The sequence below is a fragment of the Chenopodium quinoa genome, unplaced genomic scaffold (assembly GCF_001683475.1).
Source record: "Chenopodium quinoa cultivar QQ74 unplaced genomic scaffold, ASM168347v1, whole genome shotgun sequence".
Lineage (NCBI taxonomy): Eukaryota > Viridiplantae > Streptophyta > Magnoliopsida > Caryophyllales > Amaranthaceae > Chenopodium > Chenopodium quinoa.
In genome coordinates, this window is record NW_018744931.1 from 38,398 (window position 1) to 110,486 (window position 72,089).

General features: G+C 39.2%; 1 protein-coding gene and 2 long non-coding RNA genes across 3 annotated transcripts; 1 reads left to right on the forward strand and 2 right to left on the reverse strand.

Annotated features, from left to right (window-relative positions):
• The first annotated feature begins 5,152 nt into the window (after positions 1-5,152).
• Positions 5,153-6,274, forward strand: LOC110706179. The gene is made up of 2 exons (XR_002508257.1): positions 5,153-5,515; positions 6,109-6,274. It is a non-coding gene; the product is annotated as an uncharacterized LOC110706179 (long non-coding RNA).
• A 2,848-nt stretch (positions 6,275-9,122) lies between these two features.
• On the reverse strand, positions 9,123-24,198 carry LOC110706180. The gene is made up of 3 exons (XR_002508258.1): positions 23,801-24,198; positions 22,866-22,988; positions 9,123-9,426 (listed from the first exon to the last, which is right to left on the reverse strand). It is a non-coding gene; the product is annotated as an uncharacterized LOC110706180 (long non-coding RNA).
• Positions 24,199-37,857: 13,659 nt separating this feature from the next.
• On the reverse strand, positions 37,858-45,869 carry LOC110706181 (protein NLP9-like). Its single transcript, XM_021884080.1, has 7 exons — positions 45,325-45,869; positions 45,097-45,185; positions 43,458-44,549; positions 42,328-42,372; positions 41,475-42,215; positions 40,402-40,522; positions 37,858-39,157 (listed from the first exon to the last, which is right to left on the reverse strand). Exons 3-7 carry the CDS (start codon positions 44,400-44,402, stop codon positions 38,202-38,204), a joined length of 2,808 nt encoding a protein of 935 aa, XP_021739772.1. The 5' UTR covers positions 44,403-44,549; positions 45,097-45,185; positions 45,325-45,869; the 3' UTR covers positions 37,858-38,201.
• Positions 45,870-72,089: the final 26,220 nt, after the last annotated feature.

Here is a 72,089-nt window from a genome sequence, read left to right on the forward strand (position 1 = left end):
GCAATAAGGGAACACTTGAACTTGAGACAAACTCTAAGTTAAAATGCTATAAACACAAGGTTTTTTATCAAATCTCAAAACTGCCTCTTAATTTCTGTTTTGCTCTCCCTTTTATAGAGGAAAGGAGCAGCAAAAGCACACCAAAAGCCAAGGAAACCGTCCAAGAATGAAAGGCCAACAGCCAATGGTTTCCTCCTTGATTTAAGCCTTGATTTAAGCTAAGTAATGAAAGCATAATAAAGCCTATTGATAACCCCCCCATTACAACCGGCCAAGAGCTAGATTCTTGGCATTATTTCAGCAACATTAACTAGCACGTAAGTTAATAATAGATAGTAAATGGCCTAGGATCCACACGCCCAAAATAGTCATGAAATGCGTCCAAAATGTGATGCTAGCCAACCGTGTACCAATCTTCAATCTTCCCATGAAATGCAGCATAGAATTTCACCCTTCTTTGTGAATGGGAAAAACCCAAGAGTCTCTAAGACTAAAGCAACAGGTTCATTAGATGTCCACTTTGGATCAGATTATAATTGTTATAATTTATGATCATGATTATTTTAATGATTATTATTATGATTTATTATGTTGCTTGATATTCATTGTTATTGCTTGATCACACCTTTTATGCATGTTTAAAGGGAATTTATACTTGTAATCACGCTTAATAAGATAATTAATAATCTTGTTTAGGGTTAATTTGATTATAATTCAAGTGATCGCCAATAATAGATTTATTTGTGCATTAATATTCAACCAACATAGGTAAACAGGTTTAGGGTTAATCCTATTGATTGCATGTTAGTCAGAAAGCACACATGAATACGATCAGAATAAAGTAGAGGCCTATTATTAGGGCAGGTTCAATCTCTTTTAGGTTGGATTTGTACCTTCATCCCCGAACTACCAGTCATGGTTCAAGACCTATTGGAGTTAACGATCTCTTGGATCGTTAAGGGGTGTAACCTTCACCTCGTGAACGGTTTACAAGTTCCTAAAACTTGTTGGCGACTCTTTTGCTCTATCTTCTTTCCCTTTGGACGCCACCGTACTTTAGTGTATGATTACAGTGGGGTTCAAGCTAGGGGTAATACTTGAAATATTCCCTACACCTGCTTGTTGGATGATGTTTGAAGGAAATTTCCCTTGCAATTGTTCATACTAATATTATTGAGTTTGATTTGAAATGTGATAATTGTATGACATTCTTCAAGGTGAAGTAGTTTAATGGTGGATTGATTTCTTTTGTTGGTGAAATTTGGTTTGGTTTGTTACCTTGGTAATTATATGGTTTTCATGTCGCTTTATCACTCGATTTTTGTATATGATAAATCTTTGGAAGTGGTTTTGAACTTACTCATATGTTCACAATTTTCCTAAAATTTGTTATGGAGTAGTTCTTATGATACCATATGATACCTGATTAGGGGATTTTTATCCACCAATCACCGTCTGACAAGTGGACCAACCAGGTTCCGCCACGTGTCCTTCACGTAGGCCAATAGGAGCCTGCCACGTGTCAATCACAGATACGTCCTCTACGGACCAATTGAGACACGCCACGTGTCCACCCATGCCAAATGGGAAAACCGGCCAACAAGGCCCAATCCTTTTTAGAGGCCCGGTCAGCCCTAGGTTTACCCTAAACCTAGAGAGTGGCACGCTTCTCAAGACTATAAATACTTAATTAATCCTCATTAAAGGGGATCAAGCAATTAATCTCACCTGAAGAACGGAACAGAACAGAAACGTTACGGAACACACTAATAGCCGGCTGATCTCGCTAACAAAGCAGATTACCAACATTAAACACTCTCACCTAGAGGGACCTTATTACTTTAATTTCCGTATTAATTACTCCTTAATCAGGTACTAACTTGACCGTTGGAGGCGGAGCTCTCAGGAGTCTCCGTTATTTTGCAGGTACAGGCGTCCGGTTCCAGTCTCGGAATTGTAACTCTCCCGCAGGACATCAGAAAACCCCGAAACAATACCTAATTTGGGTAATTGATGTGAATTTAGCCAATAGATATTGTGAGATGAATTTTTGAAGTTGGACATTTGGTTGTTTGTAGGTGCTTGTTTTACAGAGGAAATTTGGATAAGTTGTATATTGTTGCTATAATCATGTCTCATCGATTAAGAGATTTGTTGCTGGGTTCTTCTTCCTGAAACTCACAAAAATCTTCTTCTTCCCAAGCACCATCCAAGTCTACTTCAAAGCCCAACCCTCCCCAACCATACACAGTTCAATTTGGTTCTCAATTCCAAAGCAAATAATACGATGAATTGTCTAAGCACCATGTTCGCTCCACAAGATTCTACGACAAATCCCGTTGTCAAACCTTAAGTTTTTACGTGGATATCCTAAACATGGTGGAATATTTGGGTTGGGATTCATTCCTCTCTATCACGGTCCCTTCGGCATTCACCAATACTCCCGAGGCCGAACCTAAGCCTCTTAGAACCAACCGCGAGCTTACATTGGAGTTCCTATCTTCTTTTCAACTCCAAACTACTGAGAGGTGGGGTGTAAAGGAGCTCAAGCTTCATTTTAGAATGTTCAAGAAGCAAAAGAAGGTCACTTTGAAGAAGTTAAGCAACATGTTTGGGTGGGATTTGAAGAGCCCCGTCCATAGGGTGAATGATAAAGCTTGGAAAGGGTATGGGGAGCAATAATGGTGGAACACCATCACCCAAGGGACTACAAAATTCCGCTCACACTTGGCAAAGGCGTCGGAAGTCATCCATCTGGCCCTTCTCTACTTTCATAGGATAATGGCGTATGATCTTTTCTCGCGACAAGAGCATAGAAACATGAATCAAGAGGAGCTCACTATTCTATGGTTGGCCACCGATGGATATCTCAACTATGATCACGAGGTCAATTTTGGTGCCATCCTTACCGATCGCTTCCATGAAACAAATTTGGGAACTTCTCTTACTAGGGACATTCAATGCGGCGGTATGATAACGTGGATAGCATATAAGTTCGGATTTAGAGAGGAGTTAGCTAAGCTAACTCAATTCAATGATCTCTCTTACTTGAACCTTTGCACTCTCTAGAAGGCCAGGATTATACATGAGGTTACTTGTCGTATTGATATAGATGCGCGGATTTGGATGGTCCGCGAGGTATCATGGTGCACACTACCTAACCCTTTCATCTCCAACGAGCAGCCAGAGGGCGTGAATCAATGGCAAGGTCCCCGCTCTAACATTAGTGAGCTCCATTTGTTTTTAAGGGAGCAAGATCCCTAACATTCCTGTCGACAGCATCAGCAACAACAACAACATCAACAACAACAACAACAACAACAACAACATCAACAAGATCACCATCAACAACATTTTGAACATCGACAATTTCAATTTGGGGAAGGATCCCGATCTTTGCATATCCCCTCCTTTAGTGTGGAAGGTATGAATTCTTCCACTTCCCCTTTTAATATTGAAACTGCATTTCAAAATCTTAGCTTGCAAGTAAGCCGCTTGGCGGAGGCCGTCGATGGTTACGGGGTTTACAATGCCAATATTTATGATTGGCATGTAAACCAAGGGCATTTCGACCCTCCCGTGAACTATCCCTATTATCCGCCCCAACAAGGGCCGGTTCCTTCTTATGAGGAACCGCATATCGACGGGACTCCACGTCAACTGGCTTGGCCTTATTGGCTAGGGCCATCTTCTCAAGGTGGCCCTCGTGTGGATTACCCCACCTCGGAGGGGTATGACTATCGGGCACCGGGCGGTTGTGATTATCGTGAGGACAACAATTACCCCATGTACACCCCGGAGCCCATAGTGATGCCCCCTCGTTTTGACCCTCTTACGGATTGGCAACAAGAGCTATATCGGAACCGAGATTTCCACTTGGTTATACTGTTGGATGGGATCCCCATGGCCCTCCTATCGACGTGGACTACGAATGTCGTCCGAGTGGAAAAGGATCTAGCTCCCATATGGAGGACTAGAGCCTTCAGGCTTTTTTTTTTCCCTCCCCTCTCCCTTTTTTTACCCATTTTGTTCCAACCGAGGACAATTTTCTATTCAAGTGGGGGGGTGTTCCATTATTGTTTTATTATGAGGGCATGTTTAATGGGGTATATTCATTACCAATGAGCGCTTATTGCAATTTTTTCTCATCTTTGTTGATGTTCACTTCCTTTCTTTTTTCAAAAATCAATGTTTTGATGATGGTTTCATTATTTTGGCTCCCAAAGCGAAAAATCCAAATTCTGTTTTAATCCAAACCCTTTTTCTTTTCTTTGTTTCTCTTTAGTAGTTTCTTACTTTTTTTATTTATTTACTTTGATCTTTGTTACATAACTCTTGCTACTAACCAAATATTTTCCGAGTTATTTTGGATTATGTCATTTGTGTAGGGCTTATTGGTGCAATTGCTGGAGTGATATAAGCAATGGAGCTTCATTTGTTATGGAAATGTGATCTTATGCGCTTTTGGTTGACAAATTTCCTTCTTAACTCTTTCAATATTTGGATTGGTTGTTTAGTTTAGGTTAATGTAGGTTGGAGTTGATTGTTCGAGGTTATATACATTTGATTCTACGGAATCTGGTGATCATTGGTATGATGCCAAACGATCTTTGTTTGTCGATTGGGAATTAAATGTTTACTTGCCCCCTATGCTTTTATTCTCCTTCCTTTTTGAAAAAAAAAGACGATTTTATTATTTCAAGACAAACCATGAAAACCTTATTTGTTTCATCTTCATTTTGAGCATAATAAAAGATAACTTGTGTGATTGAATGTCTTTTTTTATTAAGTGTTAAAATTTTGCATGCTTCGGGGTTGTCATCGTTTGACATTAGGATAGGTCATGCTAAGGTAGCCGGTCTAGAACTTGTAAGGCCCATCGAACCCAATTTCCACTACTACCAATTTGGCCAAAGAGACCCAAATTAAGAGACAGGTTAAGTGCATAACAGGTCTCTTATAGAGGAGAGACCAATTATCTTGAAAGACAAGTCTCTCGAAATATCAAAGAGACCCGTCATTTAAGAAAACATGTCTCTTGGAATTTTTTTTAAAAAATTGAGAAAAATAGAGAGACCCGTCATTTTAGATGACAGGTTTCACGTAATATCCAAGAAACCGATCAATTATAATAATCGGTCTCTTGAATGTTGTTTTTTTTTAATCTGAGAAATTAGAGAGACCCGTTATTCTATGTAATAGGTCTCTCGAATTAATTCTCCCATATATGTAGGTAGCCATATTCCCATTAATTAAGTCCCAAACCCTAGAACCTTTTCATTTTCTCTTGTCCTCCGCCGCTCTTCATCACTCTCATTTCATTTCTAGTTTTCTTTCTCTCTCTTCTCCCTCCTCACATCTCGATCTATCTTCCTCACTCCTCAACTCATTTTTTTCTGTTTCTCAAGCGAATCTCGCTCCAAATATAAAAAATAATTACTTCATTCACTTCTTTCTCAATCTGAAGAAGTTATCTTCACTCTATAGTTTCAAAATTTCAAGATCTTTGGCCATGGTGAGTTTTGTTTTTCGGTTTTTCTTAATGAAAAATCTAAATTTCTTAGAATTATTGCTTTTTTCAACATCTTTTTTATTGTTAAAAAACAATAATTTGTCCGATTTTCCGTTTAGCTATGATAGTAGATTGTTTGTTTACTTGTTAATGTTTTCGTTTCAATTGCTATTTTTGCCATTTTATTATGTATTTTCATTTAAAAACACCTTTCACAGTCAGCTCTAGTAATTGTCGTCTTTATTAATTTCGTATTTGATTTTGTATTTCTGTTTCCATTTGATTTTTTTTTATCCCTTTGAGAATTTCTTGACGAATTGTTCTTTAAGTTGTCTTTGAAATTAGTATATTTTTTCTTGCTTTGATTTTGCATGTGTTCATTGTCATTTAAATCGAATTTTACTTTAGATCTCGTATTTCATTAGTTAAATTGAACAATTTCTCATATATTTTTTTTTATTGTAAATGAATTTTATTTTATATCTCGTTTTTAAAATTTTTGTTTTTTTCTTTTTCAATCTGTCATTTTTATGATTTATTTTCGGATAATAATATTTGCTTTGTGAATTTTAACATGTTTATATTTGTGGTTGTAGGTAACGATCTCTCAAGTTTCAAGTTTGTACCGAAGAAATTCGTAATTGAAGATCTGGGAAGTTTAGTCATCATTTTCGGATTTTTTTTTATGTATTGAATTTTCATTCATATCTGTATTATGTACATAATTTTTGAGGTATATGAAATACAAGAATTATTTTTTTACTTCTGGTTTTATAGTGGCGAAATAAATAAAATTAAATAAGTTATTATTGATGTTAATATCGATGAATTGTAATTATAAAGAAACCTTTTTTTATTTAAAATGAGACCAAAGAGCCCCGTGAAGTTAAAAAGCGGTCTCACTTTTCTCAAAAAAGAGACTACTTATTTAAATATGGGGTCTCAATTTTCTGAAAATAGAGACTGCTTTTCTTATAAAGGCAGTCTCAATTTCCTAAAAATTGACACCGCTTATATTTAAGAGGCGGTCTTAGCTTTCTCATTCTAGAGACCGCCTCTAATAAAGCAGTATCTTTACCAAAGAGACCTCTGCGCTAGAGACTGCCTCTAAGGCAGTCTCTTTGGCTATTTTGGACGGGTCTCTTTGGCCAATTTTGTAGTAGTGTTCACTTGTTTGTGGTAAGCAGGTGTTTCTCTCATTTGGGGAATTGAAGCTCTAGAGGTAGTTTTTGTAACCTGATGTGAGTTTCATTGTTAAATCCTCCAACATTTCTTTGCATGAGTGGCGTAGGATCCTTACCAAGGCATGTTTGAATCTAGAAAATGGCGTCTAACTCCCAAGTTCGCGACCAAACTTACTCATGGATGATAAAGAACATTCTTTCATTCGATGACTATATTGTTTTCTAGGTTTAGATTTTATCTTATTGTATTTTTGGTTGCATTTGTCTCCTTTGCTTCCCATGTTGAGCCTTTCCCCTCCTTGATTTTAGCACATTATAAGCTCATGGCATTTTATTTACTTTCACCCTTAGGATCGTGAAATTCAATCCTCGAAAGCTTATAGATGTTTTTATTGAAAATGTGGAGGGTAGTGGTTCTTAATGGAAAGTGAGATTGTGATGTTGTGAATATTTGTTCAATAAAAGCAAATGCAAATCCTAGAAAAAGTCGTCCACAATTATAAAAGGTAAGGACTTTGAAAAAAAGAAGTAGAATGGAAATTTTGAAAAATGAAAATAGAGAATAAAGAGTTGTGAATGATGATGAAAGGAAAAGATGAAGGTTCAAAATTTTTGGCAATGTGATTCAAAGTTGTGGCAATATAGTTTGAAGATTGGTAGAGGTATAATTTTGAAAAAGAGGCTTGATCACCCTTCGTATCAAGATTAGGCTAAGTACCATTTCCAAAATTTTCCACACCCTTACCCAGCTAACGCTACAACCCTTTCAATGTTCTTTTGACTTAGGTTGGTTGAGTCTCTAGTCGGTGGCGGGAGGGAAATTTCAAGTATAGTGAAAGGCATGACTTGGTAAGATGTCGGGTTCCCCCCCCCCTTTATATTGTTTTGATTTTTGTTTCGGCTCCTTTGAGGAGTCATGAGATGCTACCTCCGAGGGTGGATTTGAATCAAGATGAGGGAACGCAGTAAGAATGTATGGGATGCGGGGGGAGTGGCGCATGTTAGAGTTTTCTATGCTTAGCATGGTTTATCCTTCAATCAACCATTATACCGCACCTAAAACCACCATCATGATAGATTGACCACTTATACAATGGCTTCTCTGCCAACCATTCACGTGCTTCCAAGCTCAATTCACAAATCCTGTTAAAGTAGTGTATGAACTTATTCTCTTAATGTGCATCCGCGGCACGACCAAGTAGGTTTTTAAAGTGAGCATTCTTAAATTTGGACTCGAAATTTGAGGCTAGATGACGAATACAAAACCTGTGATGAGCATGTGGTTCTTCCCATCCAGTGCCCACAACGGTCATTGTTTTCAAAATCGAGGCATACCTATTTAAAATACACAAAGACCCTCTTGTTGAGTAATAAATTGTCGTATACATAACATGAAACATTCCCATGCGTCACGTGTCTCACCTTCAACAACGGCAAAAGCAAAAGGAAACAACTAAAAATTAGCATTTGTGGCCATGGCAATGAGAAGGGTCCCCTTGTATTATCCATAAAGATGGGTGCCATCAATGGTAATAACTAGCCGAAAATGATTAAAGCCATCAATAGGTGGCTTTAAAGCCCAAAAAAACTCTCTAGAACACATGAGTAAAAGTTTCTAATGTTGGTGTCATACACTAATGTACCCTCATTTGACTATTTAAAGCTTGCATAAATTTGGGTAACTCTTCATATGATTTATCCCAATCCCTAAAAATAGTAGTAATTGCCTTCTACTTGGCTAACCAAGCCCTCTTGTATGTTATGGTATATAGAAATCGATCTTTAATAACTTTTAAAGAAGGGTCGGCTCGTATAAAATCAAGTATAACACCACAAGCAAAATCACAAGACAAAAGGGGATGGTGAAGATTATTAATTTTACCTACACATGTGCTTGCATGAGGTCTTTCATACTTCACAATTCTAAATGTGGGAAGGGATGGTAACTTGATTGCACACAACCTCCAAGGACATTTGCTCTTTTCCTTTCTTATGCACTCAACAACATATTTTTCAGGCTACACTACCTTCACTTGAAAAGTTTGATTTTTGGCTATAGAATACTGTTTAACAGCTTCTTTTAACATCTGCAAAGTATCAAACTCTTGACCAACTTTAAACTCAACCCGAAGAGAAAATTTGTTATTCCCCATCCAAGTTCTCCAAGAATCACTAGTTGAAAAAACACTATTAGACACTGACAAAAAGTGACTTTTAGCAACTGCCATGTAGGGCTGCTATTGCGGGGGCTGCTAATGCTTATATTATTAGCAAAAGGCATTTGCCAGTTGCAAATAAGTACTATTAGCAGCTGGCCTAGTTCTATGCCAGCTGCGAAATAGTACTTATTTGCAACTGGCGTAGAACTAGGCCAGCTGCTATCAGTTTATTTGCAGCTGGCATAGAACTAGGCCAGCTGCTAATAGTCCATTTTTTTAATAAAAAATATTCTATTTGCAATTGGCTAAAGACTACACCAGTTGCGAATAATCATTTCTCTAAATAAAAAAATGAAATTTTTCCAAATTAATATAAAAGCTATATTATATACTATTATATCAAAATCTATGTTAATTGTGCAATATACATTAAATACAAACAAAAACATAAATTACAAGGCTTATAAAGAAACACAACAAAAGCATCCAAGAACGGCATTTATGAGTAGCAATGAGCAGCAACACTGCCAACACAAACGTCTCAAATCGACTAAATTAGCCATGCATTTTCCTTCAAAAAAAAACAATAAATAAAATATTAGAAATTCATCTAAATATTATTAAAAATCAGCAAAAAAAAAAAAAAAAAAAAAAAAAAAAAAAAAAAAAAACCGATTTTAACGAGAAACCATTTAGATACTTGAGTTTCCGGTTTTAACGAGGGAACCATATTTTTTTCATACTCGTATTAGTCCTAATTAAAGCATAACCCTTTGACACTTTTGACATAAAAGTTGATACAAGTTCAGAACCTGAAACGTTGCCATGGTGTTCAAAAATGTTATCACCGCTGACAACACCTTGTGCTATGACAAGTCTACTACAATATATAATAAATCGAAATATAAAGATTAAAAAATATGCAAGTGTATACGATGTGTCTCATGCGTGAAAGGTATGCTATTGGTAATGAATACTAGTTCTGCAAAGATGACAAGCATTGCATGGAAAATAAAATAAGAAAAGAAAAAAAATACATGTAAAAAATGTACGATGGAAAAATTAATAATAAAGGAGAAAGAGAGCTACTGAACCCCACCCCCACAAACTGAAAATATCCAAATCTATTCACATTGTTTCAATATGTAATCAAATTCAATCCCTCAATATTCAATGTCCTTATCCTGTTGCAGGTTCAAATGTATGCTACATTTTCATTTAGCTTCAGGTGATCAATATCGTTTGCCATTTGAAGATGTGAGCCCACAATTTAAGTTATCAAGTATCAAATTGTAGTTCATTCATGAACAACCAAATATAGATATGCAATTATGTTACGATCTCTTATAAAATTCAAGTTGATTAGGGGATTTTTCTCCCACCAATCGGAATGCGCCACGTGGGCCAATCAGGTCCTGCCAAGTGTCCCCCAGTTGGAACTGTCAAGGCTTGCCACGTGGCACGCGCTTATTCGTCCACCTTGGACCTGTTATGTCATGACATGTGGCATACTCCATGCCTAATGGAGAAACCGGCCACCCAGGCCCAACTTCCGAGGGAAGCCCAATCGGCCCTAGGTTAACCTAAACCTAGGATGGGCACGTTTCCCAAGGTTATAAATACCTCCCTTAATCCTCATTAAGGGGGATTACGAAAAACATAACGAAAAAACACATTAATTACACACAGTAATAACCGGCTGATCTCGCTAACAAAGCAGATTACCTACATTAAACACTCTCACCTAGAGAGACCCAATCACTTTAATTTCCGCATTAATTACTCCTTAATAAAGTACTAACTTGACCGTTGGAGGCGGAGCTCCCAGGAGTCCCCGTTATTTTGCAGGTACAGGCGTCCGGTTCCAGTCTCGGAATTGTAACTCTCCCGCAGGACATCAGAAAACCCCGAAACATTTGGCGCCGTCTGTGGGGAGAGTACTTCTGAGATGGCATCCAAGTCTGTACCGACTCCTGAAGAGAGGCGTCCCCTAGACGACCCTCAAGTTCAGTCGGACCATGATACCGAGAGTGAATTTGAAGTTGAAGCTCACACAGCTTCAGACGGGACCCTAAGGGCCCGGCGTACCCGTCATACCGAAAGGAGGGAACGGGAACATCTTCAAACTGGAAGTGAGCCAGCAGGCGCACCGCCTGTTCGGCAGCAGCCGACTGATGGGTCTGCTCCCATCACAAGGAACGAACTCATGACCTTCATGAGGGACTTCAAGGGAGAGATTCAAGAGTTGATCAACAAGAAGCCGCCTGCTCCAGTCAAGGAGCAGTCGGCTAAGAAACCCTCCACTTCACTGAAGAGGAAGCCAGTTCAAGGGCGAGATGCGACTCCTCATCCTAAATCTAGGAAGCGGGAGCCACCTGCCCTTGATTTCACAAAATTCCGTTTTCCTACAGGAAATAGGAAACCTGTTCGTCATATTCAGGCGGACGGGTCGAAGCAGACATTCACAGACGCTCGGCTACTGCTAGAGCAGAAGAAGAGTGGCCGATTATCAGAGTCGGCCTCTACTTCAAACTTTCAAGACAGTATGCGAAATGCCTCGATGAGGCATACTCAGTCGTATCGTGAGAGTCAGTCAGGCGGTACCTCCCGTCAGTCCGGCTTTCATAGCGACCAGGCGGTACCAAACTTACCATTTGTGCCGCAACAACAGTATTTTTTGCAGCCACCTCCGTTTGGTGGACCTGCAGCAAAAAACGTCCAACCTATGGACTGGCAGCTACGGTTGCTTAGACTTGGTGAACAGCCGTCGGCCTTCTCCAAGGAAATTACTGAAGCCGCTTAGCCGGCCAAAGTGAAAAATGTACTAGTAGGCGCCTATGACGGCACTACTAACCCAGAAGACCATCTGATGGCATTCACCAACCTGATGTACCTTCAAGGGTTGGATGATCCCACTTGGTGCAAGTGTTTCCCAGCGACTCTCAAAGGAATCGCACAACAATGGTTCGGCAACCTGCCGACTGGTTGTGTAAATAGCTTCAGGACGCTTGCTTACTTATTCACCTCCAACTTCGCCATGAACATCCCTGCGAAGAAAACGACCCTTGATTTAGGAACAATTCAGCAGGGCGAGAAGGAGGGGCTTCGTTCTTACATCAGGCGGTTTACAGATTCAAGGGTTACCGGATGAGGTAGCCTATACTGACTTTTTCAGAGGTCTCAAAGACGGGTCTACCTTCAAATTTGATTTGGTTCGAAAGAAGGTGGCGACTCTTCAAGAGGCCTTGATTAAAGCAGAAGCCTATATACAGGCGACTGATCTTTGCACGGTAAAACAGTTGGACGGGAAAAGGTTCGACAAAAGAGAAGGACGACAGAAACAGTCGTCAAACAAAGATGAGAAGAGAAAAGAGGTCAGGGCGGCTGATTCCTCTAAACAGCCGGCCCAAAAAAAGAAAAAAGAATTCAAACCATACTCCCCAAAGTATGCGTTTAACAAGGATAACCAGTTTATCCTAAAAGAAATCAAGGGACGGATCTCAATTGAGAAGCCGGTCCCCATGAAGGGTTCTGCAAACAACCGGAACCAAGATAAATTCTGTGCTTATCATGATGATGTTGGTCATCACACCAATGACTGCATCAGTCTCATGCGGTATCTGGACCGCCTGGCTGAGCAAGGTGATCTGGACACTTATGTCAAGAAATCTACGGGGAACACTTCCTCAAAAAAGCAGTCGGCCAAAAAGAATCAACAGGCCGACAGCTCCGATACAGATGATGCAGTCGTCTACACCATTGCAGGCGGCTTCTCAGGAGGCGGCCCCACTATTAGGGGCAAGAAAGACAATATCAGGCGGTTAGATGTAAATTCCGTTCACCAAGAACGGCCGTCCAAATATTCATTTCCTGAGATTGTCATCACTGAAGAAGATCTAGGAGGGGTAAGGGGGCCGCATGACGACCCTATCGTTATTGAATGTAAAGTGGTCAACCAGAGAGTTGGCCGAATCCTCATAGATACCGGAAGCTCCTCAGATCTCATCAGTAGCAAATGTCTGTCGAAGCTAAAATATCAGACTGATTGCATACATCCGGCCTCCCACCCTTTAGTAGGGTTTGGAGGAGGAGTCGTCCACCCACTGGGACGAGTGGATTTACCCATCCGCCTAGGCGAAAAAGGGGAAGGACGACACATGGTAGTCCGGTTCCTGGTAGTAGAGGAACTCTCGGCCTACAACATGATTCTGGGTCGACCAACCCTGAATAATTCCAAGGCTGTTATAATCCCATCTCTTATGTTGCTCAAGTTTGAGAGGGATAATGGAATAGTCGGCTCCCTACGGGGAGATCAGAGGATGGCCCGAGAGTGCTATCTCTCGGATATCAAGCCCACTGTTATGGCCACTGGGTCAAGCGGTAAAAAAACAGACTTTGACAATGTCAAGGAGAGTGCGCCTGTTCAAGAAGCAGGCGGCAAGAAAAGAAAGGCATCCCAGACAGGGGCCGCAAGAAAAGAAAGAAAATAGCAATCATTGGCAGAGGAGCGGTCGGATGAGTTCCGCCCTCAGCCGGCTGGTGAGCATACGGACCTGATCTTAGACGACTCACATCCTGACCGAACAGTCAAAGTTGGGACGACTGCTTTGAGAGACCTTGGTGACGATTTTCACAAACTACTGAAAGAATACAAGGACATCTTTGCATTCGAAGTCCATGAAATGCCAGGCATTAGTCCTGACCTGGCGGTACATAAACTGGCTGTGGATCCAAAAAAGAAGCCGGTACGGCAGAAGAAACGGAACCATGGCGAAGAAAGAAGTCAGGCGGCAACCGCCGAGGTTAAAAAATTACTTGACGCAGGGTTCATTCGGCAATGTTACTTCCCAGACTGGGTTGCAAATGTGGTGCTTGTTAAAAAGCCGAATGGCACCTGGCGAATGTGTGTAGACTACACAGACTTAAACAAGGCGTGCCCCAAAGACAGTTACCCTCTGCCTAAAATTGATAACTTGGTCGACTCAACAGCCGGCCATGCTTTGATGAGCTTTATGGACGCCTATTCTGGTTTCCATCAAATTCCTTTATGGAAGAAAGATCAGGAGAAGACGGCCTTCGTCACTGATCAGGGGTTATTCTGTTACACGGTCATGCCGTTTGGTCTTAAGAATGCCCCGGCTACCTTCCAGCGAATGATAAACACTGTGTTCTTTGATCAGATTGGGAGAAACGTCGAGGCATACATTGATGATATGATTGTCAAGACTAAACTTCAGAAATATCATCTGTCGGACCTCCGAGAAACTTTCGCCACACTCAGGCGGCACCATGTCATGCTCAATCCCAAGAAATGTGTATTTGGGGTTGAGTCTGGGAAATTTCTCGGATTCCTTATCAATCAGAGAGGAATAGAGGCGAACCCTGAGAAGGTGCAGGCGGTCATTGACATGCAGTCGCCTCGTACCATCCGAGAGGTTCAGAAGTTAACAGGTTGTCTGGCGGCCTTGGGAAGATTTCTAAGCCGATCAGGCGACAAATGCCTATACTTCTTCCAGGCAATTAAGAAAAAGGCAAGGTTTGAATGGGGGCCGGATGCTGAGGCCGCCTTCCAGAAATTGAAAGTTCACTTGCATTCCTTGCCGAGGCTGGTCAGCCCTTTGCCCAAAGAAAATCTCTACATGTACCTGGCCGTCTCTGATCATGCGTTAAGCGCTGTGCTCCTTGCTGAAAGGGACGGCTGTCAACTCCCGGTCTACTTTGTCAGTCACGTACTGAAAAATGCCGAGTTGAGGTATCCCCTAGTGGAGAAATTTGGTCTTGCACTCTTCATGGCTGTTAAAAAATTGAAGCCCTACTTTCTGGCACATGCAGTCGTCGTGTATACCGACCAACCTATCAAGCGGCCCCTTACCATCATGGAGTCGTCAGGCCGAATGATCAAATGGGCCATAGAAATACAGAGCCTCGAAGTTACTTTCGAGCCTAGAAAAGCAGTGAAGGGGCAAGCCTTTGCTGACTTTATTGTAGAGATGACTCGTCCTCCTGACTCTCAAGTTCCAGACCAAGTATGGAAGGTATATGTGGACGGAAGCTCTACTTCAAATGGTTGTGGAGCAGGCGTCATATGTCAGTCGCCAGAGGGCGACTGGTACGAGTATGCTCTACGCTTCAGTTTTCAGGCTTCAAACAATGAGGCAGAATATGAAGCTTTACTAGCCGGGATCCGCATGTGCAAGGCGGCAGGGGCAAGAAAAATAGACGCCTGTTCCGATTCACAATTGATAGTGAGTCAGTACAATGGCGAATATGAAGCAACCCATCCGGCCATGATCAAGTATTTACAGGCGGTCCGACAAGCAGTCGGCTCCATTGAGGATTTCCATCTGATCCAAGTGCCGAGATCGGAAAACAACCAGGCGGATGCACTGTCAAAATTAGCATCATCCGCCTCCTCTGATACTCCTCGAACTGTTTTTTGGGAAGTAATGGAGAATAGAAGCATCGAGGAAAACCCTATTGGAATCCTGGACAGAAGCTCAACCTGGATGGATTCAATTAGGGCATATCTGACAAACGGTACACTGCCGGATGATCCTCAACAGGCGGCAGCACTGAAAAAACGAGCCACCTGTTTTGAAATGATAAAGGGAGAACTTCACAAAAGGGGGTACCTTCAACCCTTCTTAAAGTGTGTTACTCCAAAAAAGGGACGAGAGATACTAGACGATCTTCACTCTGGTTACTGTGCTTCTCATATAGGCGGTAGAACGCTTGCTCAACGGGCAAGGCGGCAGGGCTACTTTTGGCTTACTTTGGAAGCAGATGCAATGGAGATGGTGAAAAAATGTGACAAGTGCCAAAGGTTTGGCAAACTAATTCACCGTCCGGCTACTGACCTCACTACCATTCACAGCCCACTACCGTTTGCTAAGTGGGGCATGGACATTCTGGGTCCATATACGCCTGCTACAGGCGGAAGGAGGTACATACTTGTTGCCGTTGACTACTTCACTAAATGGGTAGAGGCGGAGGCTGTAAAGGGAATCAAGACGAAAGATGTAATTTCATTCATTTGGAAAAATGTCATCACTCGGTTCGGGGTTCCCATGTCTATGGTTTTTGATAATGGTCCCCAATTTGAGACGCCTGTTCTCAAAAGCTGGTTGGGTGACCAAGGAATTGCAAACTACTTCACATCTGTCGGCCGTCCACAAGCAAACGGCCAGGTAGAAGCCTTTAATAAAATCATCTCAGACGGTCTCAAGAAAAAGATTGAACGAGCAGGCGGCCTATGGGCGGATGAACTACCACATGTTCTCTGGGCCATTAGGACGACTGAAAAAGGGGCGACTGGAGAAACTTCATTCCTCCTAACTTACGGTGCGGAAGCTGTTCTTCCAATAGAACACTACGAGCCGACTCTTCGAGTAATGCTATATGACGAACAGGCAAACTGGGAAGCCATGCGCCTGGCATTAGACTCACTTCCTGAAAAGAGGGGCAATGCTGTTTTGCGCCATGAAATCTATCGCCTGAGAATGACTAGATCATACAACAAAAAAGTACACAGGCGTCCACTCAAAGTAGGGTACTTTGTACTTAGAAAAATGGAAGCAGTTGGTAGGGCTAATGAGTCTGGCAAACTAACTCCCAACTGGGAAGGACCCTACCGAATCTGTGAGGAAGTCAGGGACGGTACCTACCGTCTGGAAACACCAGACGGACAACCGTTGCCTCGAACCTGGAATGTAGATAATCTTAAGAAATATTTCTTTTGAATGATGTAAATAGTCAAGAGCTACTTAATAAAAGTTTGCACTTACTATTCAATTTTGTACTAAGAGGGGCACGCCTACTAACAAATAGTCGGCTACTCTCCATGTTTAATTTTTATTCTTACTTAAAGAGGGGCATGCCGTCTGTACCTTTACAGTCGGCTACTCTCCATTGAGTATTTTACTCTATTTTCAGAGGGGCATGCCGTCTGTACCTTTACAGTCGGCTACTCTCCATTGAGTTTTCACTATCTTCAGAGGGGCATGTCGTCTGTACCTTTACAGTCGGCTACTCTTCATTGAGTATTTTACTCTATTTTCAGAGGGGCATGCCGTCTGTACCTATACAGTCGGCTACTCTCCATTGAGTTTTCACTCTATCTTCAGAGGGGCATGCCGTCTGTACCTTTACAGTCGGCTACTCTCCATTGAGTATTTTACTCACAATAGGGGCATGTCGTCTGGGCATATAGTTGGCTACTCTCCATAAGAAGATGGCCGAATGGTTCCAAACACATAGCCACCCCCCTAATACTTAGCTAAAAAGATTAGGGCCTGGCCGACCCTGTGCCTAACAGGCGGCTACCCTTCTTTTACTTAGCACCTACGTTCACCAATAACTTACCAAGGCCACAGGCCGAATGATCAGACCAGGCGCCAAGCCAACTGATCAAATCTACAAAACTAATACGACATGTCCCAACATCATAGCAGGCGTCTGGCGGCATCCCTCCGGATGAAATTCGTCGCAGAGAGCAGCTCCCTTTTGGGTGGAACATTGTTCTATAAACTAATTACACGGCACCTATACGACTGTCCCCAAGGGCAACCACGTAGCCGTTTTTGAGACAAGGATAACTCTATCACTAACCAAACCAGTGGTAGCAGTTGACATCTGAGTCAGATGACCGCCTGTATTACTTGGGATAAATGCAGGGGGTACCTCTTGAGTTAATAGCAAACAAACATTGGCGAATCAAGGGGTCTAGCCGGCCTCCGCCGCCTGGTACCTCTACTTCTCAAGCAAGAGTGACGGCGACTGAGTAACTCCAACGTTAACTCATAGTCACTCCCTCAAATTTGGTATGGAACCTAAAAGGTTTGAGTAGACCGCCAGTTTTTTTGGCAAACAAGGGCACTCAAACCCCTATTCCTACTAGGTAACCTATTGAGTTAATAGCCAACAAACATTGTCGAATCAAGGGGATCAGCCGGCCTCCGCCGCCTGGTACCTCTACTACTCAATCTAGAGTGTGACGGAGACTGAGTAACTCCTATGTTAACTTATAGTCACTCCCTCAAACTCAGTATGGAGCCTAAAAGGTATGAGTCGTCCGCCTGTTTTTAGCAAACAGGGGCTCTCAACCACTACTCCTGCTAGGTTAACAAATTATGAGTTAAAAGCTAACAAACATTGGCGAATAAAGGGAAACAACCGGTACCCGCCGCATGTTATCTCTACTACTCAGTTCCTTGGAGACTAGGTAATACTCATGTTTACTTGGTCAGACCACTTTCCTACTTGGTTAAATTTACAAATGACAGGACCGCCTGCATAAAAAGGATCCAGTCTTTAAAATAGTTCGAATACCGATTGGATGAATGGCCGACTGATCGTCTATCCTGGAAACAGACAACCAGTCGTCCAGGGGCATAGGCGGCGTGACTAACTATTCGTACCTGTCTGCAACTATCGGCCATGCAAAACAGTCGGTCTAGTGAACAATTGGATATTAGCATATGGAATACTTAGACAAATTTGAGGCAAAACAAAAATTCATTAAAAAGAAGCCGGTCATCAAAGACCGGCAAAATATTCAAAGCCCCGGCCCCCTGGCCGGGTAAATACAAAACAAACGGCACGCAGGCCGTGGAATGAATACATAAAGCTTAAGAAGGGGGCAGATCTTTAATATTAGCAGCTGCCGCCTGGTCAGCACTCTTTTTGCTGGACTCGGCTTCAGCTGCATCCTTTTTTGATGCCTTACCCCCAAGCGGCACAAGCGCCACTACCGGCTCCTCCTCCTCCAACGCTTCCTCCAACGCCTCTTCCTCAGCAGCCGCCAGGATCTCTTGATTATATGTATCAGAACACTGGCGATACGTTCTTTCCCAAGAGGCAAAGTCGGCATTGGGGAAGAGGCAGCCTCAGGTCATGCGCTGGATTTGAGCGGAGTCTTCCATCATCTCCCGGACCAGCTCTTTCTTCTCTTGCTCGGCCTTTTCCGAGAGATCTTGAGTAAGACTCTTCTCCTGGGTCACCAGGCGTTCCTTTACGTTGGCCAAGGATTTCTCCAATGCTTCGTATGAGTACATTTTTAGGCGAAGAGGTTTCAGCTCGACCTTGAGATTGGTGATGGTCGCCTCCAGCTCGTCATTCTTCTTCTGGGCCGCCTCTAACTGAGCCCGAACAGCGGCGGTAGCCTGCGCCTGATAATAAAGAATATCAATGGTCAGAACTTCATTTTGGGCAATTTGAAACATTGCCTTATCACAGTCAGAGGCGGCCATAGCTTTTGCAGCCTTTACCTCTTTGTTCTTCCGATCAAGCGGCTTGCGAAGGCCGTTCACTCGGAGTAGGGCCTAAGTACAAAGGAACAGGCGTCAGTTTCCAAACAAAAAGAAAACAGGCGTCCAGAAATTCAAATACTCAAAAATATGCTAAGTATACCTCAGCAAGGACCCCTGCAATCCCGTCTAGGTCAAGGGTGCCGACACCCCTGATTGCCTCCCTTTCAGCCGGAGGAACTGCCCTGATCATAGACTTGGCCATCTCTACCAAGTCAGGCTCCTAAGGGCCGGCTGCATCAAGCATAAACAAACGGATTAGACCTAGTAAAAAAGGGAGCAAGTCTAAAATTTACAAGGACAACTTCTTACTTCTAGGCGGCCCAGTTGGAGTTTTAGAAGAAGTGGCCGGCTGTTTCTCAGCCGCCACATGTTTCCTGGCAGAACCAGGAGAGCTCCCAACAGTCGTCTTCCGGGCCTTGGGGTCCGGCTGTTGGGAAGATGAAACTCTTGGAGCACCCGTCTAAAAAAGAAGAAAAAAAAAAAAAAAAAAAGTCAGTATATGCATAAACACAACTCCAAAAAGAGGGTGAAAGGTTCGGAGCTCACCAAGGGTGCCCCCTTCTTGGGGGAGTCGGTTGAAGCTTGTTGCATGATAGAGGCCCGCAACATGGCCGCCGCAGTCTTGGAGGCGGTGATTTTGCTCATGGCGTCAGCTGCAAAAACAAACAGCAAAGTTAATAAAAGATAAACAACAAATGTATGGAACAACAGAGTATTCGACAGGCCGACTACCTCTTGAGCACCGACTGCTGAGGCCACAGGCGGCCAAAAAGTACTCATTATAGAGCCACTTGAAGCTCGGGACGCAGTGCAGGGGTACTTGCTCTCGTACCCCTGAAGTAGAGTCGACCCTCGACTCTACTTTAAAGAGTCCTTTATCAAGGATCTCTTTCTTAGCCTTGGGGGGAACAGGCGGCATGCTACGGCCGCCTGCAAGAAGAGGCGGATTCCTGTTGCACCTATTGAAGCGCTTGTTCAGCTCAGTGTCTGAACTCTCAATGATGAGAAAGGTGCTCCGCCAGTCCTTCCACTTGTTTGCTTTACCTCTCGTCATGAGGTAGCCCCTGTGGCTTGTCAATTGATACCAGCCGGTACCGCCTGTCTTAGGGGTCCGGCTGAGATAGTTCATATGGGCGAAAGCCTCGAAGCTCGGCTCCACCCCGTGCAGTTCGCACCCGGCCACATAGCCGAGTACGTTGACCCAGGAGTTTGGGGCTAACTGTCATAACCCCAACTCATACCCATCCAAAATCCGCTGAACAGCCGGATGTAATGGAAAGCAAAGCCCTGCCTTGATGGCCGCCTCGTAGCTGCCAAAGCAGGCGCTATCATAACTGGAACCAGCCGGCCAGACGACTGTGTCTTCTGGATCCGGCACAAACACTAGAAAGTCGGGGCCCATGGTGTGGTTTGCAATAAAGCTCTCCACTTTCTCTTGCATGGCTGTGATCCGGCCCCGAGGTACCGTGCAGTAGTAGGGGGTATTTAGCTCTCGGTAAGAGGCGGATGGCTCCGCCCAATTGTCCCCCTTCTCAACTGCGTGAGAAAGTCTCGCCTCTTGCAGGAGGCTGTTTTTCTCTTCTGTACCCAAAGAAGCATGGCCAGAAGAGCTTGACTCGGAATCGTCCTCTGACGAGTCCGAAGAGGACGACTCCTCCCCTCTTCCGGAGGGGCCCGCCTCCTCTCTTTGAAAAGAAGAAGAATTGTTAACTGTTAAATGGGAAGGGGTCACTATGACTCCTCCCTCAGAATTGCCGGCTTTCAGGCCTCCTTGTTTCACTTCCACATCTGGCGCCTGGTCAGATGTTTCACTAAGCGGCACCCTGTGGGAGGAGCCGTCTGAATTTGAGATCCTAGCAGTCTTTTTCGTTCTGGCCATCCTGATCTGCATAGACACAGATACAGTCGGACTTTGTATAAAGGGCAAAGATGGGTCCGGAAAAGGGCAGGCGGCACTCTTAGTCCTAGATTCAGCCGTCCCCGGTGACCGGCTGATCACTAACCTAGGTCGTGTTGTGTGCTTCCGTGGTGCCATTTCAAAAAATAAAAAGAAAATTAAGAGTAAGAGAACTGAAAGTTACCTGAACGAGTGACGGTTGATGAAGTTCTGAAAATCCTGTGCAGTCGGCTTGTCAGAACAGGCGGTAGGCAGAAAAGGTCCGAAATGTCAGAGCAAGTTCAGGGGTCCGAATGTTCTCAAAAAGTTCTCAAAGTGTGAAAATGACTCAAGACAACTCTCCCTTATATAAGCGAAGTGAGAAGGCGAAGGGTCACTTTCAGAATTCAAAATTTGGGCGGGAAAATCTCTCGTCCTTTCGCCGACTGACACCTGTAGCAGGGCGTCGCCTGTTACAGAGCGACACCTGTCACAGGTAACACGTGACCAATCACGTGTCACCTGTGAGGGGCAAATGATTAGGGGATTTTGCTCCCACCAATCGGAATGCGCCACGTGGGCCAATCAGGTCCTGCCAAGTGTCCCCCGGTTGGAACTGTCAGGGCTTGCCACGTGGCACGCGCTTATTCGTCCACCTTGGACCTGTTATGTCATGACATGTGGCATACTCCATGCCTAATGGAGAAACCGGCCACCCAGGCCCAACTTCCGAGGGAAGCCTAATCGGCCCTAGGTTAACCTAAACCTAGGATGGGCACGTTTCCCAAGGTTATAAATACCTCCCTTGATCCTCATTAAGGGGGATTACGAAAAAAATAACGAAAAAACACATTAATTACACACAGTAATAACCGGCTGATCTCGCTAACAAAGCAGATTACCTACATTAAACACTCTCACCTAGAGAGACTCAATCACTTTAATTTCCGCATTAATTACTCCTTAATCAAGTACTAACTTGACCATTGGAGGCGGAGCTCCCAGGAGTCTCCGTTATTTTGCAGGTACAGGCGTCCGGTTCCAGTCTCGGAATTGTAACTCTCCCGCAGGACATCAGAAAACCCCGAAACACAAGTAAATAAAGAATTGATCCATGAATTCAGCATTGATCCCAAGTAACAACATATAGACGATATCATAAGTTCAGCATAGCCTACTGTTGTTATTAGTATGAGTTGTAGCCTCTAATAATATAGTTGTATTAAGCTAGATAAATACATGTATAATGCAAAAGAATTCAAATGACTAGCCTTCTCCTAAAAGTATCATGTATAGCATATGCTTTGAAGAAATGTAATCTCATTTTGTACATGTGTAACTGATGATTCCATTTAGAAAAACAAGTACATTTAAAATGTAAACCACATTCTCAAGCACACTTCTACTCTAATCATAATAGGAAAAGCCACATTAGTTACTGTTAATTCTTATTCCCATATCAAATGCCATATATGATAATCTCAGACATACTATCTAACAATATCTCAAAAAATTCCACATCAAAGTTAACTTAATGACAAATGCAATCGTTGCCAATTATTTTGAAACAAGAGGAAAGGCACTAGGATGCACTACATTAAAAGTTTAAAACACTACCAGTCTACCACTAAAAAGTAAAGAGCTCAAGAAATGAGTAAACCGTATATAATGGAACTCAAGAAAAAAGTTAAACATACTACTCCACTCGAAAATAGTTGACATTGTTCGTGTAAGTTAAAATTTTAGACTAGGAATCTGACAACTAAATCCAACCCGAGACTTCAACGACACATACATACTAGGAATTATATGAAGCAAGAATAATACCTGTTTGGGAAAGGAATTTGACAAATTAGCTCTAGAATTGAGTGAGAGATTTAAATTGGGCATAGAAAAAGACCATGAAAGTAAAGTGGGTTTGTTCATTCGAGGTGGTAACGAGTTTGGTACCTAGAATTTAAAGTAAGAGACCCATTATCAATAGCAACAAGTTAAAAAAGAATGAGAACAAAAAGAGAAAAAGTTATGAAAATACTTATAATAGCAGAGTCATAACTAATAAAATGATCATTGTTAGAAACAAAACCCCTAAGGGAACCGCCTTCTTCATAGCCTTCAAGAACTAACAAGGTTGGCATGGGGAATTGTATAGCACTTTGCATGCATAATAACAAAGGAATCCTAGCTTAGATCAGAAGAAGTATCTAATAAAAAGATCTGTAATATTAAGAAAGAATGAATTGTAAAACTGAAATAATATTGATTTTAATCATTGAGCTTGTTGTCTTGGGGAGCATTGAAGCTTTCTTCTTCTCCAGAGTTTTCTTGCTGCAACTGCTCTTCTTAGTTCTTACTAGCACTACTGATACTCAAATAAAATTCATACCCAACAAACTAATACATCAGCAAAAACAGAAACTTGAATTAAAAATACCCCCCAAAAAATCAGACTAGTTAATCATCATTTGAAAGAATTCGGACAAATTAAGAAATTTCTTGCTTAAAAACAATCAATTCAGCAAAACCTTATCCACTCAAACCAAAATTACCAAAAAAAAAAAAAAAAAAAAAAAAAAAAAAAGAACAAATTGCCACCAATCAGATCTGATCAACAACCTACAAAATCAAAACCTAAAACCTAAATAAAGCACATGTATAAACCAAACCATAAATCTACAACTAGCAAATTTAATCGATGAAAACGCGGATAAAAACCGAAAAAATTAAACATAAAATTCAAGAAAGAGTAGTGATTAAAATACCTCATTCCGGGAAGCGAAAGCCATTGTTCAAAGAGGACAAACCCTAGACGATGAACAACAACAATAGCGACTTGGTGAGGAATCGCAAATCACTTCGCAATTTCTTAAATTAACACAAACAATCAATAATTGATTCTCAAGCATTAAGACCCCAAAATCATTATCAATTTCGAATCAAAATTTAGTTCTGCGGAACTCAATGAAATTACAATTTGCGACATTAAAAAATCACCCAAAAATCGTTAGATCTTGAATAAACCAAGAATTGAAAGTAGCAAATTACTGAGGATTTTAGACCTCTTAATTTGAGCCCTAGGAGAAGACGAGAAGAACGCAGAAGCTAAGGAGAGAGAAACCCAAGGAAGTTGAGAGAAAATAAAAATCAGCAACTAGAAATTAAAGTAAGGCCATGTTTGGTAATTGGCTTTTTAATGGTTTTTTGGTTAGCTTTTGACTTTTGGCTTTTTAAGGTGGTCAAATAGCCAAAAAATGTGTTTGGTAATTGGTTTTTTAGTCAGCGAAAAAGCTGGTTTTTAAGCCAAAATGAAAAAGCTGCTTTGAGTAGCTTTTTTGTTGGATTTTGGCTTGTTGGCCCACAAATTATCTAATAAACAGCCAACAACCACCAATTAATTTACCAAACACTTTTGTAAACAGCCAACTTAAACAGCCAATTTCAAAAGCCATTATAAACAGCCAAACATTCCAGCTGGTCAAACAAGCCATGTGAACCAGCCAACAGCCAACCGCCAACAGCCATTTGCCAAACAAGGCCTTAAACTAATTAGTGAGCCTTTTAAGTCCAGTGACAAACTCACAGTCACGGAGTGTTACGGTCAATCTTTATTTGACCGAGTATTGTAGCTGGCGTCAAATAGGCCATCTACTATTAGATTTATTAGGGTTCGTTTGACATTGCTGCAATTTTCTGGTTTTTGGGTTTTGTTTTTAAAAAGTATGTAATATATGTCCCATAATGAATCAAAAATTATTTAAACTTATTAAAAACATGATAATTTTGAAAACTGACAACAGAAAAGTGGAAACACCTTTTTCTTGTTTTCTGTTTTTGGTTTTTGGTTTTCAAAAAAACAGAAAACTGAAAACAAAAAATGATGCCAAACAAACCCTTAATTTTCAGTTTAATTATTATTTGCAACGTACATTGTTACGCTAGCTACAAATGCTTTAGTACTTGCAACTGGCATTAGATAGGCCAGTTGCGAGTATAAATTTTAATTTATACCTACCAAATACTAGCAACGCACATTTTCACGCTAGTTGCTAATGGCATATTATTTTGTAACTGGTGTTATGGGTAAAAAACTACAAAGGAAAGTCAACGACAGTCAATGAAGGTCAATGACGAAGACTCTTCTTGACGAAGGCACAAGCTTGACGACGCACCATCAGCATTGACGGAAGACGAAGTCAAGTAACAACCTCCTATTTTTTAGGAAGAGGATAAGTAAAGACTTAGTCCAAACTTAGCCTAATCAGCCCGTTGGAATTCAAAACAGAAGAAGGAATATTTTCAGCAACTGAAGTCCGAAAATCATGGGCACGATTCTATCTCCATGCAACGGCTAGAGTTTAACCTAGCAACCATCTATATAAAGGGCAGAGCAACGACGAGTAGGACACATCCTCGTCCAGTAATATACACATTGTATCACATCTTGTAAACTGAGATGATTATTTCTTGCATAGTGAAATTTTGGTAGATCCTCATCCAACCCGCGGTTTTTACCTTCATTGGGTTTTCCGCGTCACCAATTCCTTGTGTCGATTATTCCCTTTCTTTCCATGTTTTATTTTCTTGATTTTGCTTAGTTGATCCGTAGCCTAGATTTTGATATTCAATCCCACTTAACAAAAATTAGCATAAACAATTTGGCGCCCACCGTGGGGCTACAACTAGGTAAAGTCTAAAAATCCCTCGTTAAACCCTTCAATATGTCAGCTGACGAAATGATCCCAGAGCAGCTAAAGGCCGCTTATGAGAAAATTCAAGCCGACCTCGAAGCAGCTAGGGATTCCAATGAGCGCCTCAGCAAGGAGAAGGAGGCGTCAGAATCTGATGCAGCTACCCTCCGTCAACAATTGGAATTCACCCAGAGCAATCGTCGTCGTCAGCCTATAATGCCATACTAGGACGACCCTGGATCCACCGATTGAAAGCCATTCCTTTTACCTACCACCAATAAATCAAATTTCTCACCCCATGGGGAGTCCAAGAAATTAAAGGAGAACCCCGTGAAGCCAAACACTGCTATAAAGCAACCCTTAAACCAACATGAGAACCGCATAACAATTACAGCATGGCTCCGACACCAGACAATCCCAACGACCTCGAAATTGACGAGATACCTTTAGATCCCGAAAAGCCAGATCAAACCATCCGTGTTGGAGCCAACTTAACACCTGAACTCAAAAATTCCATCCTAGCCTTCCTCCGAGAGAACAAAGATTGTTTCGCCTGGTCTCACAACGACATGATTAGCATAGACCCGAGCATAATCTCGCATAAGTTGAACGTCGACCCAAATCATAAGCCCGTCAAGCAGAAACGTCGAAAGTTTGCTCCGGAAAGAAATAGAATCATCAACGACGAAGTACAGCAGCTTATCGACACTGGAAAAATAAGAGAGGTCAAGTATCCAGATTGGCTCGCAAATGTTGTCGTCGTTAGTAAAAAGAACGGCAAATGGAGAGTGTGCATCGACTTCACCGATCTCAACAAAGCATGCCCTAAAGATCTGTTCCCGCTCCCGCACATCGACGCTATGGTAGACGCGACAGCAGGTCACGAGCTCTTAACATTCATGAGCGCCTACTCCAGATATAACCAGATCCTAATGCATCCCGACGATCAAGAGAAGACGGCCTTCATGACCAACAAAGGTATATATTGTTATAAAGTCATGCCATTCGGACTAAAAAAATGCAGGTTTGACGTACCATAGGCTAGTCAACAAGATGTTCAAAGACCAGCTAGGAGATACGATGGAGGTATACATCGACGATATGCTAGTGAAATCTAAGAAGTCGAAGGATCACGTCGATCACCTCCGACAAACCTTTGAGGTATTGCGAAAATATGGTATGAAACATAACCCTACTAAATGCTCATTTGGAGTATCTGCTGGAAATTTTTTGGGCTATGTAGTAACACAAAGGGGAATTGAAGCCAGCCCTGACCAAGTCAGAGCCCTAATAAATATTCAATCCCCCTGAAATGTTAAAGAAACCCAGAAATTGACAGGACGAGTGGCAGCATTAAATCGCTTCATCTCTCGATCGTCAGATAAATGTCACCTATTTTACAAAGTTTTGAGAAAAAATAAAGGTTTTGAATGGACTGACGATCATGAGAAAGCTCTGCAAGATATAAAGAAATACCTAATGACGCCACCCCTCCTGTCGAAACCCAAAACTAACGAACCTTTGCAGCTTTATATTGCCGTCAGCATTATGGTCGTCAGCGCAGTCCTGACGAGAGAAGACGACGAAGCTGGGCATCTCTCGGTTTACTATGTAAGTAAAACCCTACTCCCAGCCGAGGTAAGATACACATCCCTAGAAAAATTAGCCCTCACTTTAATCACTGCTGTTAAAAAGCTAAGGCATTATTTTGAAACCCACCACGTAGTGGTGATGACTAATTATCCGCTTAAGTCTGTTTTAAGAAAACCAGATCTGACAGGACGTTTGGGTAAGTGGAGCATTTCGTTGAGCACGATGGATACCGAGTACCAACCCAGAAAAGCAATAAAATCCCAAGCCCTAGCAGATTTTGTGGCTGACTTCAGCCCCGACTTACAGGCCGTAGCTGACAAAGAGGTAGAAGAAATCAACAACTTCAAGAGCGAAAGCAAGTGGATCTTGTTTGTTGATGGTTCGTCCAACCAACGGGGAGCTGGCCTGGGAATGGTGCTAAAGTCACCACAAGGGGACATGATAGTAAGGTCTATATCTTGTGATTTTAATGCAACTAACAATGAAGCAGAATATGAAGCTTTGATTACAGGAATGACCGTCGCGAAAGACCTAGGTGCCACAGCCTTGGACGTATACAGCGACTCCCTCCTCGTCGTCAGCCAGACAGGTGACTTCGCAGCAAAAGACTCCAAAATGACAGCATACCTCGACATAGCCAAAGAAAAAGAAAAACATTTTGATCCTTTTACCATCTCGCAAATCCCAAGAGACCAAAATGCCCAAGCCGACGCATTGGCAAACCTAGCCTCCGCCCTCAAAAAGACCACCTTCACAAACATCCCCTTAGTCCATTTGCAAAAGTCGTCCGTATCCTTCAAACAAATCCTACCAGTCGACGACGATTGGACCAGACCCATCGTAGACTACCTGACCAAAGATATCCTCCCCAGTGACAAAGCAGAATCACGAAAACTAAAATACAAAGCCTCCCGATACCACATCATTGACAGAGTCATGTTCCACAAATCAACGTCGGGGTTATCCCAAAGATGCATCCAAAAACGTGAACAACAATCCATCCTTAGCCACTTGCACGATGGGATATGCAGTAGTCACGTCGGAGGGAGGAGATTAGCCAAAATCGCAAAAAGACAAGGATACTTTTAGCCAACGCTTCATGAAGACGCAGTGCAATATGTGACCAAATGCGAAAGCTGTCAGCAGTTCGCTAATACCGTCCATAAGCCGTCGGAGCCCCTCCACCAGACCTTATCTCCATGGCCCTTCATGAGGTGGGGAATGGACATTGTCGGGAAGCTACCCGCAGCACCAGGACAAAGAGTCTATATGTTAGCACTAACCGATTATTTTTCTAAATGGATTGAGGCAGTTGCTTTGAAACAGGTGACGAACATGGAGGTCATTACATTCATATGGACTAACATTATATGCAGATTTGGAATCCCGTCGACGATCGTCTGCGACAACGGGTCACAGTTTATTAGCGACAAAACTCGTTCTTTTTTGCAGAAGTTTCGCATAGAGTTGAGGAAATCGACACCAAGGTACCCTCAAGCCAATGGGCAGGCCAAATCCAGCAACAATGTCGTCGTGGAAGCCATCAAAAAGAGACTAAAAGCAGCAAAAGGCAAATGGGCCGACGAGCTCCCAGCAGTCCTGTGGGTCAATCGGACGACACCAAGAGAAGTGACGGGGCAGACACCCTTTTCCTTGGTCTACGGGTGCGAAGCCGTTCTCCCAGTCGAAGCCGATTTTCCGACGACAAGATTTGATCTCATGACGGAGGAAAGAAATCAAGAGGAAATGGAAGACAGCTTAGACGCAATTGAAGAATTAAGAGAAACAGCGTTAATCAGAATGGCAGCACAACAACAAATCGTCGCAAGAAGCTTCAACAAAAACGTCAAAGCCAAGACATTTCAATTAGGAGACTGGGTACTAAGGAAAGCGTTCCAAAATACGAAGAATCCGACTGACGGAAAGCTCGCTCCCCCATGGGAAGGACCATACGAAATCACCCAAGTTATCAGCAACGGTGCTTATCGATTGACCGACCCAGCAAGGTAACCCCGTTCCAAGAAGTTGGAATGCAACTCATCTCAGAAAATACTACTTTTAAACAGACAGTCAAAAGCGTTCGTCGACGAAACGGTAATGTTCTCAACAAAACGTACAGCTTATTTCATTTGTTTAAAGTTTCTATTTACGACTAAGTGTACTGACTTAAGCATCAGAGGGCCGTTGGCCGTGCCAACGGCCAACGGTGCTTTGACCATGTTGGTTTTGCAACACATCGATCAACGAGGCATATAACTAAAGGGAAGGAAAAATCTAGCCTTGATCCGACCACAAAAAGCAAACGACGACAGACGTCAGCTACACTGACACCCTTTAAAAAGGATGAGTAAAGCTGCCGTTCAAACGACAATCAAAGCACGACGAAGCCCGGGGCAAACCTGACCATAGCGTCCGACGCCAAACACCCGACACCTGAACTACGAACTAGTCTTCAATGTTCAGGGTCGACACTGGGACGCAAGGGGGATTGGCAAACAATGCAACGATAGGCCTAAAATCACAAAGTCTTCGACGAAGCATAATGTGTAGCTACAAAATATTTTTGTATTTAAGCACCTTCCCTTGTTTAACATATATTATCCTTAAATTAATAAAAGTTGGAGCTTTTTAAAAAATTTTGACATGTCATATTCTCTTTAAAAAACAAATTTTTAGTAAACTTTATGTTATGTTTTGCTTCATGTCTACAGACCACAACTCGAGAAAACGACGAAAAGCGAAGAAATACTTAGCATAAAAAGAAACAGAGCAAATTGTCAAGACACCACTTGCCATCAAGTGGAGTAAAGTACAAAGACAATAGAAACATAAGTGTTTAGCAAAAGTAAAAGATTGTTTGAAGCATACAAAGCAACAGTCTAAACCATCACAAACGATGGCCTTCAAGCACCAGTTTCGTCAACAGAGAGCCCATCAACGACCTCCTTGACGATCTCATCAGCACGGGCATTGTCATCAACAACCTCGACCTGCAACTCCTCGGCACCATCGACAAATTGGTCAACGGCAACAGCAGGCTGGTCGTCGGCGGCAGCAGGCTGGTCGTCGGCGATAGCAGGCTGATCTCCAACGACTGGGGGCTGAACATCAACAGTGACGAAAGGTGGAGCAATCGCGAAGGATGGGCCAGGACCCGAATCCGTAGTCGACGCCACCGCAGCGTCCTCTTCCAACTCGTCGAGGGTTCCACCGTTGGCCAAAAAGCGATTAATCACCTCCTGGGGATGCCAATCCGAAGCTTTCCTGTCTAGGAACTGCTTCATCAACTTCGCCCTCACCTTGATATCCATTTCGGCATAGTCGTCCAGCGCATCCTCCAACTCCCTTTGGGTCGATGCCAACTCCTCCTGGACCTTCGACAAAGCCTCATCCTTAGCAGCAATAACCCCCACCTTATCCTCCAAGTGCTTAGCCTGTTCCTTCAACTAATCCTTGAGCATCTGAGTTTCCTCCTCCATCGTCTTCGACTGAGCCTGTAGTTGCCTTTCCAGATCGTCCACCTTCTTTTTTGCCTCATCCAACTTCTTCTTGGTCAGTTGGAACACGTTAACAGCAGTCTTGCGCTGAGCCTCACTGTTCTTGGCAGCACCGTCCAACCTTTGCATCTCCTTAGCCAGCGTGATCACCCTGTCCCTCAACACTAGAGAATTTTGCAAACACTGGCCAAACACACCCCCAATTACAAACCGTGGAATCAACCTCGACAAATAAAATTAAACCAAAGTAGGGACTTACGTATAAGTGAACCGAAGCAGCTTTAGAGGCTATACCCAGGACGGACGTCCCAGCCAAGACCTCCCTAGACTTGGGAAACAGCAGTTGGTTCAGGGCGGAAAATAGAGAGTGTTGGTCGTCCTTCCGACAATCCAAGAAATTGGTCGGAAAGCGCATCAAGATATCGGGAGCCGAAGGTTCGTCGTCAGTCTTCTGTTGCTTGTGCGGAGGGGTCGCCGACAATGTGATAGTCCCTGATTCATCGACCGTCCGCTTAGACGACGGAGTCAAAATAGGTTCCGCCTCTCGACCGCAGGTGACGACTGCTGTCCTTGGGATGCCAAAACCCGCTTCCTTCTCATTCATAAATCAGCCTTCTGCAGGATCAAGCTCCGTCCACGACGATTACCTTGAGCAGCTGACTTTGTCACAACGCCAAATCCAACAAAACAAACGCATAAGCAAAGATACGACGATAAACAATGTAGCAATAAAGAGACGACAACGCAGAACTTACGAGTCGACATCGTTTCTTCGGAATCTTCGACTTGTTGAGAAGTAGTTGACGGCGTCCCTTGCTTCTACCCCGACTGGTCACCAGCAGTCTTTTTCTTCCTTGCAAAAGTTCTCACTGCAGGACTAAGTGCTAAGAACTTCTTCACGTTCGACGAAAGTGTCTCTGACGTCTCAAGGAACCCCCAAATCCAACTCTACACAAGGAAAACCAAGATCAAACAATTTAGCCAAATTTAGCCCAAAGGAGCGCGTATTCAAAGAAAGACACTTACCCTTTACCGGCCATCCCTCCGTCAACCACGCCCCGTCCTCACCTAAGGACGATCTCCTGACAAAGAGAAACCATTTCTTCCAACCCCTGTCATTCACGTCAGTGTTCAAAACCAACCTATCTCCTTTTTTGCACAAACTGACAAACCCACTTTCCGCCATTTTTATCTCGTAACCGATGGCCAGATCCTCCAGAGTGAAGGGATTTCCCCAGTCCATCGTCTTCTCCGATATCAGCGAAAAAATCCTCCAGCAAGATGGCATCAGTTGTCCGGGGCTGATACCCAAAACTTCAAGAAAAGAACGAACCAAAGGAGGGAATGGGAATGTAACCCCGTTTCCGCAAAAAGGTACTTAAAAAACGCAACGAAACCTTCCGCACAATCTTCCACCAACTGTCCGGATCCTGGGATATGAGCAAAGGTAGTGTCGGGAAAGCCCGCCATTTTGACGAATTCTTTCGTCATATTGGGCGTCATTGACGATTTTTGCCGAGACATCGATTCTTTTTCTGAAACAATTGTTCCTCTTTTTTCAACAACGCGAAGAGAAAACCTAGTTCTAATTTTGGGAATTTTGTTCGACATCGTGCTTAAATTGAGTAATGCAAAGAAAAATTAAGTGAATTACCTGGTAATTGAGGATGCTGGAAGTTCGAAATCACCGCTGCACGCTGCCACCGAACCGCCGGGGAAATTTCACAAAAGAAAGAGGAAGCAAGGAGAGAAGTTTAGAATGGAGTAGAAGTTTGGGGAAGCGCGAAGCGTGTTGCAGTAATTAAAGGGCGAAGTGACGGTTAAGAGTAAAGAAAGTGGGAGAAGTAGAGTAACTTCCCTGAAGAACGTGCGTAATAAAGGGCGAAAACGCCCCCCAAATAATTTGAATTTCTTACGGTTATTAATTTTTTAGTTTTTGTTTCTTTTTGGTTTTATTTTGCATTTTTATTTTTTTAAAGTAATTTCCAAAAGTGTATAGTTATCCACGTTTCAACAATTAGGGGCAAATTGTTATGGGTAAAAAACTACAAAGGATAGTCAATGACAGTCAATGAAGGTCAATGACGAAGACTCTTCTTGACGAAGGCACAAGCTCGACGACGCACCATCAGCATTGACGGAAGACGAAGTCAAGTAACAACCTCCTATTTTTTAGGAAGAGGATAAGTAAAGACTTAGTCCAAACTTAGCCTAATCAGTCCGTTGGAATTCAAAACAGAAGAAGGAATATTTTCAGCAACTGAAGTCCGAAAATCATGGGCACGATTCTATCTCCATGCAACGGCTAGAGTTTAACCTAGCAACCATCTATATAAAGGGCAGAGCAACGACGAGTAGGACACATCCTCGTCCAGTAATATACACATTGTTTCACATCTTGTAAACTGAGATAATTATTTCTTGCATAGTGAAAGTTTGGTAGATCCTCATTCTACCCGCGGTTTTTACCTTCATTGGGTTTTCCGCGTCACCAATTCCTTGTGTCGATTATTCCCTTTCTTGCCATGTTTTATTTTCTTGATTTTTCTTAGTTGATCCGTAGCCTAGATTTTGATATTCAATCCCACTTAACAAAAATTAGCATAAACAACTGGCATTATTTTAGCCAGTTGCAATTAGTATTTTAGCAACTAGCGTACTTAGTTTCAGTTGCTAATAGGGCGCTGCTAATAGCTTTTTAAAAATGAATCAAGAACTTTTGGTTCTATATCTGGAATATTGTTAAAATCCTGAGTTGGTGCACTTTCCTTAATAAGAATCTCATTGGCTTCTCTCACATCATCATCTTCACCCACATCACTCTCCACCATAACATCATCACTTAGCGCATGCATCTAGCTCGGGGTGTAATGAATTATAATCACCAAAGGAAGCAAAGCATGTATGAGGTGAGGGAGTTGGAGAAGTCACATCCGATAAATGATGAACAACATAATGATCATCAGTAAGCATTCTTGTAAAATGATACTCTCCCTTCATTAGCAATTCTTCCTGACGAGTTTGGGACCATACCCGACAAAGATTGAACGGTAGGAAAAGAACCCGTGTTATCAACCACACTTGCCTGCTTGGGAACCAATTCTAAATACAATTGAATGTTAGACATTGAATATTGTCTTACAGCAACCCACATGTTTTTTTAATGAGGTATCATCATTCAATCAAATGGGTGCGTATGAGTTGTATATGGGATACCTCTTATCATCTTCAACTCAAAATATCGAGAATCACACCCCATAACTTCATATATCTTACTCAGAACCTCCGAGAAACCCATAGAACTACTGACAAGCAAAAATCTATTCTCCTCACCAATATATGACACGTCACCTCTTGTTTATACAAGTTCCCCGTGTATAAAACAAAGTAGAGGGAAATATGACATCTCCATATTCTAAATAATGAATTTTAGCATGCAAATTACACAAAGCCACAATTTAAAATATGTAACTTCATAACCAAATTAAGAATACATAAATTAAAGGATTATTGCATGCATTGATATTGTTTAAAGAACCAAATTACTAGAACAGAGGTTGCACATGAACAACTTCTACCACTCAAGTAAAGCATCAAATTATACTCATAAAAATATTGCATTATCATCATGAAAGTTTAGAAATTTACGCTCATACATACGCATAGTATCAAATTAATTTAGGAATTACACTACATTATACATGATGAATGAATAAAATTAAAAAGGAAAATTAGGGCTAACCTCTCACAATTGATTGTAGAAATATACAATTGGGACAAATTATGGGCGCCATACCGCTGCTGTAGAGATGTACGGACGTCGCCGACGTGAACTGCTGCCAGGGTGGTCGTTCGTGGTGGTTGCCGCTATGGAGTTTGGGTGATGCTCTCCTTTTTCATTTTTGTTTTTCGTATAATATGTCAGAGGAGATTACAAAGAATATTATAAGTAAGTGTGGCATTACTTAAATATTATAAAAAAAAAACGGCTAATGTCGTTAGCGGTTCGTATCTAAAAACCGCTAATGGTTTTAGCGGTTCTTTATTTAATTAATAATAAAAAAATAACAAAGCTGGTACGAATCCTACGTGCACAGTACCGCGAGAATAAGTATTTAAACCAATGTAATCAGGGAATTAATTTGTAACTAAACAATTTCTACGGAAATCGTTCCTTTCTTTTATATGAAACTAAGATTGTACATCCGAGTGCACCATGCAGTTAAATAAATAAAATGCAAAATGAACATTAAGGTGTTTGAAAAAGAACATACAAGTATTTGACAAAGAACATACTTATGTTTGACAAAGTACATACTTATATATGTTTGATAATATGTTCTTTGAGCATAAACTATATTTTTTTTTACATTATAACTTATTCTTTAACATATGTTAATTAAATATATTTTTATATAATAGAAACATATTACCATTGTATGTTTTTCAAATTTGGCTTGTGTGTTCTTTGAGGTAATGAATGACGCACAAATTCTATTTTTTTATTATCATTGTATGTTCTTTGAGTTTTTTATTTTTATTTTTTGATAGGAAACTCTCTCAAACTCTATTAAGACATATTCAAAACGTCAAAGGTTACAACATCTAAAGCACTCCAAGGGAGTTCTTCTAGCCACACTCGTAGATCATCATAACACTTGCTTAACTATGTAAGCCTATGAGCCACACCATTACCTAATCTTCCCACATGAGAGAAACAAATAAAAGAGCAACTATTTGTAAGAACTAAAATATCTTTAAGGCAAATTTGTTAAAAAAAACCTTTTAAATGTCTTATTTTGTAAGAAAAAAGCTTTTAAACGATTCTTTGTTAAAAATAACCACCACGATCAATTTTTTTTTCTAAAGAAACCTCCCCCCTTCTTTTCCGGCATTGACTACAACTTTCCGGCGTTGACTTCTTATTTACCCCAGTTGCACTCAAGCATTTTTATATTTGCACTCCCCCGTTTACTTTCCCCTCTTATTCTCTCCTCTTATTTTCCCTCCAATTCCCATGTACTCTCTCTCTTTTTTCTTCCATGAATGCTCTGCAATTCCATCAAATCAGTTTGGGTTTCTCTCTCTCTCTCTCTCTCTCTCTCTCTCTCTCTCTCTCTCTCTCTCCTATGCTGCTCACATTTGTGAACAATAACCTAAGGCAAGATTAAATTTATCATCTAATTACTAGAAATAGAGTAAAAATTGGGGCTTTTTTTACTCAAACTTGGAACTAACGTATTTTCTGTTTTCAATGGATAAAGGAGGAATAAATAGGTCGTTAATTTGGACGCAAATAAAGTTTCTTAATTACTTTGTTCAGTACAAACCGAGGTATATTCTTCAATTTTGCACTCAATTGCATCCATGAATTGAATAAAAGTTAGGGTTTAATTCATAAATAAGAGGAAAAAAAATAATTTACCTAACTGTTGCTGCTTGTTGTAGAATTTGCACTGTGATGTTGAGGCCAAACCCACAAAATTTTATGGATTGTTAAATTTGTTGCCTAAAATTGTTCAAATGTTGCTAATATGTTGAATTTCTTCGATTTCGATTTGGTTTCTTTGTTTGTCAGGTTTAATGGTAGAAAAAAGAACTCACAGTAAGAGAAAAATTACAGTGGAGAGAAGAATGGTAGAGAGAACCCTAGAATGGTGAAATCACCACTACAATTATGGAAGAAATACATGAATAACCCTAAATTACCTTTTAGTTCTGTGAATTAATTTGGGGATGCTTGTCCTAGATTATAGATAAAGGGAAAATTAGGCTACCCAAAAAACGAGGGAAAATCACCAAACAATGGGGTGCAAAAAGGGAAATTAAGAGGTCAGCCCCTGAAAGTTGTAGTCAATTTCGGAAAAGAGGTGGAAAGTTTCTTTAGACAAAAAAGTTGATCGTGGTGGTTTTTTTTTAATAAAGAATCGTTTAAAAGGTTTTTTCTTTCAAAATGAGCCAATTAAAAGGTTTTATTAACAAATTTGCCTATCTTTAACCATTAAACCAAAAGTTGTATTGTAAAATTTTCTTTCCACCAAGTGGTTAAATAGCTTAAGAGAGTTAGTTTAACAATAAGCTTGTGAAGACCAGCTTCAAGGGCGATAGTAAGGCCATGTCTTGTTGCCATAGCTTCACCAATATCAGCTTAATAGCTTCCCTAAATGTTCCAGCACGTAGCTGCCATGGCATCTGCAACCGAATCTCGAACAACACCCCCAAATCCAGTAGAACCATTGTCAGGTATTCTCTATGTATGAACTGTATGCTCTTTACATTATAACATATATTCTTTTAACATATGCTATTTTGAATTTTGAAATTTTATTTGAAAATGAAATCTTGAATTATTTTTAGCTCAAAATAATTTAAGAGAGAGAAAACTAAAATTATCATGGGAAGTTGAATTTTTGGAGAGAGAAAAAACTATTTTTGAAGAAATAATATCTTTGGTAAAGATTTTTTTCCATTAATATGTAATTTTCTATGAAATTTCAAAAAAGTTTTTATCACGTTCTTTTTGTAATGTCTTTATATTCTTTGGTAATGCATCTTCTTTGTCAAACACAAATATGTTTTTTGTCAAACACATATATGTTCTTTTTCAAACATCTGTATGTTTTTTTTCAAACACCTTTATGTTCTTTCTGCCCTTTTTTTTTTTAACCGGTTGTATGATGCACCCGAGTGCACACATTATTCATTACCACAAGGATTGTTTTCCTGTTGTTTCGTTTTCTTAAGTTGTAAACTTGTAATATCGTCCAACTTAACCTTGCGTGCACATTCTTTAGTTGGATTTCTTTAGCCCATGAATTAAATCCATTCTTTAGTTGGAATTCATTAGCCCATGAAATAAATTTGTGCCCAGAGTACCTTTAGCCCATGAATTAAATTTGTGCCCGGAGTACAATAGGTACTCCAATTGTGCTTTCATTTTGTTTTTTTTTTTGGGTTTAAAGCATGATACTCTAGATATACCTAATACAAATTGGTAAGAGTCCAAATTATGTAATAAGAAATTAACCACAAACAATCCTCTTTTTCAGCAAACTACTCAATGAACCAAAAGCTTCAAAACTTGATTTTGGATCGACTTGTGTTGGATATTGAAAGAAAGTTTTCTATACAAAACATTAAAAAAAGAGAAACAATTTCTACGAAGAGGGAGTGCCTTACTCTGCTTCACTAACACATCCATAAGCTACTAAATCTACTGTACAAACCTATATCTACTATATTTTGTAAGTCGCCGTCAATCTGGAAGGCCAATAGTATGTTTCACATTTTCAGCCACCAGGTTGATTGTCTATCCATGACCCTTTTCTCTAATTTTGAAGAAGCCAAGAGTTTCAGTTGAAATTTTGAGTAGTTCAAGGAGCTACCTAACAAATTCCAGGTATGAAACAACTGCTACCACCTGAACTGCCTATACTACAAGATAAATCACGGACGAGAAACTTGATGCTGTTTTTTCCAAGATATTCCATTATTTCTAGACACTCTTGTAAATCTGAATCACTTACTAGCATCACCCATTCCTCTTCATCATCAAGGTACTTGAGCTGGAAGGTTCCTACCTGGATCTTAAATCGAATTGCGACTTCTTCGTACAGGTGAAGACATCCAGTACAGGGCTCAAATTTAAAGCGGACCGTATCATCCTTATAGGTGGCTTTAATTGCAATTCGTGATCCACCATCTTCATGGCTCATTTTATCTTCGGATTGTCTCTGCTTATGATTACTGTTAGGTGAGCTAGACGTGGATCCAGAAGCTTTTGACGAGTCTGTCATGCCTGAAGAAGTAGCCTGATTGTGCTCAGTCACTCCGTCGTCACTTTCCATCTCATCTGGAGCAACTGTACATCCAGGGTTCTGGGAAACAAAATGACGGTATTGACTGTGATCCCTAAGATGAAGTGATCCAATGTCTAAATCAGACTTTCGCACCTCTTCAATACAATCACTCGATGTAATTGATTTTTTTTGTTGTCCAATTACACAAGAATCATTCTCCAGCTTAACAGCTGGAATTTCTCCGACTAGACATGTGGAAGGGAAGCACAGTTCATCTTGCTTACCAGTTTCACACTTTCTAACAGGTAAAATTTTGCAGGGCAAAAATAGATTATTCCGAGCATCAAGCTCCTGTATAACGGATCCTGCTGCCACAAGCTCCCCTGTCGTAGGATCAAACTTTAATCCCCCTTCTACTCCCTCAACAGAATCAAGAACAGTTTGGATTTTCCTCAGTGAACGATTCACCTTGTTTATCTTCCGTGAAGGCCATCTTGATATACCATGCTGTCTGCATATCCTTTTTAATGTGGTGGGGCAAACTGCAAAATTATGGGGACTTCTGAGCTCTATTCATTAGCTTATTTAAACATGTTATTTTGGAAAGATCAACAATCTTGCGGCAATGATGGGCTAACACTAGGTTCATTCACAAACTTGATTGACAATAATAACATACTTCAGACTGGGTGCAACACATAAAATAAGTACCACTTCAAAATACGTGTATAGAATGCATACATTCCTGCGTATTAACCTTGAGCACACTACAAACTTGAAATTTTTAAAGAGCTAGGAAAAAAGAAGAAATGTTCAATATGCAACAGAAATTTATTAATGCATAAAAATAGCATTACTACTAAATAGCTATAGCCTAGGTGCTCTTGAATAACGCAGCAATTAGTGAACACCACAATATAAAACTGGGTAGTGCAACAGGAATTAAGAGAAAGTAAAACCTAAAATGCAAAAACAAATATTCTATCCAATGATCAGATGAAACATTTCATTCGAGAACTATAATCATGAAAAAATCATTATACTTTTTTGGGAAATTATCAATGATACACTTCAGGTTCGACTTTTATCAATGATACACCTCATTAAACTTTCATTATTAGCTGTACACCTAAACTTTTCCCTAATTAAGTACAGTAACCAAATGTTAAGTAAACGTTAATTATGATTAGTTAACAGTGTTTTTAAAGGTTAGGAGGCTAAAGATACTAAATTGCCCCACTCATTAAATTTCCCTCCAAATTTTCCTTGCATTTTTCTCTCCGTTTTTGTGAAATTTCCCCTACTTATACACCTTTCTGTTTGTATGCTCCCTTTCCATTCATAGTCTTTTCTTTTTACTTTTTTTTTTTTTTTTTTTTTTTTTTTTTTTTTTTTTCTGAAAAATCAATGGCTTGGAGGGAGATGAACAATCAAAAGTTTTGTATTTAATGTTGTTGGTTGGGTTTGGAGGGAGTGTTAATGAGTGGGTTGGGACTTGGGAGGGGGGGGTGGCATTTTAGTCAAGCCAAGTCAGACCAAAATTGCTATCAACTAATCACACTTAATGTTTAGTTTACGTTGTTAATTAGGGAAAAGTTTAGGTGTACCGCTAACAATGAAAGTTTAATGAAGTGTATCATTGATAAAAGTCAAAACCTGTAGTGTATCATTGATAATTTCCCTACTTTTTTTTTTTGAAATAATAAAATCATTATACTTAGCTTCAAGTTACGGAGTACATCTTAATTTTAGACAATATCCAAAAAACTAAGTGAGGAAATATTACCACCAATGCTTTTTGCAGCATCCTTAAGACTCCCAGAAAAGTACTGCTGCAATACACTTAGGCTTACTGTCTTCTCTGCTGTACTTCGCTTTTTCTCCATTGGTCTTCTAGAACCACTTGCCTACAAAAATAATAAATTATCATTGAAAACTCTGTAACGCCGGAAAAAAAGGGTCTTTCTCACAAGGTCGACCACTTAAAAAAGTCAACGCCGGAGTTCGGTCAATGGACCCTCTACACAACCCAAAATGGATAAAAGGACCTTTTGTGCCATCTTTTTTATAAAAGGGTCTTTCTCACAAGGTCGACTACTTAAAAGGACTTTTCTCGCAAATTTTCCTATATATTTTAATTAAATATATAGTTTATTTTTGTAAATTTTAATAAAGCATAGTCAAACATAGTAATGGCCAAACTAGTAAGTTGGCAAACGTGTATACTCAAAATGATGAAAGCATTGAGAAACAAAGGAAGTAAATATTAAGACGTGTGTATTTAAATGTGGCTCGTGAGCATGATGAGATCATGAGAGTACATCTACCTTGCGATCTGTCACAGGAAACCCTTCTTATTTGAGCTTTTTAAAATTAAGCGTAAAAATTAGATATTAAATTTTTAAAGTACAACAAATAAATGAAGTTCATCAAAGACAGTAGTGTGAAGCCATCAACGTAAAAAATGTCAATTAGTAAAGTGGGATTTATGTTGCAACGCCTATATTCAAGACAAAAAAACAATCCCATCAAAATAATTACTAATCAACTACTCCTAACAAAATCAAGCAGATGCACATTACAGCACAAAACAAATACACACTAATAAGCTATCATAATTAAGCGGCAAAACAGTCAATTTAACTGTTCTCAGTAAAAAAAAAACCCCTCCCCACAACTCAAAAAATTAAGTTCATTAAATGACATAGGAAGCCTTGTTTATAGCCATTGTAGTGACTAGGTACTATTATTTCAAAACTACAGCTCACTACAAAATGAAATCATCTATTTGATATGAGTATATCGAAGAATTATCACAAAATATCAAAGTTTTAATTAGGGGACAGATATGGACAATACCTTCTCAGAATGGCCATCTTCTTTGATTTGATCATTTATTATGCTAGGGGAATCAAAAGACATCTGCTCAGTTCCAATTGATCCGCTTTGAGCAAATAACTGTGGTAAATCTCTTGGAAAAAAGCTTGGTGATGCTTCACGATTTTCAACTTTTGAATCTGGAGAACCTACCAGTTCTGCATCTGTAACAGTCCTTAAGCTCTTGCATATTCTTTGCATGGTACCTGCAAGGCTATCCAACAATAGCTGCTGCTCCTTATTCCCTTTAATATTAAGAGGCAGAAAGAACTCCAATATGTAGTCAGCATTCCCAGTATAAGTGCTCCTTAGTCTAATTGCAACAGCAGCACCCAGCCCAAACTTCCGGGCATGTTGGACAAGTGGATATTCACTAATATGATAATTTTTGATGTCAGGGAAGAAAAATGGAAGATTTGATTGAAGGGCTTTTCCAGCAACACCTTGTCCTTCTTCAAGACAATGTTCTACACATGCAGTGACAAATCCTTGTATTTCTTTATCAATCACATAGCAAGCAGTCTCTTCAATGCACAACACAGACTTTTCATTCAGATTTAAACTATTATCTTGAACATATACACTAAACTTTTTTTCACCATCTTCCTCCTCAAAAGTGCAGGGGATCCATGTAAGAGCCAAAGGCAATCTGTGTGCATGGCACACAGCTCTTAACACATCAGTTATTTCTGCCAAGGCAGTCCTCTGGTTTAATGAGAGGTGCTGTAAGTACCAAATTGAAGAAGTGTTGGATTAGGCTTGCAATTTTTAAAGCACATGCAAGGAGTAAAATACAGGGAAAAATCTATATAGCTTCATAAATCCAGAAATATACCTGATGAAGAAGCCGAGGAGGTGTAGCTGTTCTCAAATTTACTGCCTGAAATGATAGAGAAGATTTAAGAAGCTTCACACCAATTTTGGATGCTGTAAAATATTTTAACTGATACTTCCCTTGTTTTTTTTATTAGATGCATCACTTTCTAAAAATAGAAGTTTTAATTTAGATGCATCACTTTCTCTTTATGTTATTAAATTTTCTCCATCTCTCTCCTATCACATGGACCCTCATTCTTTCTCTCTCTCTACTCCAAAAACTGCCAAGTAGTTTGCAATTAAATAAATGATGTATCTAAATAAAAACAGAGGAAGTTGTAAAAATATGCTATTTATCCAAAGGACTCTATAGGACAAAGGCCAAAAATTAAAGGGCCCACGGATCCCTAGGTAAGAGTCAATACTTGTTTACAGTTTAACATATACTTACCGCCGTTTTTATTAGTTGACACGTATTCCTTTTTAGGAAGTTTTTTAGTTGACACTTTTTTTTTTATTAAGTTTTATACTTTGCATTTACTAGCAACCCCATTTGCTTTATCATTCTCTCTTACTCTCTCTTCTCTTCTTAATATGTGTAGCTAAATTGAACTTGTCAACTATTTATAAATGGAGGAGGTAATCAGCAGCAATGATCATGAAAGATCACATTAGGATGACAATTTTAACAGAAAGCTGTCAAGATGCATTGTTTCCCTGAGACGCTCAATAGAATTAAACATGGAGTGATAGATGAAGACAAGGAAACTGTATGGATCCGGGTCTAAGGATATGTTAATTAAAACAAATATAAGCGAAAGGCCAATTATAGGAATCCTAATGGAAACAAAGATTAGATTAAACGAAGATGGACACTAGTTAATAGATTAATGGGGGAATTAAAGTCAGGAGAAGTGGACACTTGGTTTCAAATTACGCCAGAAGTTGACATTACAAATTTACAACCAAAGTTCAAAATCATAATAACATCTCAACATAAGCGTACGGCAAAAAAAAAATCACCACATGTCAAAACAACATAAATAGATGCATTGAAAATTTGATAGCCCCAAAATTAAGGCTCCAACCTAAACCAGTTAATGAAGGAACAAGTTTTCTAGGATGCGCAAAGTAAAATGACGAACTTACCTCAAGAGCATGGCAAACAGATTCCATCTCTATATCAAAGTTGGATTTTTCTCTCACAGTAACGAGCTCCAACACAGCAACACATGAGCTTTCATCAGGAGAAAATATTGGTAATGCAACAGATCCACGAACTTCATGATCAAGAGCATGTTTAACTCTTAAGTATTCAGCAGAACTATAATAACTTATATTTGAAGTCCACTCTGGTAACTTGGAAATAAATACACGCCCAGGAAGCCCAGGAAAGGAGCCCGGTTTCTGTTCAATAGAGAAAGTATATGACCTGGATACTTCGCGATAACCTAGCAGCATTTGATCAAGCAAGTACGGCTGTTCACACGTGCTCAATATATAGTGATCTCCAGATCTAATAGGAACCCACACTTGAGCCAAAATACCTCCCCCAGATGACTCTTTAAATAATGATAACATACGAAGCATCCTCTCAGGCAGTGAAAGCCCAAGAGGCCGAGGAATTCTATTCTGCGACAGCATAAATATGTTCTCTTGTTTCGAAGAAGAATCATTATCCTCTGATGAACCTACTGGAGGACTAAGCTGTGCATCTTTATGTGGCAGCACCAATTTATCTACATTATTAAGAGGACTTCCAAACACATTCAGAGTACTGCACCCACTGTCATTCATAGGAAATGCAGAATTGGCATTTTCAGCAAAACTAAGTTGATCATAAGCAGCATAATTCATAGGCATAAATGGAAGTGATGATAACACATAAGATGCTAACAACTGCTCATTTGAAGAGGGGCTGTTGCACCATCCACCATAACCATCCAAACTCATCATGTCCGACATGTTTACAAACTGATGATCTTCAGTCGAATTCATTGTTTCGCCATTAACCGACATAGGGATATCTGATTGAGGACTTGTAGAAGCCCAAAAACTATCTCCTTTTTCCTTAGGAGAAAAGGAGTATTCCATGAAAAAAAAAAACAACAAAATTACCTCCTAAAATAACAGGACTAAGACAAAACATACATAACGTAGACACCACCAAAATTTTCTCTTCCACAGCTGAAGTCTTCAATATATTCGTCCCTTCACACCAAGTTAAACCAGGCAGATAATCTGCAGAAAATGAAAACTTGTTCACAAACTTGCAAATTGCAATTCAACCACTTCAAAACAAAGACCTAAGGAAAACAATACAAATAAACAATATAAGCTCACATATATTTAATTTTTTCATCCAGTGATCATCTAGATAGTAATCAATATATTAGCCAAGATCATATTTATAACTATTTATGGAAGTTTAAATGATAGAGTTTTATATTGTGTAAGTTATCTTTTGTAGGCTATAAATATTAGCCAAGATCATCGATACAATTCAACTCATTCTCTCATAAATAATTTAGCATATTTCCATCCTACTCGGGCGTGAGGCACGCACGGGGAGGATGCCTGAATATGTTAAATTTTACAGCCGGGTATAGGATGGACTATATTGACAATAAAATTATATAATGCAAATGCAAAAAAAATAATTTGTATTTACCCTTTAAACAAAGTCAAAATCATTTACTCAATTACTAAGCATCACCTAAAAATAGCAAACATATAATAACAAAAAGAAATACCCAAAAAAAAAAATTACGATTGATTATGATGATACCTTAGTCAACTGATGTTCAAAGTCAGACACAAGATGAGAAATATCCAAAGTTGCATAGATTATAATCACAGGAAATCTTCAAAACCCAACTGTTAAAATCACCAGAAAAATCAAATGAAATGAAAAAAACTGGAAATTTTTTAGCGGGAAATGAATGAACTGTTGAAGCAAATAAATAAATCTTGCTAGAAGAAAACCCTGAACATGAGGAAAAGATTTAACACTAACATTATTAGAGCTGTTGTAATCAAACAACCGACTATTGAACAATAGTTCCTGAAAATCTGACCAAACTTAAGAAATGGGGTGCCTTGAAAATTGAGGAGTTTAATACAGTATTGATAATGGCGGCTGTCCAAAGCATAAATAATAACGGTTTTTTTTTTTTTTTTTTCCTATGAAAATAAGGAAATGATGATGATGAAAAAGAAAAAGACGATGATATAATTAGAAGAAAAAAAAGGGTAGGAATTTGAGAAAGAAAGAGTCAAACTATGAAATTCAGTGCTTTTAAAAATCGGTTGAAATTTGTTTTGTTGTTGGGTTTTGGATTTGGGTAAGGTTGTAATGTAAGGGGTGATGTGAGGAGGTGTTTACAGAAGGATTGATTTAGGGGGAAAAAAGATTTGTTGTCGAAGGACGGAAGGTAGATCCATAAACACCGCTTTGATCTATATGGGATGGGACTTCATCAGTGTGGCCAAAATTGTTGGCGTCACCATTTTGTGGTGTGGGTTCCATTTTTATCGTATTCTTTCTTACTTCTCTCCTAGATTCTCATCCCATACTTGTTATAATCTCATACTCATTTTATGTAGTTCCACGGTACGCTTATCTCGCTTTTAGGTAAGAGGTGTCAAAAGCAAATCCGATTTGATCTGATCCGAAATTGATCCAATTTATATTGGACTCGCATGGACATAATAATTTAGTATGATTTAACTTTAAAAATTTACCCAACCTGATCCGATCATATCAAATCAGATTCGATCATCCGAATTAACACCTCTACTTTTATAGGGCGTTTGATTCATTATATTGGAATGGATTTGTATTTATACTTACTAGGGATATGAATCTTAAATCTCATACTAGTCTAAAGTTGTATGGTTTCATTGTTGAAATGGGTTTTATACTTCATTAATGAAATGGATTGTAAATATGAGAGAGATAGTAGTAGGTAAGGTGAAGTTAGAATTCTTTTAGTATGCGATACTATAGTTAAAAAGTTTAACCAAACAAAAAAATAAATATAACTGTATCTAATTTCATTTCAACCCATTACAAAAGATCTAACCAAACGATCCCTTAAACTTTTAGTTGTAACACTTGAATTTCACACTTGTTAATGTGTAATAGATTTTAAGTATCACTAACTAGTTTGGGACCCGGACAATGCCCCAAGTTATGTTTAAATACAAAATAAATAAAAAAAAAATTACCTTGAATGCAAATAATATCTTGGAACTGTAGGGAATATTTTAAGCATTATCCCTAGCTTGAACCCCACTGTGATAATACACTAAAGTAAGGTGGCGTCCAAAGAGAAAGAAGATAGAGCAAAAGAGTCGCCAACAAGTTTTAGGAACTTGTAAACCGTTCACGAGGTGAAGGCTACACCCCTTAACGATCCAGGAGATCGTCAACTCCAATAGGTTTGGAACCATGACTGCTAGTTCGGGGATGAAGGTACAAATCCAACCTAAAAGAGATTGAACCTGCCCTAATAATAGGCCTCTACTTTATTCTGATCGTATTCATGTGCGCTTTTCTGACTAACATGCAATCATTAGGGTTAACCCTAAACTTGTTTATCTATGTTGGTTGAATATTAATGCAAAAATAAATCTATTATAGGCGATCACTTGAATTATAATCAAATTAACCCTAAACAAGATTAATAATTATCTTATTAAGCGTGATTACAAATACCAATTCCTTTTAAACATGCATAAAAGGCGTGATCAAGCAATAACAATAAAATATAATCAAGCAACATAATTATCATCATAAAAATAATAATAATAAATCATAACCATGTTAAAACATAATAATAATAGTTAGATCCTAGGCATGATACTAACAAGATTAATAACAAGCCCTATACTAGCATGTCACTAGACAATAAAAATCAAAGCTTTAACCCTAACATGATACTATTATGAATATTAGGAAGAGAATAAAAGGTATCGCAGGATTCATGATTGATATAAGCAAATCACCCTAAATATCATACTAAAGAAAGCATCCTAACATGATACTAGGAATATAATTAATAAAACATCCTAACATGATACTTGGAATCAAAATAATATTCTAAGCATGATTTATATATCATAAAATCAATAAACTTGGATGCCTCATACCTCTTTCTAATAACAAAATACACACGTTAGTAATTTCAAGGAAAATAATAATTAAAACAATTAAATCAAATAATTGAAATAGAGATTTGGGACCAAACCCTCATAAATTAAAACCTTTCACGTCTAGGCCGAAGGCAACTTCGAACAATGATAGGTATGTCTAGTGCTAACGTATGAGGAATTGTGTTTGTAAAAAGAGTTGGTTTAGAAAGAGAGAGAGAATCAAGAAATTCTTAATGAGAGTTGATGAGAATTGATGATTGAAAAAATGGGAGATATGACCTTTATTTATAGAGAAAAAAGAGGGTAGAAGAATAAGAAAAGAATCTGAATTCGAATCGAAAAAAAAAACTCGACGGACAACAGTTTTTGCGGATTTTGTTTTTATCATATCTTTTAATCCAGAAGTCCAAAAAAGGCGCTGTTCTCTTCACCTTAAAAAAATAATATTAAGTAAAATTAATTTCAGTTCAGTAAAAATAAGTTTAGTTCAGTAAAATTAATTTCAGTTCAGTAAAAATAATTTCAGTTTAGTAAAAATAAGTTCAGTTCAGAAAAATTCAGTTTTCTTAAAGAAGAATTATAATAGAAAATCAGTAAAAATAATTTTAGTTCAGTAAAAATAATTTAAGTTTGGTAAAAATAATTTAAGTTCAGTAAAATTAAGTTCAGTTCAGTAAAAATAAGTTCAGTTCAGTAAAAATAATTTCAGGTTAGCAAAATTCAGTTGAATCAAACAGGGCCTAAGACATATAATATGTCGTTGGAAAGCTCTTGAAGTCTACTTTTCAACCCAATTGGAATCAGATTAAAATCTTTTGTAGATAAAAAGATATGACCGAAATAGTGGGACGGTGTCAGTTTTGGATAGAGTTTCATGTTTCATTCATATCTTTTTCGTTATAACTCGGATTTAATATTATAATATATCACTGGAAAGATAATATCAAGATCTATCCAAACCATATAAAATTTGGATAAAGATTATGAGGCACGAAAATAATATCTGACTGTCTTTGATAACTTTAAATTCGAATAGAATTAGGGATTAAAAAAAAGGAAAGTTTAAAAAAAGGAAAGTTTTTATTTAATCAAATTCTTTAATCTTATCTTTTCAAAAAGGATAATTAAGATCTTTTAAGAACTTATAGAAGCTTCTAATTAATCCTAATTAGTTTAGGAATAGGATTAAACCTTTGGACCCTCCACATGATCATTGGGTCGTAGGTAAAATCCGGTTTGGGCCTAGTTTAGTATTTTGGCCATAACTTCCTCATTATTCATTGGAATTGGGCTTATAATATATCGTTGGAAAGGTCTTTTCAAGACCTATCCAACTACACTATTATTGGACCCTTATCATGGACCAAACTAAACTGGAATGCACGTTTTTCATAAATAGGGTAAGAAAAGAAATATTTTCAAAAACAGAAAGAAGAGACATTTAATTAAAAACATCCTCATCACTAGACTTTTCACACTTTCACTTTGTTCAATAATCAAATGAAATGAAAAGTATTCATCACTGGGTTTGGTTTTGGGGAGACACATTTGGGTGTCTACAGAAGCCCCCACTTTGACTGAGTTTGGAGAAACGCAAGTTTCGAAAACACTCTTGATACCTGCAAACTAGCATTAGTTAAACAGATAAAAGAGTTAAGAAACGCGTATCTTGCACCGTCGAGCACACGTCTCTAGAGGTAACCGGTTTGTTGTGACGATCTTCCGCAAGCTAGAGAATGCCGCCTGAAGACTGCTACGCCTGTAACTGCCTCCAATTTCCGCTGTGATAGTCTTTGAAAAGATCACTGCTTGTTGATCCTTAATGCTGTTATGCCAGTACGTCGGCGCTTTGCTGCTTGTGAACCAGTATGTCGGTGCTTTTGTTGTGATGAAAATCCTCTTTTCTTTGGGAATAGTTGCCAACACAACTCTTGTATGATGTATGACAATCTGATTTAGGGAAAGTTGTCAATGCTTCGTAAAAATCCATCCTTGGAAATGTTGCCACGATGAAGCGACAATTCGTATCTCGGAAAATTTGCCAAAATCCAAATTTTGGGAAAAGTTGCCAATGCTTCGTAACACTCTGTCATAAGAACTTTGCTACGATCGACAATCCACATCTTGGAATATAACCTTTGAAAGCAATCCACCTTGGAAATTTTCCAACGCTATGCGACAATCCTTTTAGGAAAATATTAACACAATTGACAATCCGCGTCTTAGAACATTTGCCAAAAATGAGTCGATCGACAATCCACTTTCGGGAAAATTTTCCACTTGCTGAAATGAATGACAATCCACGTTGAGGAACTTTTTCCGAAATTTATGATGAGTAGAACCTACGACAATCCTTTGGGAAATTTTGCCATAGGGAACTGGGTGTATGACAATCCAATCTCAGAAAACTTGCCAAAGATCCATGAATGTATGACAATCGGAACTTGGAAAAACTTGCCAAACAAAGACGGAGCACGACAATCCACACTTGGAAACTTTTCCAAGGATGACAATCCAATCTTGGAAAAATTGTTGTTTGAAGAAGATGCGTGACAATCCATATTTTGCAAATATTGTCAGTTGGAGATGACAATCCAATCTTGGAAAAATTGTCGTATAAGTGATGCGCTTGCTTTTGAACCGATGCCTTGGTGTTTGTAATGAGCCAATGCTTAGGCGCTTAAGCTAAGTGAGACGCTTTTTTGTCAGGTTAATCACTTAATACGATTGTAATCGAGCCGACTACTAATCATGTTAATTTGCTTATAGGGGCTAACTGGCGTACCAAGGAACCTGAAATCACTGTATGAGGTCGAAATAACCATTCTGAGAGGCTTCGAGCTCTGTCGCTGGTGAAATATCGCTGGCTCCAAGAATTGGCTCTGTTACCAGACGCTGGGATCTAGCGCCAGGCGGTAAACTTTGTCGCCAAACGACAGATGTTGTCGTCGGGCGATAGCCTTGTCGTCTGGCGCTGGAGTCGGGTCTTCCCTATTCTGCTCTTGTTGCCGCTGTTGCTTGGTTTTGCTCCGAACTTTGAGCTTGGTCGTTTCCTTTCAACCAAATCAGCTCAAATCTTTTGTAAATTAAAGCTTTTCATCTCTAATTTACTGATCAATGTAACTCCTCTTATCTTCGAGGAATCTCCTTCATCATATTCGCGGTTTTTTTAAAAAAAAATCCGGGAATGTCCTCACTTACTGGGATGCACCTGCATTTATATCTTTTACCATAGGACTTTGCTTATATTTCTTTAGGGTTGACCTAAGACTTAGTGTTGACTCAATGTGATAACACGACATGACTCAATGTGTACATGCCTCGTGTGTGCATTGTAATGTGATTGTGCGACTCGAAAAATGCAAAAAGGCAAAAAATTTCCGTCATTTTTGTGGAGGGTACCGACTTTCTCCCGAAAAAGAAAGACGCGAAGAAATAAAGAAGCAAAGTTTTTGAAGGTGCATGTTGAATGAGCTTAGTCAAATGTCATTTGATACTATCTCTCAAGGTGCAAAGGTTAATTCATCTAGGCTATCTTAGTTGACTCAATGATGAAAGTATTTGGGTAACTTAGGCATGGAGGCTAAGCACTTCATACTTCGATGCAATAATGATTATGATTAATGAGTGATGTTGATATGACAAAGCATGCTTCAGCGTTGTGTTAAGATTTCATGACAAAGGGTTCCTAAGGGAAGTACTATTTGGTCATGTATCTATGATGTGTGTGATAGTGATTCTAAAGTTAGGTCGCAAAGGCTAAGTGTGTGGAAAGATATTATTTTTTAAAAGAGTCAAATGGTGGTGACTCTTAGGCTAGGTAAGCTAATGATGTAAGGATCAAGCCCCCAAGTCTAGCTCTAAGTGAATAGGGATGAGAATTGGAGATCCCTTGATATGAACATGATGTGTGAATGTGAATGTGAATATGAATGCATGTTTATTACGGCCGCACTTCGATGTGAGGTTGTCTACGTATCCGTTAGAAATCAAGCCGAACGTAGCTCTAGCCGAACCTCGCACAAGTGTGTATACCTCAAAAAGGTCTTTTGAAGGGTTGTAACGTGGTTAGGCTAAAGGTTATAGAAGAAGGATATAAAAGGCTCAAGACCCTAGATAAGCCCCCAAGGTGTGTGATGTAAAAACTAATAGATGAAATTAGTTTAAACAAGTTAATGAATCAAGCTTAAGCAAAAGATTGAGAGAAGGTTGGTGTTTAGGTACGGTTTTGTAGGATTTTAGGTGGGTTTTGGGGTTGGAAAGTGGCGTGGCTATTTGAAGGAAATTAGGAATGGAAAGGTTTAGGTTTGTAAGGATTACTCACTTAACAAACAAGGATATGAAGGCAAGGATTTCTCACTCAACCTACTAAGTTCAAATTGTATGGAAGGATTACTCACTTGACCACTCAATCTCTTCAAGTCTAACTTGGTACAAAAACCGGTTATTTCACAAACAAATAATCAGTTTTTAAGTTCAAGCAAAAGCTCTTTTTCATTGATCAAAATCTGATTACAAACTATAATTACATGCCTTTTATAAGCAAAAACGAAACCAACAATCATTGCCTATCCTAATGAAGCAAAAGACTGATTTATTATAACTAGACAAAGACGCTAAACTTAAGCCTAGAATTACGCCCACATGAGGCAGCCTTTTAGGCTTCACATTCCCCTTAACTTCCTTCATTAACCTGATTTAAATTAGCAAAGAAAACAACTACAAGAATTCAGCAAAACCGTTGGGGTAACACTTGTAACCCCCCCTTGATTCACGCCTCCTTCATTTATTCTTGTAATGAAGTTTCTCCTTGAGTTCCTCTCCATTCCCACGGCTCTCCAACTGAAATGGCTGTTCAAAATGCTTCAATTAACGTTCTTAATGAGCAATTAAGCAAGTAAATCCATGATTAAAACCAAACAGACCATGGGCAGCAAAAGAATCCAAGGTTTAGTCTTCAAATGATTTCGCAAGTATTACTTCTTTGGGCGAACCGTAACTTGGACTTGTGCTTGGACTTGGATGAAATTTGTGACTAGGACTAATAGGACTTTCGTGATTTGCATCATCCTCCCCTTCTTCGAAAGGAGTTGTCCTCAACTCGTCATCTTCTAAATAAGGAGCTAGATCACCAATATTGAAAGTTGATGAAACTCCAAATTGCCCTCCAAGATCAACTTTGTATGCATTATCCTTGATCCTTTCCATGATTTGAAAAGGACCCTCTGCTCTTGGCATCAACTTGTGCTTTCGTTGCTTAGGGAACCTTTCTTTTCGAAGAAAAATCCAAACAAGATCACCCACTTCGAATTTTCTCACATTGCTCAAGTGTTTGTTTGCTTGCTTCTTGTAGGACTCGTTAGCTTTCTCAATGTTCTTCCTAACTTCTTTATGAACATTAATCATGAACTCAACATGCTCCTTGGCTGTCCCATGAACAAATTTGTCCTTAGGAATTGCAATGTAATCAATAGGAACATAAGGATTGACCCCATAAACAATTTCGAATGGTGAGTATTTCGTGGTTTTACTTGGAGTTCTATTGTAAGCAAATTCAGCATGAGCTAGCTTTAGATCCCAATCTTTCCCTCCTTTGTTCACTAAGGCACGAAGCAATGTTCCAAGAACTCTATTCACCACCTCAGTTTGACCATCCGTTTGTGGATGATGGCTAGTTCAGAAAAGTAGCTTGGTACCCACGAGCCTCCATAATGACTTCCAAAAATGGCTCACAAACTTTGTATCACGATCTGAAACAATGGTTCTAGGCAAACCATGTAACTTAGCCACCTCCTTGAAAAAAAGTTGAGCCACGTTATAAGCATCATCCACTTTTTTACAAGCAATGAAATGGGCCATCTTCGAAAACTGATCAACAACCACCATGATTGAATCTTTTCCACGAGCTGTTCTAGGCAAGGCCATGATGAAATCCATACTCAAATCCTCCCAAGGTCTTTCGGGAATTGGCAAAGGCTTGTATTCACCTCTATGAAAGGTCATTTTAGCCCTTTGACAAGTAGAACATCTAGCTAGGATTTGGTGCACGTTAGCTAGCATCTTAGGCCAATAAAAGTGACTTTGCAAGATCTCTAGGGTCTTTTGAATACCCATATGACCAGCAAGGCCCCCTCCATGAGCTTCCCTTATCAATAAGTCACGAATTGCCCCTTTAGGAACACAAAGTTTGTTTCCTTTGAAAAGAAAACCGTCCACCATCACAAATTGACCATTTACTCCATGTTTGCAAGCCTCAATGGTTTCCATAAGTTCATGGTCATCTTTGTAAGCTTCTTTCATAATTTCAAAACCAAGGACCTTAGCCTCCATGATTCCAAGAAGAGTATGCCTCCTTGACAATGCATCAGCCACAATGTTGGCTTTCCCTTGCTTATATTTTGTAGCAAAGTTGAATGATTGTAAGAATTCTACCCACTTAGCATGCCTAGCATTCAATTTTTTTTGGCCATGTATGAACCTCAAAGATTCATGATCAGAATGCAAAATGAATGGTTGTGGTCTCAAATAATGTGACCAATGGTCTAAGGCTCGAACCATGGCATAAAATTCTTTGTCATAAGTGGAATAGTTCAATTTGCCTTGGCTCAATTTCTCACTAAAATAAGCAATGGGTTTTTTCTCTTGGATTAGGACAGCCCCTATTCCCTTCCCACTTGCATCACACTCAACTTCAAAAGGTTTCATAAAATCAGGTAAGGCTAAAACAGGTGCCTCACACATCTTTTTTTTCACTAGTTCAAACGCCTCTTGGGCTTGAGGGGTCCATTGGAAGGTTCCTTTCTTTGTACACTCGGTGATAGGAGCCATGAGGGTACTAAAGTTCTTAATGAACCTTCTATAGAAAGAGGTTAGTCCATGAAATGAACGAACTTCAGTTATGGTTTTTGGGATAGGCCACGAAGCAATGGCTTCTATTTTGCTTGGATCCACCTTGATTCCATCACCTGAAACAATGTAACCAAGAAAAACAATTTCTGTTAGCAAAAAATGACACTTCTCCAACTTCCCATACAATTTTTTCTCCCTCAAAGTTCTAAAGATTTCTTCCAAGTGCCTCAAATGATCTTCCTCATTTGTACTATAGATGAGAATATCATCTAAGTAAACAACTACAAACCTCCCCAAAAAAGGTCTCAACATCTCATTCATAAGCCTCATGAAAGTACTTGGGGCATTTGTTAAACCAAATGGCATAACAAGCCATTCATACAACCCATGCTTGGTTTTAAAAGCTGTTTTCCACTCATCACCCTCCCTCATACGAATTTTTGAAAACACTCTAGCCCCACTCAACTCATCCAACATATCATCAAGCCTAGGTATGGGAAACCTATACTTAATGGTTATATTGTTCACAGCCCTACTATCAATACACATCCTCCATGTTCCATCTTTTTTAGGCACTAACAAAGTAGGAACAACACAAGAATTCATAGACTCCCTCACATAACCCATTTGTATCAACTCCTCAATTTGTTTTTGCAACTCTTTGGTTTCCATGGGGTTACATCTATAAGGTGGTTTGTTAGGAAGGGGTGCTCCCGGAATTAGGTCAATTTGATGTTCAATCCCACGAATGGGAGGTAATCCTAAAGGCAACTCATTATGGAAAACATCCTCATAAGCTTTGACTAATTCGGCCAAACTAGGGTTTTGTTGAACAAACCCTTCATGCTCCTCCTTACTCAACAACAAAAACACCTCATCTTCCTTCTCTAAAGACTTTTCAAATTCTTTAAAAGAAAGTAACAAAATTTCTCTTCTTTGGGCTCTTTTTGTGGTGTTTGTGGTGGTGGAAATTTTGTTTGGGAAATCGTTTTTTGTGGTGGTAAGGGATGCAACACTTTCTTGCTGCCTTGGTGGGTGATAGTATAAGTATTGGATAGACCATCACGGACTGATTTTCGATCACTTTGCCATGGTCTACCTAACAAAATGTGACAAGCATCCATAGGGATGACATCACACAAAATTTCATCAACATAAGAACCAATCTGAAATTTTACTAAGCATTGTCTCCTAACTCCCGTACTCTTACTTTTATCAAGCCAACTTAATTTGTAAGGGGTAGGGTGTTTAGTGGTTTTTAAATCAAGCTTTTTAACAAGGTCACTTGACACAACATTTGCTTCACTACCACTATCGACAATTAAGTCACAAACATCTCCATTAACCTTGCACTTGGTTAAAAAGACATTCTCTCTTTGCAAAGGGTTTCTTTCAACCTCAACTTGCATTTGTAAAGCTCTCCTCAAGACTAGGCTGTTTTTTTCGGGGAAACAATCATCAACTTGTTCCTCCTCTTCATTAGAATCATAAGATTCCAAAGGGTCATTTTCAACAACATTTTCATCCTCTAACTCCTCATCTAGGCTAAAAGGTTGAGCCATCATATTTTTTAGCTCTCTCATGGTTAAAGCTCTAGTATTAGGACAATCCCTCTTATAGTGTCCTCTTCCATGACACTTAAAACACACTATGTCACTCAAGTCCCCGGTTTTGGCAACAGCTTTGCCTTTTTCTTTTGGGTCAAAGGAACTTGGGTTTCTTTTGGTGGAATTTGGGAAAGAAGAGTTTTCTTTTGGTGGATTGAAAGGACGTTTGTATTTTGGCTCAAATGGATTAGAAGGCTTTTTCTTTTTCTTTTGATTATCAAACTTAACAGAAAGTTTGCAAGCTTCATCAAAAGTCAAATTGGGTTGCACTTCTATCTTTTCAAGGATCTCCTTATCTAGACCAGCCATAAACCTCCCTAGTTTCAAATCCTCATTTTCCACTACTTCACAAATAATGGACAATTTTTCAAACTCTTTTATGTACTCCTCCACACTACTACTACCTTGTTTCAAGGTACTCCATTTAACATACATGGATTGTTTGTAATTAGAAGGCACAAAACGTCCCCTAAGTTTCTTCCTAAGCTTGGTCCATGTAGAAATACGAGTTTTCCCATTGCTTTCTCGTTTTCTTTGGACTCCTTACAACCAAGTTTCAGCATACTTGGCTATCTTTACTTTAGCAATCTTGTACTTTTGTTCATCTTCCTCAACGTCTTTGAACTCAAAGTACCTCTCAAGTGATTGCTCCCACTCCAAGTACTTCTCAGGGTCAAGAGTACCATCAAAAAGGTCTACATCCACCTTTAGACTCTTGTCATCATATCTAGGAGGGTTTTGGCGCCCATCCCTTTGTTCTTGTGTCAACAAACGAGCCATTAGAGCCATTATATTACCATGTAATTGCTCATTGGTTTCTAATAGCCTTTGTTGGTTTTCCTCCATCATTCTAATTCTCCTTTGATCAGGGGTTTCATTTGGGTTTGCTTGATCCATTTGGACAGAAAATTCCCCCTACCTGACGCGCCAAATGATGTAAAAACTAATAGATGAAATTAGTTTAAACAAGTTAATGAATCAAGCTTAAGCAAAAGATTGAGAGAAGGTTGGTGTTTAGGTACGGTTTTGTAGGATTTTAGGTGGGTTTTGGGGTTGGAAAGTGGCGTGGCTATTTGAGGGAAATTAGGAATGGAAAGGTTTAGGTTTGTAAGGATTACTCACTTAACAAACAAGGATATGAAGGCAAGGATTTCTCACTCAACCTACTAAGTTCAAATTGTATGGAAGGATTACTCACTTGACCACTTAATCTCTTCAAGTCTAACTTGGTACAAAAATCGGTTATTTCACAAACAAATAATCAGTTTTTAAGTTCAAGCAAAAGCTCTTTTTCATTGATCAAAATCTGATTACAAACTATAATTACATGCCTTTTATAAGCAAAAACGAAACCAACAATCATTGCCTATCCTAATGAAGCAAAAGACTGATTTATTATAACTAGACAAAGAAGCTAAACTTAAGCCTAGAATTACGCCCACATGAGGCAGCCTTTTAGGCTTCACATTTCCCTTAACTTCCTTCATTAACCTGATTTAAATTAGCAAAGAAAACAGCTACAAGAATTCAGCAAAACCGTTGGGGTAACACTTGTAACCCCCCCTTGATTCACGCCTCCTTCATTTATTCTTGTAATGAAGTTTCTCCTTGAGTTCCTCTCCATTCCCACGGCTCTCCAACTGAAATGGCTGTTCAAAATGCTTCAATTAACGTGCTTAATGAGCAATTAAGCAAGTAAATCCATGATTAAAACCAAACGGACCATGGGCAGCAAAAGAATCCAAGGTTTGGTCTTCAAATGATTTCGCAAGTATTACTTCTTTGGGCGAACCGTAACTTGGACTTGTGCTTGGACTTGGATGAAATTTGTGACTAGGACTAATAGGACTTTCGTGATTTGCATCAGTGTGCAACTTTGCTATTGAATATTTGTATTTTCATGCTTGAGTTTCTACTCTTTTTTAGCTCTCTTTTCTCTTTTTTTTTTTTTTTTTTTTTTTTTGCTTTAGCATTTATTTTATTTTTATAAGTGTGGGCAATCCCGATCATGCGGTCTATCACTCACTTGGCATTCATGTTTCTCAGGCACGGTACCGAGCACTCGATAAGAGACGCAATCTAAGACATGTTCATATCAAAGACATGTTCATGTCAAAGACATTGGAACACTTGCCCTTTAGTACACTTTTATTTATTTATTTTTCTATTTTTGCTATTTTAATCTTTTGAAGTCACTCAAGCTTTTTATGATATTGAAAACTGCATAAGTTGCACACTATCCCATCCCAAGGTTAGGTAGATATAGGTTGAAAAATGACAAGTCTATCGTTAGACGAGGCTCAAAGTGGTTTATGAAGAAAGGACTGTAAATTAGAGAGGTGAAAGGCAATATGATGTGGCTACAAGGGGTGCCTTAAATCATTGGTATACCTTGTGCTTAGCTTGACAATGATTTTTTTTATTTTTTTATTTTTATTTTTTTTAATGCAATGTAATGAAATGATCATATGCAAGGAAATAAATACTCATTTTATTAAAAAGGAAAAATAAAGATTCTACAAAATTAATCTAAGGGAAAAGAAAGGTGCCTATGCTAGACTTATTGGGGGAAAGGGTAAATAAAAAAAGAAATAGAAAAAAGAGGTCATGAAATCTCGTCGTTGAAGCTCGCCTCTGTCTTGTGTCGTTTGCTTCATCATCACCCAGTCTTCTCGTTAGCTAGAGGAAATGGGATCTTATTTGCTTCTATGAGATCTTGAATGAGATTTTGAAACCTATAACATTCATCAGTAGTATAACCGCGTCCACGATGGTACTTGCAATGAGAGTTGGGATTCCATCTTGAAGATCGATTTTCTGGCGTTGGATCCTCGGTAGGGGCAATAGGTTTGATTAATCCTCGATCGTAGAGACGGTTGAAAGCAACATCGTAGGTCATTCCAATGGGTGTGATTTCTCTCCTGGGTTTCTTTTTATATCCTTGATTTTCCATGGCTAAGACACCGTTATGGTCAAAGGTACTATCATTATTACTAGAGTGGGCGTTTTCGAAAGAAGAAGGATTGTCGTTCTTCTTTCCTTTCCAGCCACCGTGGTTACTATTGTAAGTAGCTTTTTTCTTTGCGAGGTCATCTTCGATTTCAATTCCGATGTCATAAACGGCTTTGAAATTATTCAAATTATGTTGATACTTTAAATGCTTCGAATACTTCTCTTGGAGATTCTTGATAAACATCCTCACAGATTCTTTTTCAGTGGGCACCTCAATCATCTTAGCGGAGGTTTCCCTCCACTTATTGAAGAAAGAAGTAAAGCCTTCATTCTCTTTTTGTCTTAGCATCTCGAGTTGTCTATAATCGGTTTCAACTTGAATATTGCACTTATACCTATCAATGAAAGTGTTCACTATTGACTCCCAAGTAGAGGTTCTCTCTTTGTCAAGGGAGAAGAACCATTGTTGGCAAACGGTTTCAAGAGATAGAGAAAATATAAAGGGAAACACTTTCTTATCAATACCCTTAATACCCATTATTGTTTCAAAAGCTCTTAGATGAAAATAAGGGTTGTCAGTTGCCTTGAATTTCGGGCTGTCGTTGGCATTGAACTTCTGTGGAAGAAGCTCCTTTTCCACCGAGACCCCTTGTGAACTAATGCCTTGAAATTAGTAGTCACTAGATATCTTGCTCAAGCTCTCTTGCATGAGGTCCATCTGTTGTTGCTTCATAGGTTCATTGATTTTGAGGCTTAAAACCTTCAATGCTTCATTCACGGTAGTCAATTGATTCCTAAGTTCATTGACTTCTTCTTGACTTGCCATTATTTCAAGCATTATACCTAGCTTGAACCCACTGTGATCATACACTAAAATACGGTGGCGTCCAAAGGGAAAGAAGATAGAGCAAAAGAGTCGCCAACAAGTTTTAGGAACTTGTAAACCGTTCACGAGGTGAAGGTTACACCCCTTAACGATCCAGGAGATCGTCAACTCCAATAGGTCTGGAACCATGACTGCTAGTTCGGGGATGAAGGTACAAATCCAACCTAAAAGAGATTGAACCTGCCCTAATAATAGGCCTCTACTTTATTTTGATCGTATTAATGTGCGTTTTTCTGACTAACATGCAATCATTAGGGTTAACCCTAAACCTGTTTATCTATGTTGGTTGAATATTAATGCACAAATAAATCTATTATTGGCGATCACTTGAATTATAATCAAATTAACCCTAAACAAGATTTATTAATTATCTTATTAAGCGTGATTACAAATACCAATTTCTTTTAAACATGCATAAAAGGCGTGATCAAGCAATAACAATAAAATATAATCAAGCAACATAATTATCATCATAAAAATAATAATAATAAATCATAACCATGTTAAAGCATAATAATAATAGTAAGATCCTAGGCATGATACTAACAAGATTAATAACAAGCCCTATACTAGCATGTCACTAGACAATAAAAATCAAAGCTTTAACCCTAACATGATACTATTATGAATATTAGGAAGAGAATAAAAGGTATCGTAGGAATCATGATTGATATAAGCAAATCACCCTAAATATCATACTAAAGAAAGCATCCTAACATGATACTAGGAAATCCTAAACATGATACTAGGAATATAATTAATAAAACATCCTAACATGATACTTGGAATCAAAATAATATTCTAAGCATGATTTCTATATCATAAAATCAATAAATCAATTAAAGCACTTACTTGGATGCCTCATACCTCTTTCTAATAAAAAAATACACACGTTAGTAACTTCAAGGAAAATAATAATTAAAACAATTAAATCAAATAATTGAAATAGAGATTTGGGACCAAACCCTCATAAATTAAAACCTTTCACGTCTACGCCGAAGGCAACTTCGAACAATGATAGGTATGTCTAGTGCTAACGTATGAGGAATTGTGTTTGTAAAAAGGGTTGGTTTAGAAAGAGAGAGAGAATCAAGAAATTCTTAATGAGGGTTGATGATTAATGATGAGAATTGGTGATTGAAAAAAGGGGAGATATGACCTGTATTTATAGAGAAAAAAGAGGGTCGAAGAATAAGAAAAGAATCCGAATTCGATTCGAAATAAAACTCGATGGACATCAGTTTTTACGGATTTTGTTTTTATCATATCTTTTGATCCAGAAGTCCAAATAAGACATATAATATGTCGTTGGAAAGCTCTTGAAGTCTACCTTTCAACCCAATTAGTATCAGATTAAAATATTTTGTATATAAAAAGATATGGCCGAAATAGTGGGACGGTATCAGTTTTTGATAGAGTTTCATGTCTCATTCATATCTTTTTCGTTATAACTCGGATTTAATATTATAATATATTACTGGAAAGTTAATTTGAAGATATATCCAACCATATAAAATTTGGTTAAATATTCTGAGGCACGAAAATAATATCTGACTATCTTTGATAACTTTAATTTGAATAGAATTAGGATTAGAAAAAAGGAAAGTTTATATTTAAGTCAAATTCTTTAATCTTATCTTTTCAAAAAGGATAATTAAGATCTTTTAAAAACTTATAGAAGCTTCTAAATAATCCTAATTAGTTTAGGAATAGGATTAAACCTTTGGACCCTCCACATCATCATTGGGTCGTAGGTAAAATCCGGTTTGGGCCCAGTTTAGTATTTTGGCCATAACTTCCTCATTATTCATCGGAATTGGGCTTATAATATATCGTTGGAAAGGTCTTTTCAAACCCTATTATTGGACCCTTATCATTTACCAAACTAAACTGGAATGCACATTTTTCATAAATAGGGTAAGAAAAGAAATATTTTCAAAAACAGAAAGAAGAAACATTTTAATAAAAACATCTTCATCACTAGACTTTTCACACTTTCGCTTTGTTCGATAATCAAATGAAATGAAAGGTATTCATCGCTGGGTTTGGTTTTGGGGAGACACATGTGGGTGTCTACAGGAACCATTACGTTAAGATTAAAAATTAAAAATAATTAGGAAAATTTGAATTTTGGTACCTCAAAAATTGGCCTATTTGAATTTTTGCACCTGTTTAAATTTTTTTTTTAATATTGATACCCATCAAATTAAATTTTAAAACTGCAGCTTTTGGTACCTCCGTTAGTTTTCTGTCAACTTTACCGTTTGTGGATCCCACATATTTAACTTCCCTCCTTTTACCCTTTCTCTCTATTCGAATTTAATAAACTTCCCCCATTTTTACCCCAAGTCTCTCTCAGCCTTGTTCCTCCATAATCATCTCCCAACCAAATGCATTAACTCCATTGTTGAATGTGAATCACAATTTCTTTCTCTCTCCCTTGTCAAATTGAAGCCTTCATTTTTCTTTTTTTTTTCATTGTAGTTTATCCAATTGACTTAAGCGTGTGTTGTTTTGACTGGAACAAGACAACATCAACTGGGAAAGACTGGACCTAGGATTCGTCATCTTCATTGACTGTGGTAGGAGATTCTCCTGACAACAACCAGGTATGATTCCTTGAACTATTTGTAGTGGTCCACTAATGGTTAATTGTGCAATTGTGTTGAAAAGTTTGGGTATTTTTAGAAAATAAAGAAATAAACCCTAGGGGACTGTGTTTGGATTAAATGAAGCATTTTATTGTAATTGATGGTTTTAGAAGCATGTGGTAAGGTATTTGTGTCGGTGGTCTCACTTAATTTTGTGCTTTAGTGTTTTGAACTGCTTTAGGTTGTCACATGCTTTGTTTACAGTTATTCTTAGTATGGATTTGTTTCTTTTCTTGTAGATTACACATATGGACCAACTTGATAACACTGTTGACATTAAGCTAAGATTGTTTGGGGGGTTTTGTGTTTAAGAGAAGAAAGTTGACTGAGTATCAAGTTTATGAGGCTGTTTCTGTGTATTGGAAGTTGGGTGTACCTCTGTCCTTTATAACTGTAGGGCACTTGAGATGGTTATGTGCTAAATGGTTTAGGAACAAGGGCTTGGTAGTCCCTTACATATATGTGTTATGGTACAAAGAGAAGGGACACACATGGATGACTGGGAAAAGAAAAATAGAGGATGATGAGGCTGTAAAGGGGTTTCTTGAGGCCAAACACAAAGATGGGCACCTAGAGTAGTATTGTAATGTATCTGAAGAAATCCCTGAACAAACTGATCCAGTTGAAACAACAGGCCCAAATCAAACCCAAACACTTAGCCCACCCAAGAACAGTGTATCCAAGCCAACACTTCAAGCTAGCAGGCCCACTAAACTTACTCCAAAAAAGGCTTGTACTTCAGTAGTTAGGAGGAGCCCTAGGTGGCAATTATTGATAAGTGGCATTTATGCCACTATTTAGATCCTCTAATTGCGGTATTTTTCTACGTTTGTCCCTTGTTTGTACCCCTTTTGCTCCGTTTCTCCCTTTATTATGTTTTTGTGCTTTTCCTCGTGTTTTGTAGGCTTTTGGAGTTGATTTTAATAGAATGAAGAGCTTGGAGAATTGGAGTTCATTTGAAGAGCTACAAAGGAAGTTAAGGAGCAAGCAAGCAAGGCCATACGGACAGCGCGGGTCGTGCTTTCAGAATGGCGCGGGCGCGCCAAACCAAGCGCGGGCGTGCCTAACATTGGGGTTGAAAATATTGAAGGAGGCAGAATGTAGGGGCGATTTGGGCGCGGCTTAGGCGCGGGCGCGCCTAAGATAGGCGCGGGCGCTCCTAAGATAGGCGCGGGCGCTCAAGGGCCTGAACTCCGAAACTAACCTTTGTTCACTCTTTTAGCCATAACTTTTTATCTACAAATTGGATTGAGGTGATTCAAATTGCATTGAAAACTAGACTTGAAGTTCTTTCCAAAGGTAGGTCGCACGCCCCCAGAAGCCTCCTAGAACAGAAGTTATTGCCGTTTGAAAAAGAATGTTGCTGTCAGGCCAATCCCAGTGCGCGGCCGCGCAGGCCTCTATCGCGGGCGCGCACGAGCAGCTACGGGTCTTTTAAATGCTTCTTCCTCTCCTCTTTTTGGCCAAGTTTTGGTGGTGGGTTTCTTTGGGGTTTTCTCTCTCCTCTTTGAGGGGTTAAACCCTAACATCTCTCCATCAATCTTCACATAAATTAGGCTTAGATTTAGTTTTAATCTTTGTTTTTATACTTTACAATGTAGATTAAGAGTAATTTAGGGTATTTTAGAGAGAGAAAGTGAAGAGCTTCAATGGTGGATTGAAGAAGATGAAGATGCAAAGTGACATTGTTTTGGATTCCTTTTCAATACTTCAATGAGCATTCTAAACTCTATCTCATTTATTGTTCTTTCTTAATTTCTTGCTTGATTAGAGTAGTTGTTTAGTTTAATTGCTTCTCTTTGTTCTTCTTGTTGGGTTTTGTGTTAGTTGTTCATGATTAGTGAGTAATTCCCTTTACTAAGGGATTGGTGATAGCATGTGGTGAATCTTGAATGTATTAGGCTAGACAAATGTTGGTTATATGTGATTAAATATACCTTGTAACCATGTTTTACTAATTACTCCATGTGAATGGCCAATCATGTGTTGTAATTGGGTGGATTGAACTAAGTTATGACGATAGTGTAACTTAGGGATATCCATTAGGTGATCGATTCTATGCAAAAACCTTAACTTTCACAGCTTATGACGATAGTATGAGCATGTGTTAAGTTGGGAAAGCCTTTGACCCCGATAGGTGGTTAGATGGTATTGTTGGTATTGCCTTATATGAGATATTTGGTTTGCATGTAAACTCATTTCCATTGCCTAACTTTATTGAAGATCATTGTCATGTTTGACCCTCTCCCTTGGTGTTAGTTTAACTTAATATAAATCTCATTTTTGTTTATTGTTCTATCCATCCTATCTCTTTGACCTAGCTTAATTGGTGGTGGTGTTGATAGTGTTTATGTCGTCTCCGTGGTTCGACCCTCTACTTACCACTAAACTTGTTTAGTGTAGGTGTAGGTTTATAAATATTGTTTGGTTGAGGGTAGTTAGTCCAACGACCTAATTATCCTTCACCAAAATGGCGCCGTTGCCGGGGACGGCTTCCATTATTGTTGTATTACCTTATTGAGTCTAGGTCTTTGCGAATATTTTCTTTTCTTTTTGTTTATTTTTTTTGTTTAAAAAAAAAGGAAAAAAAAGGGGAAATTCCAAAAATATTTGAGCTTTCTTATTTGGTTGCTATTTGTTTTGCCTCATTGAGTCATGGATCAATTTGTCCAAAATGAAATGTCATGTCCTTCTTTGCCTCAATTTGAATATGAGCCCTTTTGGGTATACTTTAATAGGTTTGAAGACTTCTCTAATTACCTTGGTTGTTCTTTATGGGAGTCTTGTGAGATAATTTATTGGGGTTTGAATGAGTACACTAGGGGGGTGGTTGAAAACATATTTAATGGTGAATTTCGAGCCACATCTTCGGATGAGGCTTGGGATTTCTATTTGTGGTTTGCTCGGGATAGCAATGAGCAAGATAATTATGATAATTGTCGTGATTTTTCTAACTCTTGCATAAACTCTAATGATGATTCTTATGTTCCCCATGATGACCCCTTGATGCATGATGGCAACCCTTCCCTTTTGTATGCTAATTGTGATGAGATGCATCCCAATGTTGATAATGTTCATGATATTTTTCAATGTTTATCAATTATGTGCATGAATTCCAATGATGCTTCACACCCCCCAAATTCTCAAATGCATAATTCTTCATCTTCCTTTCCTTTTTCATACACGATTCCTAATGAGTTCCCCTATGTGTCTAATGAGCCTTTTTGTGAGGGTAATTCAGTGGGGAGATCGAAGGAAGAAGAGTGTATGGAGATGCTTAAGGAGTTTATGAGAAAACAAGATGAAGAGAGGAATGAAAGGGAAGCTTGGATTAAAATGATGGAAAGTAAAATTTCCCAACTAGCCTCATCCCAAGAGGATGCCTTTCCTTCTTCTCCCTCCTCCCATTTGAGTGAGCCTAAGGGTAATCAAGAGAGTGAGACAACTCATTTGGAATTTGAGAATGTGATTGAGGATGATGATTTTGAAAGTGATGGAGGGAGTATGGATGGTGAGATTTTTCATGACTTCGTGGATACCAACCCCTCCACCCAATTTGAGCCTCAAAACTCTTCGCAACCCATTGACGATACAAAATTGATGCAATTAAACATTGATTTGAGGTTGCTTAGAGAAAAGTTTGGTTTAGGTGATGATGAGATACCGATGTTCATTCATGGTGACTTAGGGAATGTTAACAATGATGATCATGCTCTTGTTGAGAGTGAAATATCCCAATTGGTGATTGAGAATACATCGAAAATCTTTGAGGGTATTGAAGATGAGTTGGAAGAGAAAGCTTGTGATTCAATGCTAGGCGGTGTAATTGAGGTGGTGAGTGCGATCCCAATTCAAACCCCTTCAACTTACATCCCTTTTACAAGGAAGTTTAGCAATATTCCTTCTTTTCCCATCTCACTACCATATTTTCTCAAAAATAAACCAATTGAGGAGCCCCTTGCCTCTCTATACCACCATGGCCTTACTTTTGATTTCAATGATGAGCTTTCACCTTCCAAAATGCAACTAAATGAGTTTGTTCCCTCTTTTTCTTTTTCTTATTTTAATTTTTCTTTTGATTTTTCTTTTAATTCTTTTTATTTTTCTTTTCCCCCTCCCCTCAAGCATAGAGTTTCTTTCAACTTTGTGCTTGCTTGTCATATGAGCATCACTTATGCTCTTTTTCATGAAATATTTTCCGATGCATATGACAAGCTTTTGCGTTCTTTGTCCGGTTATTTACTAATAAGGTCAATCTTGGACCTTAAACAAGACTTTCTCGGGAAGTAACCCGTGTTTATATTGCTTTTAATTTTCTTTTATATCTTTTAATTTTGTTTTCCTCTTGTTTATCTTTGTATATAGGTACTTGATGTCTATACTTTTGCGCATGACCTTTGACCGAGAACCATAAGAAGTAGAAAACCAAGGAATATTTGTAAATGGAAGTTGAAGCATCAAAGAAGAGCAATTTAATGGAAATGAGGAAAATGACTTAATTTGCGGGTTTCTACACCCACCTAACATTTTGGTTCACTCTTTCCATCTCCTCTCTTTTGTTGCTTTACCCTTTTATTTTCATATGGTTTGAAAGATAAATGTTTGTGGTTTTGTTGTTTCCTTCTTCCCTTTCTTGGTCTCTTGATTGCTTGATTTACCCCCCATACATACCAAGGTTTATTTTTGACTTTGGTTATTCTATATTTGGATGGCCATGAGTGCCTTATTGACTTGACTTTTGGTATGCATGGCTTTGTCGTTGATCATGCTCTCTTCTAGCGCAATTTGTATATACATTCTCAAGTTGTTCTCGTTTTGTGAATATTTGTTTGTATAGCGTCTTTTCCTTTGAAAACAAGGCAAGTTTGCATATGTGTTTTGATCCGTTCTTGTTTTGGTCTTACTACTTTGAACTTGTGTCCTTGAATGTTTTCCTTCCTAATTGGTAATGGTATGCACGGTTTGAGAGTGTTTTGGGTTGAGTTAAACATATTTTAATGCTAAGGTAGCGGTTTTAAGAACTTTGGGATACTTGTAGCCTTAATCCATGGTTGTGGTAAGACGGTGTCGCTCTCCATGGTGGATATGAACCCCTTAGGTCGGTAATTGCTATACAAATCCCGTGTGAGGTTTATTTGTTCTAGCCTTCATCAACTTTGTTGAGTGGCATATTTGGATCCTTGGTTATGCATTTTCAAATCCAGAGTTTGACTTCTATCTACCCGAGATCGTGACCGAACCCTTTAAGGGAGGACATAGGCATTTTTCATTTTCTTATCCTTCTTTTTGTTTTGTTACAAAATTGGTTTTCTTTTAAATTTGCCCCTCTTGCTAACCCTTTGAGCCTATTTCCCTTTCTTGATTTTGAGCCACATTACAAACCGAATGACCTTTTGTTCCCCTAAACCTTTTGTTTATGTGAAGCATGTTGGTTTGAGAATTGTTTTGTGTTGATTTTGAACGCAAATGAGAAAGTTGTAGTTCTTTGGTCAAGCAAGTGAGTAAACTGTGATTCTATTCAGTGAAATAAGAGCAAATGCTTATGAAAAGCCGTCCTTACTCAAATAAGGTAAGGACCAAAAAAAAAAAAAAAAAACCTTCATATCCCTCGTGTTTGAGCATTGAGGACAATGCTCCGTTCAAGTGTGGGGGAGTCCTGTTTCTTAGTCTTGTAAGTGTGTGTTTATTGAATAAGTGTGGGGGAATACCACCAAATTTTTAAAATTTTCAAAATTTTTCCCACCTTACACCCCAAGCATACCCTTACAACCAATAAAAGACCTTTAGATCCTATATAGTTTAGTCTTTATCGATGGAGGAAGATAGTTGTCAAGCTTATAGAGAGACAGTGCATAGCCAAGACGTAGGGATAACCTTCTCATCGTTTTCATTTCTTTATCTTTTTCCGGTTCCTTCGAGGAACCATGAGAAGCCCACCTAATGGTTGACTTGAAGCTAGTGGAGAGAACGCGGCTAGCTAGTTTGGGATGAAAGGTGAATTGTACGGCTCTTAGTTCTCTATGCTTAGCTTAGTCTATGTTTCTTTCAACCCTAAACATCTTGGAACGTGCATACCCTTATTTGTTTAGAAAGTTGTGCATTCATTGGTGCTTGTTTCGTTCCAAAAAGTCCACCAAGAACGTCTTGTTTTTGTGTTTATTTTATTTGTCTATGCATTGCCTTGTTTGTGTTGCTTTATGTGTAGAGTTATGGGTTAAACTCTTTGGAAACCCTTACGAGAGCACACTCGTCCTCATAGGCGACTTTGAGGTTTAAATGGCTTGTTGTTTACGCTAAAAACAACCTTGATTCCTACGAAAGTGAGTTAGTGTATATTCTTTTTCACCCCTCTCCTTTTAGTGTTATTAGATCCTTTTTCTTTCTTTTTGTTTCTGCTTTTGTTCTTGCTTGAGGACAAGCAAGAGGCAAGTGTGGGGGAATTTGACAAGTGGCATTTATGCCACTATTTAGATCCTCTAATTGCGGTATTTTTCTACGTTTGTCCCTTGTTTGTACCCCTTTTGCTCCGTTTCTCCCTTTATTATGTTTTTGTGCTTTTCCTCGTGTTTTGTAGGCTTTTGGAGTTGATTTTAATAGAATGAAGAGCTTGGAGAATTGGAGTTCATTTGAAGAGCTACAAAGGAAGTTAAGGAGCAAGCAAGCAAGGCCATACGGACAGCGCAGGTCGTGCTTTCAGAATGGCGCGGGCGCGCCAAACCAAGCGCGGGCGTGCCTAACATTGGGGTTGAAAATATTGAAGGAGGCAGAATGTAGGCGCGATTTGGGCGCGGCTTAGGCGCGGGCGCGCCTAAGATAGGCGCGGGCGCTCCTAAGATAGGCGCGGGCGCTCAAGGGCCTGAACTCCGAAACTAATCTTTGTTCACTCTTTTAGCCATAACTTTTTATCTACAAATTGGATTGAGGTGATTCAAATTGCATTGAAAACTAGACTTGAAGTTCTTTCCAAAGGTAGGTCGCACGCCCCCAGAAGCCTCCTAGAACAGAAGTTATTGCCGTTTGAAAAAGAATGTTGCTGTCAGGCCAATCCCAGTGCGCGGCCGCGCAGGCCTCTATCGCGGGCGCGCACGAGCAGCTACGGGTCTTTTAAATGCTTCTTCCTCTCCTCTTTTTGGCCAAGTTTGGATGGTGGGTTTCTTTGGGGTTTTCTCTCTCCTCTTTGAGGGGTTAAACCCTAACATCTCTCCATCAATCTTCACATAAATTAGGCTTAGATTTAGTTTTAATCTTTGTTTTTATACTTTGCAATGTAGATTAAGAGTAATTTAGGGTATTTTAGAGAGAGAAAGTGAAGAGCTTCAATGGTGGATTGAAGAAGATGAAGATGCAAAGTGACATTGTTTTGGATTCCTTTTCAATACTTCAATGAGCATTCTAAACTCTATCTCATTTATTGTTCTTTCTTAATTTCTTGCTTGATTAGAGTAGTTGTTTAGTTTAATTGCTTCTCTTTGTTCTTCTTGTTGGGTTTTGTGTTAGTTGTTCATGATTAGTGAGTAATTCCCTTTACTAAGGGATTGGTGATAGCATGTGGTGAATCTTGAATGTATTAGGCTAGACAAATGTTGGTTATATGTGATTAAATATACCTTGTAACCATGTTTTACTAATTACTCCATGTGAATGGCCAATCATGTGTTGTAATTGGGTGGATTGAACTAAGTTATGACGATAGTGTAACTTAGGGATATCCATTAGGTGATCGATTCTATGCAAAAACCTTAACTTTCACAGCTTATGACGATAGTATGAGCATGTGTTAAGTTGGGAAAGCCTTTGACCCCGATAGGTGGTTAGATGGTATTGTTGGTATTGCCTTATATGAGATATTTGGTTTGCATGTAAACTCATTTCCATTGCCTAACTTTATTGAAGATCATTGTCATGTTTGACCCTCTCCCTTGGTGTTAGTTTAACTTAATATAAATCTCATTTTTTTTTATTGTTCTATCCATCCTATCTCTTTGACCTAGCTTAATTGGTGGTGGTGTTGATAGTGTTTATGTCGTCTCCGTGGTTCGACCCTCTACTTACCACTAAACTTGTTTAGTGTAGGTGTAGGTTTATAAATATTGTTTGGTTGAGGGTAGTTAGTCCAACGACCTAATTATCCTTCACCAATTATCTAACCCAATAGAAAATGTTATAATAGTAAGTGAGCCAATACTTAGGAGGAGTCCTAGATTTTCACCAAAAACTGATAAGAGGGTGGAAGTGTTAAATGAGAAGTTGAAACCCGCAGGTGATAAAGGGAAGGGGAAATCGACTGAAGAGGTTGGGCTAAGAAACAAGAGACTGAAATTAGAGGAGAAGGGAAAGGGTAAGTGTAAAAAGAAGCTATTCATTGATGATGAGGAGTCTGATTCTGGATCTTCAAGTGAGGATTTAAGTGATATTGATATTGATTGGAATCTAGGAGAGGAGGAAGATGGGTATTTTGAAGATGAAGGGTTGGATCAGGGTACCGTAAGATTCTAGGAGAAGTCAAAAGGAGTTTGGCAATAGTGCAGCATGGTGGTGTTTCAGGTCAGGGAAGCCAGGAGAAGTTGGATCAACTAGTTAAAGATCTTGGGCAGGGTGAGTTTGAACTTAAGGAAGAAGACAGTGATGATGATGAGTTGAGGAGTTACATGGCTCTGATGAAGAGGAAGATTACAGTCCATGGTTTCGAGGGGAGACAAATTTCAAGAAATCTGTTGAGTTGGTGAAGAATTAGAAATTCAGCAACATTTTGGTGCTTAGGAAAGCCATAAGAACTCATGCAATTGAAAATAGATATGAGTTCTATTTCCTGCACAAAAACAAAGAGAAGTTAACCACTTTTTGTAGGAGGAGATGTGGTTGTGAATGGGATTCAAAGAGGAGCAAGCTACCTCTGTATAAATGCAGTGAGGAAGTTAGGAGGTGTAGGTACAAGGTGATTGCTAGGACTCTATGCCAGAGTAGTGCTTGGTAAATTCAGGATCTTAGGCTGGAGCATAACTGTATGAGGAGCAATATGAATGCAAATGTCACTGCAACCCTAGTTGAAAGATTAGCAGCTTTAGGGACAAAGTGTTAAGTGATTTGGGAATCAAGATTGGGTACTACAAGGCATGGCTAGCCAAAGATAGGGAAAAATTTATGATTTATGGGTCATCTTCTGAACAATTTGCCAGGTTTTGGGACTATGGGAAGGCTGTATAGAAATATAACCCAAGGACTGTGGTGAAAGTTGTGGTTGATCAGTTGGACAGGCGAGAACCACCATTATTCTTGAGGATGTATGTGTGCCTTTTGATTAGGGGATTTTGCTCCCACCAATCGGAATGCGCCACGTGGGCCAATCAGGTCCTGCCAAGTGTCCCCCAGTTGGAACTGTCAGGGCTTGCCATGTGGCACGCGCTTATTCGTCCACCTTGGACCTATTATGTCATGACATGTGGCATACTCCATGCCTAATGGAGAAACCGGCCACCCAGGCCCAACTTCCGAGGGAAGCCCAATCAGCCCTAGGTTAACCTAAACCTAGGATGGGCACGTTTCCCAAGGTTATAAATACCTCCCTTAATCCTCATTAAGGGGGATTGCGAAAAAACACATTAATTACACACAGTAATAACCGGCTGATCTCGCTAACAAAGCAGATTACCTACATTAAACACTCTCACCTAGAGAGACC

Excerpts from the sequence above, each read along its gene's own strand:
- LOC110706181 (XM_021884080.1), bottom strand. The coding sequence starts at position 44,402 with ATGGAATACTCCTTTTCTCCTAAGGAAAAAGGAGATAGTTTTTGGGCT. Across the intron at positions 42,216-42,327 it reads CTCCTCGGCTTCTTCATCAG|CACCTCTCATTAAACCAGAG; the intron begins GTATATTTCTGG and ends TGGTACTTACAG. Across the intron at positions 40,523-41,474 it reads AAGATGGCCATTCTGAGAAG|GCAAGTGGTTCTAGAAGACC; the intron begins GTATTGTCCATA and ends TTATTTTTGTAG.